General features: G+C 44.4%; 1 protein-coding gene across 1 annotated transcript; it reads left to right on the top strand.

Moving 5' to 3' along the window:
- Positions 1 to 21,933: 21,933 nt before the first annotated feature.
- Positions 21,934 to 64,779, top strand: LOC137536656 (putative DBH-like monooxygenase protein 2). Its single transcript, XM_068258898.1, has 13 exons — positions 21,934 to 22,239; positions 24,806 to 24,952; positions 33,040 to 33,195; positions 35,092 to 35,175; positions 42,064 to 42,231; positions 45,650 to 45,752; positions 47,016 to 47,182; positions 48,935 to 49,026; positions 51,177 to 51,273; positions 55,345 to 55,404; positions 56,424 to 56,557; positions 63,561 to 63,675; positions 64,690 to 64,779. Exons 1-13 carry the CDS (start codon positions 21,934 to 21,936, stop codon positions 64,777 to 64,779), a joined length of 1,719 nt encoding a protein of 572 aa, XP_068114999.1.
- Positions 64,780 to 72,089: the final 7,310 nt, after the last annotated feature.

The following is a 72,089-nucleotide window of genomic DNA, read 5'->3' as shown; positions in this document are numbered from 1 at the left end:
GCATGATAAAGGGCTTTTCACCAGCGTGCTAACTGTTAGCACCGCTTTGTGAATCAGGCCCAATGTCAGAAACACCTGATCTGCTACATGCTTGTTCAGGGTCCATGGGTAAAAGTATTAGAAGCAGAGGATCAGCAGGGCTGCCAGGCAACTGGTATTATTTAGAAGGAAAAAAATATGGCAGCCTCCATATTCCTTTTGCTTCAGTTGTCCTTTAATCACTTGAGGACCACAGTGGTAAACCCCCCTAAAGACCAAGCACATTATTAATAAAATAGTCACTGCAGCTTTAAGGCCAAGCTGCAGGGCCGCACAACACAGCACACGATCCCTTCCCCCCTTTTCTCCCCACCAACAGAGCTCTCTGTTGGTGGGGTCTGATCGCCCCCCAGTTGTTTATTTATTTTTTTGTAAATATTTAATCTTTTACTTTTCTATTATTTTTTTCTATTTTTTTTTTCTTTTTCCACCCAAACCCCTCCCTCCCCCCAGCTGGCCAATCACGGCAATCGGCTGTCATAGGCTTCTGCCTATGAGAGCCGATCGCTCTCTTGTCCCCCAGGGGGAAAGCCGTGACACATGGCTGTCCCCAGTACAGCACTGCTGCTGATCGCAGCGTTGTACTAACAGTAAAGACGGCGATCGCCGCTCGGAGACTGAAAGCGGGGTGGAGCTCAGCCCCCCGAGCAGATCTCCTGCAAACTGCAGCCCCAGGACTTGACACTGATCAGCGTTAGGCAGTCCTGGGACTGCCGCTGTGGCCACGTCCATTAGCGTTAGGCAGTCCCCAGGAGGTTGAAGAGAACCAGACAGGGGCGTAACTAGGTCCCACCGGGCCCCCCTGCAGCAATCCTGAGCGCCCCCTCCCCCAGGACCCCTCTGGGCCGTTTTGGGGGGCTGGAGGGGTCGCAGCAAGAGGGGAAAGCCATGCTGTACTTTGGCGGGGAGGGGGATGGTCCCCCCTCCCTCACCTCGGGCTCTCCCCTCTTCCGCTCCCCTCCAGCATCAATACGTTTGTCTGTGCAGCAGCGGGCAGCGGCAGATACATACCATTCTGTGTATAAACAGGAAGTCGCGTCAGACACTAGAGGGAGAAACATCCACGCTGGAGCGCACGGAAGGTATGTATCAGCCGCTGCCCGCCGCTGCACACACAAACGTATTGATGCTGGAGGGGAGCGCAGAGGGGAGAGCCCGAGGTGAGGCGGGGGGGGGGGGGGGCGACTCCCCTCCCTGCCGAAGTGCTTAATGGCTTCCCCTCATGCTGCAACCCCTCCAGCCCCCAAAATGGCCCCGAGCGGGCCCATGGGGGGGAGGGGGGCCCGTGGGTGCAGGGGCTGCAGGCCCTATTGTTACACCAGTAAAAGCAAGGCTGTAGTGGAAAAGAACCGATTTTGACATTACAATTCATTCTGCATAACATAATCGATTTGGCACAGAGTTATTTTGTATACTCTTCAGCTAATTAATATTTCCCCCCCTATTCACGGCTTCTTCCAGCTGCTGGTATGTAAACAGTTGATGCAATCTTAGCTTAAGACTTCCTGTTTCTTCTAGGCAACGCCGGCAGGGATAATTACGCTGCGATAAACGATGAGATAAAAGCGATATTGACTTCCGCAGAGTGGTGAAACTGCGTATTATTGTACCATGCGGCTGCTGACCCCAATCACCTTCACACAGACTCTTCCTGCCGCGGACGTGCACAGTGGAAAATTGTGCAATTATTACTCAGTCATAATATGGAGGAAACATTTCAGTATCTATTATTATTTTCAGCACACATTTTGCATGTAAGTATTTAGCTGAAACGTGTGTGACTTTCAATGGAAAATATCACTCACTACCTGCAAACATTTGAGAGAGCAATTTCAGGAAAGAGGTCCACATTTTATAATTATTTCCAAGGGCATTAGGTTGCTAATAAGGTTTACTTAACCCTCTGGGGACCGGCTACCTAAACCCCCTTAAAGGATACCAGAACCCAAAGGCTCTGGTAAAATGAAACTTGAAATGGGTAGGGAGAGAACATTAGATACTTACCGCTTCGTCGTTCCACGCAGTCAACCGCCGGTTTTCTCCTATTCCTCCTGTTGGCCTGGCAACTTGGCTGACCTTTAACCTGGATAATCTTTTGCATCATTATGCGCCGGGCAGAAGTACGCTCACCACTGAAAAACAAGCGTCAGACGCTAAGTGATTAGTATCTGACGCTTGCTTTTCAGTGGAGCGCAGATGCAGGGGCGTAGCAATAGGGGGTGCAGAGGTAGCGACCGCATCGGGGCCCTTGGGCCAGAGGGGCCCCTAGGGGCCCTCCCTCAGCTGCAGTATTAGCTTTCTATTGGTCCTGTGCTCATAATAATCACTTCTATAGATTCTTTGAATAGTGGTAATCATTAACAAACTGTTCCCCATCCCCTTCTTGCACCTCTGATACTGTGGTTACCATTGGCAGGTTTTGGTGCGCCGTATCAATTGTTATGTATAGAGTGCTTAGGGGTCCCCATTAGGAAACTTGCATCAGAGCCCACAGCTCCTCAGCTACGCCACTGCACAGATGCTAGGACAGAGGAGGCAGGGGAGTGTGCGTACTTCTGCCCGTCATTATGCGCCAGGCAGAAGCGAAGATTATCCGGGTTAAAGGTCATCTAAGTCGCCAGGACACCGGGAGGAATAGGAGAAGACCGGCGGGTGACTGCAGGGAACGACAGAAGCGGTAAGTATCTAATTCTTCCTCCCTACCCATTGCAGGTTTTACCACAGCCTTTGGGTTCTGATATCCTTTAAGGACCGGGCCATTGTTCCTGGAGGGGGGGGGGTGGTTAGGGGGTCAGGCAGCCGGATCCCCATCATTGCAGATAGCTAGCCCAAAAGGTTAATCTCCTTGGTGGTAGGATTATTTCCGGATTTTAGGGTCTAAAAAAATCAAACCGCAGTAAAGTCTGTGGCAGCCCCTTCACTTATTTACCTCCATGGGATCTAGTGCTGTAATTCTCCCTCCGTCCTACAGGTGTACCCATATATTGAGATTGCTGTCTGTTGTCAAGACGACAATTGGCAATCTCACCAGTGGGATCCAGAGCCTCCGAGGACCAGAAGAAGAATGGCTGCCAGCGTCTGGATCCCAGGAGAGGTGAGTTGAAACGCCCGCTGCGCTGCAGGCTCCGTACATACCTCCCAGAGGCTACCCCGGGTCAGGTTTGGGATTTTTGCTCCTGGCTTCTTTTTTCCACACTGATCCCGAATCGGGGTCACCGACAAGGAGGTAAAAGTAGATTTGTCTGGAGTCCAAGCAGGGACCTAACTACAAATCATGGTTCACCACAACAAACTTGAGGGCACCCCACTTGAACCTTTTCTACCTTCTTGTACTCTGCTGCCAGCCCCCCTGTTCAGTGGTCACCCTGCTCTCTCTGCACGTTGGTGTTGTGGCCAGCAGCTATGGACTTGGGCAGCATTGCAGAGTTACAAGAAGAAGATGTAGAATAGCAGCCGCCAGTCGCTCACATCTCTCTTCCCATATGACTCGCTGGTAACATGCCGGCAAGTCACAAGTGAGAGATGCTGGTTGGAGGGACAGATATACAGCAGAGGCTGATGGAGATGGATGTGAAGAGGAAGCTTCTGCGCTGGAGACAAGCGGAGAGGTGAAACTGATGGCTACTATGGTGCGGAGGCAGACTGGCTACCTATACTGAAAGGTGGGAGTGGAATAGGGAGGTATTAAGGGAGTTATCTGGCTACCTATACTTGAGGGGGAGTGGTCATCAGGCTACCTATACTAGAGGGAAAGGGTCATCTGGCTACCTATACTGAAGGAGGGTGGCTGGTGACAGTGGCCTTGGGCGGTAAAGAGTACAAATCCATCCCTGATCACTATGTGATAAATGTCAGAATGTAATTCCGGGAGAGGAAAGATTTTACAATGGGCAAACACTGACTAAATCATCCTATACAATAAAATGCAATTGTCCTTGCGTTGTCAACTGAATGGCGGTGTGTCCCTGGCTTTTTTGTACTGAGCATGTGCGCAGCCAGGGCAGTTAGGACACAGAGCCGGATCTAAAGGCTTGCTGTGTGTGGTTCACAGAGGTTCTCATTGCATTGTGGGAAATAACAGCTTTTTCCAACTGCCAAGCAAGCAGCTCCCTGTGTGCGTATACTTCAGACTCCCTGTGCCTTCACTGTGTCCGCATTGCGGGGGGAGCAGCTTTGACCTAGCTCCCGTTTTTTAACAGGGCCTTTTAACTAGTTTATACATAATTATTGCAAAAATGAAGCACTTTTTTATTACATTATTTTCACTGGAGTTTCTTTTTAAAGAAGCTTTTGTAACAAGAGGGGAATATGTGGTGCTCATACATCTGGCCTGTAGATGTCTACTTTACTTACTTTACTGCACAAAATGCTGGTTGTGTGTGATTGGTTCATATCCTGCACTGGCTAAAAGGCATGCAGAGAAGACAGTTGATGCAGACAGTTGGTGCTTCCGTTAGATAGATAAATCAGGGTTGGAGTAAAAATCCTGCCTCTGCGACTACTGTACACAAAATTTCTTCTTTCCAGGAGGAAGGGACAAGGGTTGCAGGCTTGCAGCAGTGCTAAAAAAAGGATTTGGGCTATATATATCTATAATTCCTTAATAAGGATAAATATAACCCAGAGAACTGACCTTGGCCCACATCATGAACAGCCAAATGCTGCTTTTCATTTTAGTTGTCATTCCATCTGTGTCAGGCTTGACCATCACTCCAGATTTGGTGGAGGTCACCCAAAAGAAGAATGCCAGCGACCAATACCCAGGTGTGTATAATAAACACTGTCTATGGACCAGGAATGGAAGCAGCACAGCTGCTGTGCAGGAATTCACCTGCCTTTCTAAAGGCTATATTGTATTTAAATAGTTTATGCAGAGCCGGGACAAGGTCCTCCAGCACCCAAGGCTGAGACCCACCCCAGCCTTCGTCACTGATTTCTATTAGACTAAGAGGTTCTCCAGGGCCCCCTACTCCCCCAACACATTAATCTCTAGTTATCTGGATTGCAGTCACTGCCATGTATCCCCTTTTCTTATTTCTCTCTGCTTCAAACACAATAGGGGAATGATAGCCGAGTGAGTTGTGTGACCCCTCCTACACTGCGCCCTGAGGCTGGAGCCTCTCTTGCCTCAGTCCGGACGTCTGGCCACTTCGGGTTCTGGCCGGCCAAAATGCGAAGTGGCTGTGCTAGTGCAGCCAATGTGGCCAGACTTCGGGTTCTGGCCGTAATAAATATATATATATATATATATATATGTATATATATATATATATATATATATATATATATATATATATATATATATATATATATAGTAACGAATGAGATAGGGACTGTAGACTCATTCTTAACCTGAATCTGTTGTTAGGTCGCAACATTGTGCCAATTCTGGCCCCTGTACCTCCTCGGTGCCCTTTTTTGCCTCCATTGTCCCCCTTTGTGTCACCTCTGCTGTGGTGGAGGCTGGATAGTGTACTAGTTATGGGCTCTGCCTCTGACACAGAAGACCAGGGCTCTTCCTGTTCAGTCAACCAGCACCTATTCAGTAAGGAGACCTTGTGCAAGATTTACTAACACTGCTACAGTGTTAGCTATAGAGAGTGCCCTAGTGGCTGCAGCTCTGGTGCTTTAAGTCCACCAGGCGAAAAGGGCAATATAAATGTTATTTGTCTTGTCTTGTCTCTGTTCCCCTGTGCCCAGTAGTGTAGCTAAGGTGCTTTGTCCCCCAGTAAAAAGTTCTACATCAGCCCCCCCCCCTCTCCCCAAGCATTTTATATATAACAATTCATAAGCAAAACCTGTCAAGGGCAGCCTCGGTATGAGAGGTGTAAGCAGAGGAGAGGAACAGGTGTAAGCAGAAGAGGGGAACAGATTGTTAACGATAATCACTATTATTCAAAGCATATATAGCATACCTCCCAACATTTCAACTTCACAAAACGGGACACAGGCCACACCCCTAACCACACCCCCAACATGACGAGTCACGCCCACTTTTTAAAAAATAAATATTTGTATTTTATTATTAATTTTACTTCCGAAAGGGGAGGGGGGGAGGGTGAGGGTGCCCGTGGGTGGGGAGGAGGGGAGAAAAACACCTGATCGAGGCACCAGCCGCGGGGGATCCCGTATGCTATTTGGGATGGGAGGCCGCTATTTCTCCCTCCCTCCCTCCTAATGTGCCCCCCAGTGTCCCCCCTGCAGAGATAAATGCTCAGCAGCGGAGCGGGCTGTCATTAATCTTACCATTGCCTCTCCGACTACCGGGATCTCGTCTCGTCTTCTCGGCTTCTGGCTTCCTGTGACCTCACAGGAAGCCGGAAGCCTAGAAGAGCCAGATGCCGGTAGTCGGAGAGGCAATAATGACAGCCCGCTCTGCTGCTGCGCATTTATCTCTGCAGGGGGGACACTGGGGGGCACATTAGGAGGGAGGGAGGGAGAAATAGCGGCCTCCCATCCCAAATAGCATACGGGATCCCCCGCGGCTGGTGCCTCGATTAGGTTTTTTCCCCCCCTTGCTCAGCGGCCGGGACACAAGGGGGGTAGCACGGGATGGCGGGAGGGGCCCCCCAAATTGGGACTGTCCCGATGAAAACGGGACGGTTGGGGCCACTGTATATAGAAGTGATCATTACCAACATAGCACCGATGAAAAGCTCATACTGCGGTTCAGGGAGGGCCCCTGGTGAGCTCTTCTGGTCCAAGGGGCCCGGTGCAGTTGCAACCTCTGTATCCTCTATTGCCACACCACTGACTGTGCCACCTGTCTCCCTGTGCCTTGTTCTATCCCCCTGTGCCCTTAGTGTTACCCTCTTTGCCCCCTCTGACTCCCTGTGCCTTCACTGTGCCCCTTTGTGCCACATCTGTTAATCCTTCTGTCCCCCTGTGTCTCCTTCTGTCCTCCTTGGTGCCTCTATCTTTCCCCCTTGGTGCCTCCATCTGTCCCTCTTTGTGCCTCCATCTGTCCCTCTTGGTGCCTCCTTCTGTACCCCTTGGTGCCTCCACCTCTCCTCCCTTCTGCTCCTCTTTGTGCCTCTTTCTGTCCCTGCTCAGCTCCTGTGCTCTTCCAGCCCAGTGTAGTGCAGAGTATGTGCAGCGAAAGCAGCAGTACTTCTCTCACCTGCTCCTGCTATATCCAGGTGTTTCACTGATTATAGAGGTGTGTCATTAGGAGCCTACACCCTGAATCCTCTTACACTGCACTCCGATTGTCAAGTCATGGAGGGTCCAACATAGTGCTCTGAATCTCATACAACACCAGTGTCAGCTGTCATGGTGTTGGCACAACTCCCTAGCACAGCCCACATCTGCAGTCTGCCCCCAGCTCACCTGGCACCTCACAGCAGTTCTCATTGGCCAATGGCGGCAGCACATCCATCACCCCCCCCCCCCCCTCCAAGTTTCTTAACAGGTAAGAATGCAAGTGACACTGCCCTCTTCATTTCCCTGCTTCCCATGAGGTGGATGGGTCGAGCCACTTCTATCGCTCCAAAATCTTTCTCCTTCTACTGCGATCTTGTTCTCCCCCCCCCCCCCCCAATCCTCCTCTTATCCCTTACTCTCGCCACAATTTTTTTCTCCTTCTCCCCCTCCCCTTCCTGTCTTCCCTTTCTTCCTCTCTCATTCTCTCCGCCTCAGCTCTCTCTAGCTCTCTGTCTTTTCTCTTTACCATTCTCATTTTCCTTTTCTCTGCCTTTACCCTCTCTCCAGGAGAAAAGTTGTATGAAGAACTTTACTTCGTATCCAGCCCAGATGAAAACAGCCAGGATTACAATATGGTGGTGAAGAAGAGCTCATCTCCTGCACTTCTTGACTCCTCCGTCTATATTACCTTGGTCATCTGGTGTGTTCTGGTGCACATCATCTGGGGCGCAACCACCTATGACTGTGTGGAAATCCTTTCAGAAGATCCTGTGTATGCTTCTCTGCAGGCTTTCATTTCCTAATAAACCTCAGTTTACCTGAATTATTAACCATCATTGACAGGACCATTATTGTGAATCAATGATTGGGCCATATCATGGTACTGAAACACTAGATAGCAGTGATGGGGACATTGTCTTTTGAATGGTCTGAAGTACAATTGAGGTCAGAGGTTTACATACAAGGGAGACAACGTTTACATACGTGTTTAGACAAATTCTGTAAAACTCACTTTGAAACATCTGTATAAAGGTTTATTTTTGTTTGTTTTACTGTCCAAAGTATACATTTAGCACCAGGGCCGGCCCTACCATGAAGTCAACTGAATTGCGTGTTTCAGGGCAGAAGACTGGCGGGGACAGCATCAGCTCTACACTCTTGCCGATATTTGTCAGTTTCACTCTGTTCTGCTGCTTCTGCCTGACTCACAGAGTGTAAGGATTCCTCCTGTGGCGTGTTCTGTCCATTGTGGTGGAGCCACAAACGGACAGTTCTGGCTTGTCTGCCTGCATTCGGTTGTGCCTTCGCAATGAGTCACATTGTCATTTGCAATTGCTCTGCAGTTCTGGGCAGCTCACTATAGCTGAGCTGCGGCTAGATAGCCCTGGATTTCCTGCATGCATGTTGTTGCATAGTACTGCATGCATTTATTATGATAGTCTTTCAGCTAGCAAATGGTAATCAAGCCAGCTCAGGATTGAATGATTACCATTCAGCTGTGTGGAGATTTGCATGTTTGCATCCATTGGCTGATGCCAGCATAAAAGTCTGCCTCCCCTTTTAGACCCCGCTCATCATAGCGTTCATGTCACGCTCGGTGGTATATTCTCCACAGTCAGCACGTAATGCATATCCTGACATGAAGGAGACACACATGCAAGCACAAGGAACCAGGATATCCCCAGTTAAAGTGCAAACGCACTAGTGGAGGAGAGGACTGACCCCAGTAAGAGATGTGGCGCACAAAGCAGGCGTAGATCCGAGCAACCACAAACAATACTAAACAATAGTGGCTCAGTGCAAAGTAGCGCTGAGCGTATTAACTAGAACTCAGAAAGATCAGGACAGGTAGACAGAATGAACGCTTGCTAAACTAGTCACTGCCTCAGTGACAGCAAGCGCCCATAAACAGGACAGATTGAAACGAGGTAGCCAATCGCGAACGCAGCGATGGCCTACTTCGCAAAAACAGGACTGAGCTAGCTAAGCACGGGTGATCACGATAAACGCAACCTACCAAAACGTGCTAAAACTGACTGACTGAACACAGGATATCAACAGTTCGATTACGTATATATCAGCAGCACTGATATATGAACGTAACACGAATACAAGGAAAATAACAAACACGCTAGTATGCGTATATATTGGCGATGAACCAATATATGATGCAAGACTAGCAAAGTAACAAATACTGATAAACAAGAACAGGACTAGAAGGACTCACTGACTCCTACGCAGGAGTCAGTTCAGTCCACACGGGATAACACGAGAACCAGGGCCCAGAGTAACAGGCTGAGACTGAAACTATGATAGTCCGTGGAGCACTGCAGGAAGCAGCTCTTTATACTGAGGTCATCCAATGGGAGCAGACATGCAGATTCCCACACAGGTGAATGATAATCAGTCACAAGCTGACAGCAGGAAAAGGCAGACAAAACTATGCAACCTGCATTAAAGGGATTGCAGCTCCACTGCAACAGGCAATGTTTGATTTCACAAGAGCATCCCAAACTGTCATGAACTGCAGAGTGACTGCAGATGGAATCAACACTTAGTGTGAGTGCAAGCAAAACTATGCAAGCAAATGCATGTAAAGAAATCAAAAACTGCTTGGCTACAGTACAACTGCAGCCAGCAGTACATGCTGTAGAAGTGATCATAACAGTTCAGCTTTCTGAGTTGTCGTTGGGTCTATGCTGTGAAAGTTGTTATTGTAAATGTATAATGCCTTGCTCTGTATTGTCATGTCTGCTGGATGTTTGCTGATCTGCGGGGGCTCAGTGAAATCCTTCTGATTCTGATAGTTAGATTCTGCCAGCACCACGTTGGTGACTGGTAGTATTCCTTCAAGCCTTGTTCTTGAGGACGAACTATAGCAGCGGTTGCCATTAGTTCGCTCCTACCTGTTAGTCTTGTCTATCTCAGTGTGAATGTCACCGTCGCTGAAACAGTGACTGTCTGTTGTCTGTCTTGTTAATCACCATTACTGGTGCTCATGGGGCTGGAAGAAGTCCCGGGTAAGTATAAAATCTTTCCTATCCAAGATCTCAGGTACATTCTAATGGGAGGACAATGCATGGCCACTAGTCTTATTGCATGAGCCACTTATTTAATCACAAAATAAAAACGGTAGAGATTGAGTACAGAAGGGAGTTGCTAAGGGCAGGTAGTCTGCCCCATTCCCAGAGACTGTAGTGAACAGGTATACACTTGTTTCTGGACCTGTCTATAAATGGGTGGGATGGCCAATGCTCATTAGCGTAGCTAAGGGGGGCAAAAGGGGATATGTATCCCAGGGTGCAGCACTGTAAGGACACTCAGTGTGGCCACCGCACCTCTATGTGCCGGCCACCCAAAGTGCCCCCGCTTCTCTCCCTCCTTCCCTCTGCAGAGGAATAAGGGAACATTAATAACAGCAGAAGACTTAACAGCTCCAACATCATCTCTCCTCTGCAGCACACCCAGCATCCTCTCCTTGGTAACAGCGGCATCATGTGACAAGACCAGAGGAGAGATGACATAACTGCCAGATTGTTGAAACGGGTGAATTTTTTGTTTTTCTTAAAACATTTGGCTATCTAAAGAGGGGGGCGGGGCACATCTGGCTAGCTAAAAGGGTGAACATCTGGCTATCTGAATGAGGGAAAGGGGCACATCTGGCTATTGTGTACATTTGTCTCTGCCCATGACCAAGCCCACTTTCTGTGGCATATTTTTTTTTTTTAGCAGGACTGTCTAGGGGAGGTTGCACTGTCTTTGTCCCCAGGCACTGAAAGGCTACGCCCCTGATCATTATGTATATGTAAATTACTAATTTACTGATTGCAATAAGTGACACAAATAGCCACTGGTCTTATAGTACTTGTAGACAACCACGGTCAGCCCTTATCCATCTTTAGGACTCTGGTGGAACTGTGCTAATATGTGACCAGTGACAGGAGTGCCAAACATGTGCCATGTTCACACCACGCCTCTGTTAAGCCTCCAATAATTCTGATGATCTCCAAAGTCCAACAGCAAATATCACACGGCTGGAATAAAGCCAATTTTCCTCTGAACATTCATATGCTCATAATAAAAACGCTTGTTTGGTTATAATGTTGTTACAGAATGAATAGTGTAGCGCATCCATATGTAACCTTGCAGATCTGCAGTTTTTACAGTATATACCGGTAATTTATCTTTTCTTTTGTAACAAAAAGGACATTATGAGGTTTTAGAGTAATTTAAAGTGGGTAAAACTCTGACATTCCTACTTTTTATTATCCATTCAGTTACAATGTTTGCTTTTGTGCACTAGTAATGCTGCCTGCTTACAAATTACAAGTTCCCAGAGTACAGTTTATCTGCTTTGAAAGCTGCCATTGCATTGTATTCATAACTGCTGTATTTATATATTTAAATCAATCTAGTGATCATTTCTCATCTGTCTCTGCTTTTCAGCTCAGTGCAGTTCAGTTTCAGCACGCTTTTGGCAGTATACTAATTTTGTCAACAGAGGATTGTAAACAAAAGATAATGTTATCACCTCTTTCAATGAGGCCAGAAGCTTTCAGGAGCTTTTTGCTGAAGAACATTGGGGTTGCTTCACGTAATTAGCGTAAATAACCTCCTGTTACTCATACTATTACACCAGCACTCCTTAATTTTAAGTCCCTGCTTGCTACGCGTGCTAGTGGCAGCATAGCGTGCGTTAGCTCAATCAGAGGAGCATGCGCTCAATGCACGCTATGCTGTGGTAGTGCATGATAGCGAGCGCTGGTAATGCACGCCCACTCCTTGCCAATAACGGGTGCTCACTCGTCTGCTTTGAGCCCCTTCGGGTCCAGTGACTTTGAAGTACTTGATCCCTGCACTCTGATTGAAGCTGTCTGTCTTTCCTGGTCCCCTCTCTTAAGCGCTGTTTCCCCTGTTGAATTTCCCACTGCAGGGGACTTCGGAAGTCTTCAGGAGCCGAGTCTTCCAGAAGTCAGGCGGCTCCATACTGAACATGCGGTAGTACTTGAGAGAGGACGCTCGTACATCCGCAGTATGGATCGGCCTGTCTTTAGGAGCGAAGTCCCGAAGACTTGCAAAGCCTCCTTCAGCGGCAGAGACAGCAGTATTTGAACAAATTGATTGAATACTGCTACCGGGGAGCCAGTGCTGGAACACGGACTGAGACAGGAGCGGGAAGGTTCTATAGGAGTCTTCCCTCTCCTTAGGTAAGTATCTGGATGATTTTTTTATAATTGATTCCCATTGACTTTAAGCATTATTCTGGAGAGTTAAGCCCATAGGATATTGCAAGGGGATGGTATTTTGTATCAGTTAGGATTAGGAGGTTAGCGATAGGCATCAAGAATCCATCTTCACTGAGAAAGAGGTTAGTGCTGAGTGGGGAGATTACACAAGAGCCTGCTGCACACTGAATAGGGAGCGTCTACAAATCTTTGTCTACAAAACTTTGTATGTTTCGTTATCAGTGGCCATTGTCCGTCTTTCAGGACAGAGAAAAGAAACTAGAAACTTCTCCCTCCATGGGGCTGCCTTTTGGCTTCTGACCCCTCCCCATTTGCAGCTGAATCCCTTGCAGGGTCTATTGTTACAACCATGCTACCACCAACACAGTGCTCAAAATAATAGTTCCACACAGGGCCAAATCCAAATGTATCCTTCTTTATTTTGTATTTCCCATGTTTTGACTGTGTTCTACATACAGTAGCTGTGACATTGTGTTCCTGTAACTAAGCCGTGATGTGTCTGATATTTACTCTGGTCTTATAGAATTATCATTTGTGTTATCGCTGTTTTACATCATTGCCATGTCATCCTATTTGCAGTGCTGTTTCATACTTTTAAGCTGCTGCATTACTACTTTCATTCACCATTATTCCCATGAAAGAAAAGGTTAGAAGTAGCTTCTGTCCTCAGCTCCCTCACAGTTGGATCTGTGTCATGCTTATAAAATTATTATTTTTCTCAAAATTCATAAGTTTCTTTTTTTACTTACAGAAACATCTGTTTTTTTTTTGCGTATGGCTCTTCCGTATATTAAAATACCCCTGGACTGGGTTTTGCTCACCACACTATAAATTCTGTTTTATCTGTGGTGCTGTGACATATTTCACAGCACCATCCTCACACTCCAGCACCCCCATGGCCCCCGCTCTGCTCCGCCGTAATATCTGACTGAGCAGAACTTCGATTATGGGTGGGGAGAAAGTGGCAGTTTCCACTACTCTTCTGCTTGTCCTTAGAAACAGCCCCTCCACTTGCTGCTTATGGTTCCTGGCGTACATTTAAAAAGGGCTCCTGGAAAAAAAGGGCTCCTGGTATAGACAAAAAGGCCATATTTGGCTACAAAGGGTGCCTGGTGTAGCCCATATGCCAAATTTGGCTTAGTTTATAAAAAGGATGCTGTTATAGGCAAAATTTGTTGGGCTATAAAAGGGCTCTGGATATAGCCAGGAAAAGTGATTATTATGACCTAACTTCTCCCTACGCTCACACCGAACCCTCCCTTGGTGGTGCCTAACACTAAGACCCCCCCTACTGGTGCCTAACCCTAAGACCCCCCCCCCCCCCCCTTTCCGCCGAATCGAAAACCTTGTAGCCTAAAGAAAGCTCGGGAGCCCTTTTTACGACCTTGTAGTCTATATTTGAAGAAATAACATTGAAGTCTATGGAGGAGCCCTTTTAATACAGATGGCTAAGGAGCCCTTTTCAACTGATTCTGGGTACCGATATATATACTGTACTGCACACAGTGTGCAGGAGAGCTGCGACATGTACAATCTTGTGGAGATTGAGCTCGGAACAATAGTTTACTAAGACAGGCTATTAGGACAATACAAATCTTCTTTCTCACGGTTGCAGTTGCTCCAGATGTACAAATGAGGTCACAAACAATTCTTTTATCTATTATCAGTTTTCCTCTGAAACTGATTAGGGATTTTTGCAAGTCTTCAGCTGTGTTCCTTGTTGTCATAATGAAGCCATTGTAGTTAAATATTGACAGCTGGCAGGTTTTATACCATAATCATTATATAAAGGTTCATAATAAGTAGATAAGAAGGATCCTCTGAAAATAAATATTGGCAATTTTCCATATTGGAACTTGTGTAGGGGTTTACATCTCTTTAGCTAAAGCAAACCTTAAAGAGAGTCTGAAGCGAGAATAAATCTCGCTTCAGAGCTCATAGTCAGCAGGGGCATGTGTGCCCCTGCTAAAACGCTGCTATCCCGCGGCTTAATGGGGGTCCCTTCAACCCCAAATCCCCTCCGTACAGCCGGGGAGCGCTTCCGCATTGGGGCAGGGCTAACCGCCGCAGCCCTGCCCCACGCGCGTCTGTCAGCGCGTATCTCCGCCTCTCCCCCGCCCCTCTCAGTCTTCCTTCACTGAGAGGGGCGGGGGAGAGGCGGCGATGCGCCGCTGATAGACGCGACTGGAGGCAGGGCTGCAGCCGTTAGCCCTGCCTCCAGGAAGAGAATATCTACGACCAAGTTTGCGACCAAGGTTTGCGGGGGTGGGTTTGGGGGGTAAGGGACCCCAGTTTAGCCGCACGATAGCGGCGTTTTAGCAGGGGCACACATGCCCCTGCTAACTATGAGCTCTGAAGCGAGATTTATTCTCGCTTCAGAGTCTCTTTAAACGAAAATGAACTTATGATATAATGAATTGTATGTGTGGCACAGCTAAGCAATAGAACATTAGTAGCATAGAAAAGAGTCTCATATTGTTTTCTAGAACAAGAAGAGTTAAAAACCTTCAGTTGTTATTTAACCAAAAGAGCTTCTCTGAACTCCTTGACCTACTTGGTCAAATACAGCCCTGTATTCTGAAGCACTTTAACAGCTAAGAAGCAGTGAGAAACAGCTTGGGATAAGGTTTTACTGCAGGATAGTTCAAAGGGTTATTATGTCTGCTTTATTTTAAATTTTAAATGACAGGGTGTGCTTTTAAAACTGCAAATGACCGAATGATGCAATGATGTAAAAAAAGCTATATAACTAAAATGAAAAATATGAGACTCTTTTCTTTGCTACTAATGTTCTATTCCTTATCTGTACTACAGATACAGCAAGGCTTGGTGTACAGAGGCGCTCACTTCTGTATCTAGACCCATTGAGTTATACTCCTGTTTGCCTGATGAAGCAGGACCACACCTGCGAAACACATTGCACTAAGTGGAGTTCAATAAAATATTTTTGTATTAATATATTGTGACTCAATTGAGTTTTATATTTTTGAGGGAGGTAAGTCCACCTGAACATCCCCCTCTTTTAGACGGTTTTTAAACATTTTTATTCTACTCTGGCGCCTCTGTACACCAAGCCTTGCTGAAATCTTGAGTCCACCCTCGGTGGAGGGGTGCTACCCCGTTTCCTATCTACAGAGAGCGCCATCTTAAAAACCTGAGTGGGGTCGGGTTCTAATACTCCCCACCTGCACTTGAAGTGGTTGCCTATGGGTGACCCATGTTTGTGAGTATATCTAAATATTTTGCTTTTAACCACAACCAACTTAACAATACTACACCATATTGGGCTCTCGATTTCTCTTTGTTCTTCCAAGCGTACTACAGATACAATTCATGATATCATCCTTTTTTTTTTTTGCTTCAGATTTGCTTTGAGAAACGATGTAACTTGTATTAACATATTGAATATTTAAACCCCTTTTTTTCAAAATAGGTCCCTATATGTCCAACATTTTTTTTTCTTTTTTTACCTGGACTGGGTGTCTTGGTCTAACTGCAGAATCTGTGCCATGCCAGTGGGATTGTAGGAAGTTTTTTTCTCTCTAATTACAGTAACAAGTTTATCTCAGCAAACAAATAACAGAAAGCTTCCTATTTTGGATAAAATAAGGACACCATGACCAGAAGGTAATTGAATTCCCCCAAAGTGATGTAAGCCTGTCATCTAGGTGATGCTTTCTGTGGCAGGTACAGTAAGCTATAGAGAGGGAAAATTAACACCGAGCCGGGTTGGGAAAAAATTATGAAAAGGTGAGAAATGATGTCACGTTTGGCATAACTGAGAAATAAAGATGGAAACCAGCAGAAATATTATCTCCTTTTTTCCACATCACATTTCTCTTAAATCTGACAGTGAACAGGATAGACAATTCACAAAATCTGATTTCTATAAGATACACAAAATTGATCCTTTTAGAAGTAACTAAAATATAACTTTTATTAGTCTATTATAAAACCACTTATCCTTGTTTTCGTTGTTTTATGTTTATAAATATACATCCATAACAGAGTAGGGTTAATAGTATTGTGCAGAGCATATATGTCCATAAAGAGGATTTTGTAACATTGCTCCAACCCTATACTCTGACTAGTTGCTGTTAACTAACTACATATAAGACAATACCCCCCACCAATCCAACATGTTTCAACTCCCTAATTGGAGCCGTCGTCAGGGAAAAGTGCTTAAGTGTAAAGGTTGCTAGTTCATTTAGAAATGAGTTAAAGCATCATATATACATCTAATATGAAAAACAACAAACGAGAGCAATGTGCTCTCTTGCTCTGACAGCATTGAACTGGGTATCTCTCTGACCTACTTATATACTCAAGGATGGGGGCGGTACTCATCAAGACCCATCCCCCCTTTCTTTTCAATCTCCCTATTGGTCAGATGCCTTATCAATCACTATCTATACATGGCCATTGGCTGGCCTATCCTTTCCCATTGTGTTCCAAAAGTACTTTAAAATAAAGTCTATTACCTCAAAAACATAAGGAGATCATCCCCCACAAGTCTTCTATTCATCCCTTTAGAAACCGCTCTGCCGCTTATAATGTAAATAGTGAAACGCCACTCGTCATATCTGATCCATAGGAAGTCATTAGAGGCTTCCTATTGGTGGATTATTCACCTTCCGTACATCCCACATTTCATTCCTCCAATCACCGCAAGTTATGCAGTGTTACTATGGATACCCAGTAGGGCGGATGTTTGTTCCGTATACTCCAGCGTAAGGGGGCGTTTTCCGTCTACTCCTCCCCGCCGCGTCATAATGGCAAATGCCACTCGCCGTACATGGCCGGATACACCTCCGCACCATCAATGTCACCGCCCCTCTGTTCTCTACGAGATGGGGATTGGATGTTAGCGCCCCCAGGAAGTTGTGGGAGCCAGCTTGGCCAAGCTGGCTCCCACAACTTCCTGGGGGCGCTAACATCCAATCCCCATCTCGTAGAGAACAGAGGGGCGGTGACATTGATGGTGCGGAGGTGTATCCGGCCATGTACGGCGAGTGGCATTTGCCATTATGACGCGGCGGGGAGGAGTAGACGGAAAACGCCCCCTTACGCTGGAGTATACGGAACAAACATCCGCCCTACTGGGTATCCATAGTAACACTGCATAACTTGCGGTGATTGGAGGAATGAAATGTGGGATGTACGGAAGGTGAATAATCCACCAATAGGAAGCCTCTAATGACTTCCTATGGATCAGATATGACGAGTGGCGTTTCACTATTTACATTATAAGCGGCAGAGCGGTTTCTAAAGGGATGAATAGAAGACTTGTGGGGGATGATCTCCTTATGTTTTTGAGGTAATAGACTTTATTTTAAAGTACTTTTGGAACACAATGGGAAAGGATAGGCCAGCCAATGGCCATGTATAGATAGTGATTGATAAGGCATCTGACCAATAGGGAGATTGAAAAGAAAGGGGGGATGGGTCTTGATGAGTACCGCCCCCATCCTTGAGTATATAAGTAGGTCAGAGAGATACCCAGTTCAATGCTGTCAGAGCAAGAGAGCACATTGCTCTCGTTTGTTGTTTTTCATATTAGATGTATATATGATGCTTTAACTCATTTCTAAATGAACTAGCAACCTTTACACTTAAGCACTTTTCCCTGACGACGGCTCCAATTAGGGAGTTGAAACATGTTGGATTGGTGGGGGGTATTGTCTTATATGTAGTTAGTTAACAGCAACTAGTCAGAGTATAGGGTTGGAGCAATGTTACAAAATCCTCTTTATGGACATATATGCTCTGCACAATACTATTAACCCTAGTGAACAGGATAGGTAAGCTTAATAAGTAATTTCTAATTGGTTTATTATTTTTTCAGTTTATGTGGAGTTTCATCCCGCTTTAAGGAGAAACTTTTACTGCAGCTTGGCTATCTGCACATATTTTGTTTTAAGAGAATGGAGAGCTCTGTCTTTTCCAGTGTTTCCTGTCATGGGGTACAGCATTGGGATACTTGGTGCTGGGAGGGGAGGAGACATGGAAGGGAGCAGATTGGTCTTTAAACTACAGTAGTAGAAGAATGAAGCTGGCACACCTTCCAGTTCTGGTGCCTAATGCAGTGACAAGGCAGTGCCACTTAAATCATAGAGCTGTAGGATACATCAGCACACCAGTTTTGATGCAACGCACATTTATTGTGCACTATTCCACATATACAGTGGGTTGCAAAAGTATTCGGCCCCCTTGAAGTTTTCCATATTTTGTCACATTACTGCCACAAACATGCATCAATTTTATTGGAATTCCACGTGAAAGACCAATACAAAGTGCTGTACACGTGAGAAGTGGAACGAAAATCATACACCATTCCAAACATTTTTTACAAATAAAGAACTGCAAAGTGGGGTGTGCGTAATTATTCAGCCCCCTGAGTCAATGCTTTGTAGAACCACCTTTTGCTGCAATTACAGCTGCCAGTCTTTTAGGGTATGTCTCTACCAGCTTTGCACATCTAGAGACTTAAATCCTTGCCCATTCTTCTTTGCAAAACAGCTCCAGCTCAGTCAGATTAGATGGACAGGGTTTGTGAACAGCAGTTTTCAGATCTTGCCATTCGATTCTCGATTGGATTTAGATCTGGACTTTGACTGGGCCATTCTAACACATAGATATGTTTTGTTTTAAACTATTCCATTGTTGCCCTGGCTTTATGTTTAGGGTCATTGTCCTGCTGGAAGGTGAACCTCCACCCCAGTCTCAAGTCTTTTGCAGTCTCCAATATGTTTTCTCCCAAGATTGCCCTGTATTTGGCTCTATCCATTTTCCCATCAACTCTGACCAGCTTCCCTGTCCCTGCTGAAGAGATGCACCCCCCGAGCATGATGCTGCCACCACCATATTTGACAGTGGGGATGGTGTGTTCAGAGTGATGTGCAGTGTTAGTTTTCTGCCACACATAGCGTTTTGCATTTTGGCCAAAAAGTTCCATTTTGGTCTCATCTGACCAGAGCACCTTCTTCCACGTGGTTGCTGTGTCCCCCACATGGCTTGTGGCAAACTGCAAACGAGACTTCTTATGCTTTCTGTTAACAATGCCTTTTTCTTGCCACTCTTCCATAAAGGCCAACTTTGTACAGTCCAGACCATGACTAATAGTTGTCCTATGGACAGAGTCTCCCACCTGAGCTGTAGATCTCTGCAGCTCGTCCAGAGTCACCATGGGCCTCTTGACTGCATTTCTGATCAGCGCTCTCCTTGTTCGGCCTGTGAGTTTAGGTGGATGGCCTTGTCTTGGTAGGTGTACAGTTGTGCCATACTCCTTCCATTTCTGAATGATCTCTTGAACAGTGCTCCGTGGGATGTTCAAGGCTTTGGAAATCTTTTTGTAGCCTAAGCCTGCTTTAAATTTCTCAATAACTTGATCCCTGACCTGTCTTGTGTGTTCTTTGGACTTCACGGTGTTGTTGCTCCCAATATTCTCTTAGACAACCTCTGAGGCCCTCACAGAGCAGCTGTATTTGTACTGACATTAGATTACACATAGGTGCACTCTATTTAGTCATTAGCATCCATCAGGCAATGTCTATAGGCAACTGACTGCACTCAGATCAAAGGGGGCCGAATAATTATGCACACACCACTTTGCAGTTATTTATTTGTAAAAAATGTTTGGAATCATGTATGATTTTCGTTCCACTTCTCATGTGTACACCACTTTGTGTTTGTCTTTCATGTTGAATTCCAATAAAATTGATTCATGTTTGTGGCAGTAATATGACAAAATGTGGAAAACTTCAAGGGGGCCGAATACTTTTGCAACCCACTGTACATCCGACAATTGTTTCGGGGCCGCGCATGGTCCCCCTTTTTCAAGGCATGTGGAATAGTGCATAATAAATGTGCATTGCATAAAAACTGGTGTGCTGATGTATCCTACAGCTCTTTAAACTACAGGTTATCTAACAGTTCTCAAAATAAAATAATTTTCCACCGACAAAACTCAAGGAAGATGCCAAGTAGAGATGTCACGAACATAGAATTTTCCATTAGCGAATGCGAACTTCCGCAAATGTACGCGAACAGGCAAATTTGGTGAACTGCCATAGGCTTCAATGTGCAGGCGGATTTTAAAACCTACAAAGACTGTTTCTGGCCACAAAAGTGATTAAAAAAGTTGTTTCAAGGTGTCTAACACAGGCATGGACAAACTCGGCCCTCCAGCTGTTACGGAACTACAAGTCCCACAATGCATTTGCCTTTATGAGTCATGACTGTGGCTGTCAGACTCCTGCAATGCATTGTGGGACTTGTATTTCTTTCACAGCTGGAGGGCCAAGTTTGCCCATGCCTGGTCTAACACCTGGACTGTGGCATGCCAGGGGGGGATCCATGCCAAAATTCTCACCAAAAATTACGGAGTTGACACAAAGCCAGGTTTTAACCCCTAAAAGGCAAAAATCACATTATGCACAGCTCTGGGTGTCAGTAGGCTGTGGAATGTCTCACACAGAGAAATGCAATAGTACTATCAGAATATAGTGAAATTATAATGCACTGGAGTGGTTCTGTGCCTGCAACTTAATGAGCCAACAGCAGTAGTGTGCACACAGCTCTGGGTGTCAGTGGGCTGTGGAGTCTCACACACACACAAAAAAAACACGGGATGTGCTAGCCCTCAAAAGGGCTGTTTGGGTGCTTTCATAGCTAATGAGGAACAAGGACACAGGCCTAGCTAATGCTTTCCTTATCTATCTGCAGCAAGTCTGATCCTGCTAACACTAACAGTGTGCAGTCAGCAGAGAATGAATCCATTATGGCCACCGCAACTGCTTTTGATAGGGGGGTGGGGGGTCCAGGGAGGGGTGCTAGCTGATTGGCTGCCATGTGTCTGCTGACTGTGAGGTAAGGGATCAAAGTTTAGCTCAATGATGATGTATAGGGGGAATTGAACACGCACGCCAAATGTTCACTGTTTGCTGCAAATTCGAACAGCAGATGTTCACAGAATACTGCTTATCGGCGAACAGTTCGGACCCTCTGTAATGCCAAGCCTACAGAATGAAACACCAGTGTCTGGAGGGTGAAGTGTGGACTATTTCTCATGGATGACTCCAACTTCAAACCAGAGGATACAGAATGATATATCACTCTGATGCTAGGTTGATGCATAACTTAGTTAATATAAAACATCAACAAGAGTTCCCAAACTTTTCTTATTGCATAATGCTTGGCAGTAAAGGGAAGCCAAGATTAAAACCATCCTCTATGTTTCCTGTTATATAACATCCATCTTATCTAGATCCTAAACTAGGCAAGATATGATATTACTGCTATGAATAAGGTTTTTTTTTTTTTTTTTGTCTGAGATACGTAAACACTGATGTTTGTTAGACCAAAACAAGGATATGGGACTTACCTGAAGAAATGGATATCTCCGGTAGGATCTTATAAAAGCCTCTGCTGCACCGGAAAAAAAAAACTATTTTATGAATCAAAAGTCCCACTATGTCCTCCACTACCTGACTGGCAACAACTAACCATGAAGATTAGGAAGATGAAGATGTATATGTCCTGGAATGTGTGGCTGCTTTTAACTTGGGTTGTCTCTACACTTGGATACCGAGGTGCCATCGATATGCCTCTGTCCCGGGAGCTGAAATCTCGAGATAAAAAAGAGATTGTTCTCATCAAGTGGGGGTATGATCGAGAGATGCAAGAGATCTCAATCGAGATTCAGACCCCAGTAGCACCATGGGTAGCTCTAGGCCTGAGTCCTGATGGAAATATGAGCACAACAGATTTTGTTGTGGGTGGCTGGAATAAATCGAACCAACCATTTTTCCATGTAAGTCACATTTTCACAGAGACTCTTGTTCATGGTGAAAGGTCATATAAGCTATTCTGTCAGTAGAATGCTTGTCACGTGATCAGGAGTTGGAGGTATGCAAGCATAGATCATGCGGCTAATGGGAACACTGAAGATGACCTGATGCAGCAATGGAGCTGGAAAATAATGTGCTACTTTACAATGTTGAGATTGGGGGCCTCAGGAAAATATTGTGGTGTATGTGGTCGGTAGAGGTGTTGGATCCTAGGTAGTGAGCCCATGTTTTTTTCTGCATGGGGGCCCTCTTGGTTGTTGTTAAGTCTATGGCTATTTGTGGAGAAAGTATATACCCCTACCAGTATGGTTTTTTTTTTTTTAGGAAATGGGAGAAAAGTAGAGGACAGGATGCAAATTATTATTATTATTTATGTATTTATATAGTGCCAACATCTTCAGTAGTGCTGTATATAGTGCAAAATAAATATAGGGGGATATACATACGTGAGAATTTCAAGACACTGTACAGTCATGACATTCATCAGTACAAGTACCATATATACTTGAATACGAGTCGACCTTGTGTATAAGTTGACTCCAATATTCAAACCTCTTAAGCTGGATTTTTTTTATTGACTTGAGTATAAGTCTACCCAACAAAATTAATGGCTGCACTTGGGGCTGAGGAGGGGTTAATGACTGCACTGCATACAGTATTGCAGTTCATGTCCCTTAGAGCGGTTTAAAACCCTGACATAATATTCAATAAAAACATGTTTACCTACTTTTTATATGTCATACGGCTATCATATTTGCATTTGTGCATAAGTATTATTATTCATTTAGAAGTTATTGGTTTCTAAAAGTACAGTTTTTTGCTTTGTGAGCTGACTTTGTATTTTATTAATAACTGGTTTTATTTGTTGCTGTTTTGCAGGGGAGACAAGCTTTCAGTGTCTCTCTGTCTCCAGAAGCTCCTGCACAGTCAGTCCTCACTTGTTATCTTGTGTTTACTTAAATGTATCATTATCTGAAAGTTCGGCTGTGGCAGCATTTCTCTGCACGGAACTTTCAAGCTCTGTGCTTAACCCTTCGAATGCTTGTCTAGTAGAAAAAAATGATGGTTGCATATAATATGCTGTAAATAATGTTTTAGAGCAAAGTTGAAATGCAGGGTTATATTCCACTTTAAGTGCAGCCAATATCTCCTCCAGGCACCCAAGTGCTGCAGCTATTCACTCCTTTTTATGTAGCCCAGTATTTCCCCCCTGCCCCTTTCCTTGTTAATTGTTGAGGCCAGGACTTTCAGACCTGTGTTTCCTTGGCATTTCCTTTCCTCAAAGTATCACTTACCACAGGGTAAATTGCTGCAAATGGGAGTGTCACTAATAATATACAACTCAGTGTGCACAGTGTTGCCTCTGACTCATGTATAAGTCAACCACTTTACTTTTATGAAGTGAACCTTTATTTCTAGACTTATACTCGAGTACATACAGTACCTAGTTAATGTGTAGTTTGAGATATCTCTAAAGTTGGTACATGTTCATATGGTAATTTATAGCAATATAAGAAATACTAGGAGGAGGTTCCTGCCCTTGTGAGCTTACAATCTAAAATGTAATGGGGTGGAAAGAATAGGGAAAGAAACACAGGGCTGGGGCAGTGAACTTCCATTGCTACCTAAAGCAAATTATAGGCTTGTCTGAATAGATGTGTTTTCAGAGTATGTGTGAAGGTTTCCAGGTTCGGAGCATGACGGGCAGGCTGTGGGAGAGAGTTCCAAAGGAGTGGGACAACTTGTGAGAAGTCCTGGATGTGAGAGGAGGTGACCAAGCTGGAGGTATATATATATATATACAGTATATATATATATATATATATATATATATATGTATATATATATATATATATATATATATATATATATATATATACACACACACATACATATATATATATATATATATATATATATGCAAATCCACATATATGCAGAAAATGAAACCCCATGCAGGTAATATCCAGAATATAAACCCATGAATCTGCCACTACAGCACTACAGGTCTGTCATGTTAGTTGCTGGTCGCATATCTAATATGATGCACCAGTGACCCACCAATCTTCCAGGCCAATGGAAATACAGCCAGTAAACTGGTACAAGGTCCCTTTGGGGAACCTGTAATTCACCAAATTCCCTATCATCTCTATACTTAGCATACAACTGAGCTCTCCTGGAGTCCAGGCCCACAATTCCCAGCACCAATGACAGGGCACAGAATTTCCAAAGGGGCTAGTAGAATTGTAACTAAAAGAAAAGTGGGTGGAAAATTTAATGAAAAATCCAAATATCACAACTAACAGGGGCAGATGATAAGAGTTTTTAAATGTCAACATTTAAAATTCATGTCTGAAGTTGTTTTATTTTTCAAACGTTTAATTACGCTATATATCGTAATATAATAATTTAGGAACATTTGTATAATCTATAAATGCAGCATGTTCCAGTGTGCCAAGGAAATGTCTTATGATCGTTTGTGTTCATCATTACAAGTGTGTCTCTTATGCCAGTTTTGGTCTCCTGCAGGATGCCCATATAGAAGGTGAATGGCCTCCAGTGAAGGACAAGACTCAAGATTACGAACTGCTTGAGTTAAGTCACAATGCAAGCCATGTTGTCATGAGGGTTTGGCGCAAGTGGTTCACCTGCGATTCAAATGATGCTGAAATTGAGGTCAGTACATCTCCATGTATGACATAAACTGTTAGTCAACCTTACCTCTCACCATTATATCTTAGCAGTGGCTACAGGTCAGAAAAAATACAAAAATTATGATTTGTCTAGTTCAAAAATTATGTTTGTAAATTACAAAAACTGCATGAAAGTAGGTGAGAACTTTCTAAAAGAGCTTTCAATGCAACGGAATTTGGTTTATAAATAATAGTAATAATAATTAGAGATGCCCCGAACGGTTCGCATGCAAACTTATTCGCGGAAACTTGGATCGAACGCGAACTTTATGGCGGTTTGACCCGCCCCCTATATTACATCACTAGGGTCAACTTTGACCCTCTGCATCACAGTCAGCAGGCACAGGGTAGCCAATCAGGCTACACTCCCTCCTGGAGCCCCCCCCCCCCCCTTATAAAACGCAGGCAGCGCCAGCTATTTCACTCACTCGTGTGGCTGCAGTAATTAGAGAAGGGAGAGAACCTTGCTGCTGCTGACATAGGGAAAGCTTAGTTAGGCTCTTGTGTTAGGCTTGTTAGCTTGCTCTTTCTTGCTGATCTTATTGCTAAAAAGCGCTCCTCATCCTCAACAGCTCTTTTGAGATCTAATCTTGTTCTTGTGATCTTTTTTTTTTTTGTATGTGTGTGTCCCACAGACACTTGTGCTGCATATACAGCCTTGGTAATTCCTACTTGGCCACTTCCAGGCCCAGCACATTCAGTGACTACCTGTGTGTGACAGGCAGCTGCACATTTGTAATACCAATCACTGCATACCCACCTGTTGTTGTTCAGTGCACCTACCTACCTACGTGACCGCACGCAGTGTCACTGCACCTGTTCACGGTACCTGTGTGTGTGTGTGGCAGGTGTACATTTGTAATACCAATCACTGCATACCCACCTGTTGTTGTTCAGTGCACCTACCTACTTATGTGACCGCACGCAGTGTCACTGACATGCGGACATTCTTTAGTCCAACGCCTCGCCTTAGCCCTTCCGGATCCACCCTCCACCAACGCCTGGACCGGCAGGTAGCCGACTACCTGGCCTTAAGTGTGGATGTAGACACTGTAAGCAGCGATGAACCCTTGGACTACTGGGTGCGCAGGCTTGACCTGTGGCCAGAGCTGTCACAATTTGCCATCCAACTTCTGTCTTGCCCTGCCTCAAGCGTCCTGTCAGAAAGGACCTTCAGCACAGCTGAAGGTATTGTCACTGAGAAGAGAAGTTGCCTATAAGTCACAAAAGTGTTCAGTACCTCACCCCTGGATTTTGCAGCCTGAATCACATAATTCATGGTAGGTCCACCCCTGAGTAGAAGTGATGATGACAGTTTGCCAGTGGTAGCAGCTAAGTGAGGCAGGAAAGCACAAATACACTTTACCACTCTTACTCCATACATATATGAAAAAAAGCGATTTCAGGGGAAAGAAAAAATATGTCAAAGTCAGATATCAATCATTATTGACCATAAAGCGGCAACTACAAACATCTTTTTAGGTTTGCTTTATTTCACAGGATTTGGTGGTCACAAGCTCACTTTAATGGGGTGCATGAAAAAGGGCGCCAGGAAAAAAACGGCCCAACTGGATAACAAATTAGCGCTGCTGGATAAGGAAATCTCAATAACGATAAACATTGTTAGCAAAATTAGTTAAAGAGAAACTGTAACTAAGAATTGAACTTCATACCAATCAGTAGCTGATACCCCCTTTCCCATGAGAAATCTATTCCTTTTCTCAAACAGATCATCAGGGGGTCTGTATGGATGATTTTGTGGTCAAATCCCTCCCAAAGTGTGATGTCAGTGCCTCACAGCAATACTGATATCACACTGTGGGAGCCTTGGTGCATTGTGGGAAATATCAGCTGTTTCCAACTGCCAAAAAAAAACCTAGCAGCATCTCCTTCCAGTGACATCACCTGCCAGCAGTAAAAATGTCACCATGTGATAAATGTCTGACTGTAAATCAGGGAGAGGAAAGATTTTACAATGGGCAAACACTGACTAAATCATTTATTCATAATTATTGTAAAAAATTGAGCACTTTTTTATTACATTATTTTCATTGGTGTTCCTCTTTAACGATAAATACCATTTTAAAACAGATGGGAGATGAAAACGAAAAGATATAAACTTTAAAAAAAAAGCTTTAAAAATCATTGCACAATTTAACAATACAACTTAACGTAACCCTACTCTCACTCAGAACCCTCCCCTGGTGGTGCCTAAACCTAACCACACCCCTGGTGGTGCCTAACCCTAACACCTCCCTGGTGGTGCCTAACCCTAAACGCCCCCCCCCCCCCCCGATGGTGCCTAACCCTAACCACACCCCCTGAACAAACATCCTTCCTTACACGCATAGAAATGATAACATATTGGATAACATAAAATCTGTACATACAATTGATATAAGAAGCCAAAAATTATAAGGTTGCAAGCTTCTAAAACAATAACATATTTCAAAAGCTTTAATGTTCTAATGTTGTTAACAATATTAATCGGGGGCCCTTTCTGGTTTGGGCGCTGTATTATCAATAAATGCATTAGAGTCTATTTGCATCTACTAGCTGATGGTGTAATGGTTAAGGGCTCTGCCTCTGACACAGGAGACCTGGGTTCGAATCTCGGCTCTGCCTGTTCAGTAAGCCAGCACTAATTCAGTAGGAGACATAGTTACATAGTTACATAGTTATTTTGGTTGAAAAAAGACATACGTCCATCGAGTTCAACCAGTATAAAGTACACCACCAGCCTGCTCCCTCACATATTCCTGTTGATCCAGAGGAAGGCAAAAAAAACCTTACAAGGCATGGTCCAATTAGCCCCTAAAGGGAAAAATTCCTTCCCGACTCCAGATGGCAATCAGATAAAATCCCTGGATCAACATCATTAGACAATAGGCATTACCTAGTAATTGTAGCCATGGATGTCTTTCAACGCAAGGAAAGCATCTAAGCCCCCTTTAAATGCAGGTATAGAGTTTGCCATAACGACTTCCTGTGGCAATGCATTCCACATCTTAATCACTCTTACTGTAAAGAACCCTTTCCTAAATAAATGGCTAAAACGTTTTTCCTCCATGCGCAGATCATGTCCTCTAGTCCTTTGAGAAGGCCTAGGGACAAAAAGCTCATCCGCCAAGCTATTATATTGCCCTCTGATGTATTTATACATGTTACTTAGATCCCCTCTAAGGCGTCTTTTCTCTAGACTAAATAAACCCAGTTTATCTAACCTTTCTTGATAAGTGAGACCTTCCATCCCACGTATCAATTTTGTTGCTCGTCTCTGCACCTGCTCTAAAACTGCAATATCTTTTTTGTAATGTGGTGCCCAGAACTGAATTCCATATTCCAGATGTGGCCTTACTAGAGAGTTAAACAGGGGCAATATTATGCTAGCATCTCGAGTTTTTATTTCCCTTTTAATGCATCCCAAAATTTTGTTAGCTTTAGCTGCAGCTGCTTGGCATTGAGTACGATTATTTAACTTGTTGTCAATGAGTACTCCTAAGTCCTTCTCCAAGTTTGATGTCCCCAACTGTATCCCATTTATTTTATATGGTGCTAGACCATTAGTACGTCCAAAATGCATGACCTTACATTTGTCAACATTGAATTTCATCTGCCATGTATGTGCCCATATAGCCATCCTATCCAGATCCTGTTGCAATATGACACTATCTTCCTGAGAGTTGATGATTCTGCACAATTTTGTATCATCTGCAAAAATAGCAACATTGCTCACTACTGCATCTACTAGGTCATTAATAAATAAATTGAAGAGCACTGGACCCAGAACAGACCCCTGTGGGACCCCACTGCTAACAGTCTCCCATTTTGAGTACGATCCATTGACCACAACTCTTTGTTTTCTGTCCATTAGCCAGTTCCCTATCCATGAACACAGACTCTTCCCCAGTCCTTGCATCCTCAACTTTTGCACCAGACTTTTGTGGGGAACAGTGTCGAAGGCCTTTGCAAAGTCCAAGTATATCACATCTACAGCATTCCCAACATCCATATTAGCATTCACTTCCTCATAAAAGCTGAGCATGTTAGTCAAACAGGACCTGTCTTTAGTAAACCCATGTTGATGCTGAGAAATAAGATTATTTTCTACTATGAAGTCAATATAGTATCTCTTAGTAACCCCTCAAATAGTTTGCATACAACTGATGTTAAGCTTACAGGTCTATAATTTCCTGGATCAGATTTTTTGCCCTTCTTAAATAATGGGAAAACGTGGGCTGTACGCCAATCCACTGGGACTCTGCCAGTTGCAAGAGAGTCACAAAAGATACGATAAAGGGGTTTATCTATAACTGAACTTAATTCCCTTAGGACCCGAGGATGCATGCCATCCGGGCCAGGTGCCTTGTCTATTTTTAATTTATTTAGTCTTGCCTTCACTTCTTCCTGCGTTAAGTATTTAATATTACAGTTAGAAGATTGAGACTCTTCCGCCTCTGTAGTTTGCAACAGTGCTGTTTCTTTTGTGAAGACAGAAGCAAAGAAAGCATTTAATAACTCTGCCTTACCTTGGTCATCCACCATTGAGTTCCCACCCTCATCCTTTAGGAGTCCTATACAGTCAACCTTTCTTTTTTTAGAGTTAATGTACTTGTAAAACTTTTTTGGGTTAGATTTGATCCTTAGCGATTTGTTTTTCAGCTTCAATCTTTGCCTGCCTAATTTCTTTTTTACAATTTTTATTGCACTCCTTATAATTGCTTAGTGCAGCCTCGGTCCCCTCCTGTTTTAAGACCTTATAGGCATTCTTTTTCCTCTTCATTTTATTTTTAACCTTTCTATTCATCCATAGAGGCCTTTTTTTATTCCTAGACATTTTGTTTCCATATGGGATATACATACTACAGTATTGATTGAGTATAAGTTTAAAAGCTTGCCATTTCCCTTCAGTGTCTTCCCCTTGTAGTACATTATCCCAGTTCACCAAACTTAGTGCCTGCCTAATTTGATTGAACTTTGCTTTTCTAAAATTCATAGTTTTAGTGGTCCCGCTGCCCCGTGGCCTATCAGTCACCAGATCAAACGTTATCATGTTGTGATCACTATTTCCCAAATGTTCTTGAACCTGCACATTTGATACATTATCTGGTCTATTAGAAATGATCAGATCCAGTAACGCATTCCTCCTAGTTGGTTCAGTTACCATTTGAGTCAAGTAATTGTCCTGTAGTGCTGCCAGAAATCTGCTGCTTTTACCAGAATGGGTAGCCTCAATACTCCAGTCAATGTCTGTAAAGTTGAAGTCGCCCATAATTATGACCTCATTTTTACTTGCAGCTTTTTCAATCTGCTGTAGTAATCACAGTTCTGCAGCTTCATTAATAAGAGGTGGCCTGTAGCATACCTTTGGCAAGTCTCCCTTACACTGCTACTGCCAATAGAGCGCGCCCTAGTGGCTGCTGCTCTGCTCTGGCGCTTTGAGTCCGCAAGGAGAAAAGCGCAATATAAATGGTTATTTGTCTTGTCTTGTCTTGCCACTGGCACCCTTTTTTCCTGCTATTCTTCCTGCTTATTCTTTACAAATTTCAATGCAAAGCATCTATACAAAGATGCCAACCAGCTTCCCTACTCATTTATAAACTATTTTGGCAGTTGGGCTGCACAACTTTTGTTTTGTAAGTGCTTTTGTAAATAAAGAAATAACTGAGAATCCTGAACGAGGAGATGGACTGGTCCAAAACCTGACAGATCTGTCAGTTTTACTTGCATTACTTGTCCTTTAAATAATGATCCGTTTTTATAAATTGTATAAAGCAAACAGAGGTGCCAAAAGAATAAAAATAGCTAAAATTGTAAAAAAAAAAAGCAGAGGAGGCAGTGGTGGATTTACCTCCTTAAAGCAGACACAAATACTGTCAGTTATGAAAATCATAGAAATTGTATTGAAATACTCCCAAAACCATGCAACGCGTTTCACAGGTATGACCCTGCTTCATCAGGTAATAATATAAAGAGCATAGTCCAGCAGGTCCACAGAGGTGCTTGGTGTTACCTAGACCTGCTACTGTTATTGTAACGATTGGTGTCAGCAAGCACAGAAATTCTGATTATTGGTGATCTGCAGTATCACCAATAATACAGATGCTATACCTGATTATATGGTGATCTGCAGAATCACCAATAATGCAAGTATAGCGTGACACGATACAATCGTATGCAAGAGGGTGCTTGGTTCAATAGAGTATCTCTATAGGGCACAGAGATACAACCTCCAGCAAGTTGGAACAGCAGACAACAATGATATACTATGTAATTCACTAGTTTGTGGAAAAGTCCACCACACAGTAATTCCTCAGAGGTGTGGTTACCTCTGAATGGGAACCCCGTGTGTGAGATCCTCCAGAGGACGTAATGGAGGAGTCTCGGCCTCTAGCAGCAAGGGTTTGCTAGAGGCGGTCGTCTCAAAGAGGCAAGCCTCTGATAGAACCCTACAGTGGGAGACGTTCCACTGAAGGGAGAAAGGTCAGACAAATGAGGTTCGGCAACAGATCAGGCAGCAACAGTACAGAAACGTGAGACAAGAGAATAGTCGGAAGCCAAGCCAATAGTCGATAACGGTACGGGCTGGCGAAGTACAGAATCAGGAAGTGGAAAAATAGTCAGAACAGGCACAGAATCATACACGGTAAATCAAACAGTATAATATGTGTATATATTGGCGATAAACCAATATATAACACAATATCAAAACAAGGCTGACTAGATGTGACAAGAGCCGGGGTCCTGCCGGATTATCACACGGGAACTGACTAGGTCTGAGTGTTGACACAGGGTATCGCAAACACAGACGAAGTGTGACTGAAAAGCACTTCCTTATATACTGCCTGGGAGAGAAGTCTCCACTCCAGGCAGCAACCAATCAGAGCAGGCTAAAATGTCAGCTGACCTCCAGGTCAGCTGACACGCTTTCTAAGAGTATAAAGGCGTGTCTGTCATGCGCGCCCGCCCCCTAGAGGCAAGATGGCAGAGCCCTGGTGAGCAGCATGCTGGTGAGTTTGGAGCAGAGTGCTCGGACAGGTTTGCACAGCGGATGCGGACGAATTTCCGCATCCCGCGTTGGAAGGTCCGCTTGCCGGCTTGATGTGACCATATTTCCGCGATCCATCCGGCGTTGCAGATTTTTCGTTACAGTTATATTGTAAGAGAACAGAGGCGCCAGCAGGATAAAAGGTAACAAAAATTTTAAAATTTGCTGGGAGGCAGTGGTGGACTTACCTCCGGAAAGCAGACTCAAAATACTGTCTGAAATACATTTATTATTGGTACCCCAAAATATGCCACGCGTTTCACAGGCACAGCCCGCTTCATCAGGCAATAAGATAGGGGACAAACAGTAGCTCGCCAGTAGCACGAATAGCGCCTCTGTCTTTGTCCTCTTTTTGCCTGATGAAGCAGGCTGTGCCTGCGAAACGCGTTGCATCTTTTGGGGTAACCCATGTTTGTGAGTATATTCATCTCACACTTAGATTTATCCACGGTTTCCAATTAATACTACACTATATTGGGCTCTCGGTGTTTCTTATTTATGTTACTGTTATATGCTCCTTATAATATTGCCTGATGAAGCAAGGTCATACCTGTGAAACGCGGTGCACGGCTTTGGGAGAATGTCAATAAAATGTCTGTGATTTTCATAATCGACAGTATTTGTGTCTGCTTCGAGGAGGTAAGTCCACTGCTGCCTCCTCTGCATTTTTTTAATTTTTTTATTTTTTTTGCGCCTCTGTTTGCTTTATACAATACTAGAGTTCACACTTGGTGAAGGGGTGTTATCCCCTTCTTCTGATCTATGGAGAGCGACTTCTTAATCTTGACTGGGGACAGGTCTTATCTCCCCACAGGCATTTACCATGGTTGCCTATAAGGTAACCCTGGTTTGATTATTATTTTACTTCCTTTACATTATCCATTGATTATCAGTACTTACTGCACTATATTGGGCTCTCAGTGGTGTCCCCTCTTTTGTATCAGATTTTATAAATGAACTGCTAAATAATATGATCATGTATTGAACCCTAGTTTTAAGCTTAGGTTTTCTTTTGTTTCTAGAATGACACTGTGCGAGTGATAATAGTGCTGGGAGAAAACCACGATTTCACTTTTTCAGAGGATCGTGCCTATAGGAGACCCATGTTCCTCCTGGAGCCTATAATTGAAATGGTGTTTCCTGATGACGTGAGGACTTATGACTTCAAGCTTAATGATGTGAGTGCTAAAATGCTACATGGTTCTTATTGTCCTCAAGTTAAAGGATACCCGAACTGACATGTGACATGATGAGATAGACATGTGTTTGTACAGTGCCAAGCACACAAATAACTATGCTGTGTTCCTTTTTTTCTTTCTCTGCCTGAAAGAGTTAAATATCAGGTATGTAAGTGGCTGACTCAGTCCTGACTCAGACAGGAAGTGACTAAAGTGTGGCCCTCTCTGACAAGAAATTCCAACTATAAAACACTTTCCTAGCAGAAAATGGCTTCTGAGAGCAAGAACAAGATAGAAAGGAGAATTTTTTATCAGTGAGGGTCACACTGTAGTCACTTCCTGTCTGAGTCAGGCCTGAGTCAGCCACTTACATACCTGATATTTAACTCTCATTTGGTGCTAGGCACTGTACAAACACATGTCTATCTCATCATGTCACATGTCACTTCGGGTATCCTTAACTGCAACCTAGGCTAAAAAAAGTAGGTAGACAACACAGGACTGTGTGGGTTTTACTTATGGTGCCCAATACACGGTGCAATAACAACATTCAATTTTCCCGTTTGTTTGACCAAAATGATCTAATTGAATGAAAGCAGAAAATAATCTTTTTTTTTTTCTTTTTTTCGATCAAGAAAAATGAACGATTATCCAGTTTTTTCTATAAAAATCTGACCGGACATGTTGAAAAATCGTTATATTTGATCGAGCAAATTGATCTAATCGTCATTATTGTACCATGTATGGGCACCTTCAAGCTGACCATGCATGCAACAATTTTTTTTCTGATTTCTGACCAATTGAATCACTTCATTTATTGCAGTAATTTATTGCACACTTCAGGGTATCACAGGAGGGGCTGCTCTATGGGGCCCAAGAGAATCTGGGGTCTGGCGAATAGTGTCACTCTCGGGCCCCAGCTGCAGTCCGTGTCTGTCCTTCTGGATGCCTATTCATGTAATGAGAGGTGTCGGGAGGCTCATCCAGGAATTACTATAGTCAGTTAGTGATTAATGTAAACATGAGATGAATGGGAGAAAAGGAATTTTACTTGCCTGGAGCTCCTTCCGGCCCCCTGTAATCTGTCAGCTAACCCGATACACTTTCAGTCCAATCCGGGGTGCTCCTGTGCAATCCACACAATCCAGCTGGGTTGCAGAGCACAGCACATGCACTATGCATCCTCCATCATAATCCGATTGCTGGGAGCATTATGTGCAAGCACGGTTACAATCTGCACGGTTACAATCTTAACAAAATAAACATAAGCAGAATGCTCCCAGCCATGGGAGGGCGTAAAAAGCGGACACACAGACATTAGTATGTTCAGGCCAGGGATGGTTTTACCGTAAGGCACTGTAGGCACATGCCTACAGGTGCATAGTAATAGAAGGGCAGCTCACTCTGCTCCTCGAGTGCCTACCTCCCCCCTTCCCTATGCAGAGTCCTGAGGGAATGTAAATAAGAGGTTACACACCCTTTTCTCGGCATTCCACTGACAAGATTGGCCTTCACTCGAGTGCAACTTAAAACTCAGGGTAGCTCTGGCTACCAAATACTAAAGGGCATAGAGTCCCTCTACTGCAGGAAGTGATATCACTCATTAAAACTTCCTGCAGGAGAGTTGCTGGCAAATCTGACAATGTACGTGCAAAAAATATATACCCTTTAACAAGATTTTCTTTAGCATGGGGTTGAGTGTTATTGCTTATCCCGTTAACAGTTTCAAACAAAATATTTTGTTTGAAACTGCTGGTACAATCTAAACCTCTTTTGGCAAATCTCGGTCGTTTGCCCCCATCACGGTCCAATTAGATAAAGTCGAGGGCTTCAGACTTCTGCCTCCTGTTTGCTGTAATTGCTAAATATATTTTCTTTTTTGCCCTTTCCCACCAGTTTCTTATTCCAGATCATGACACAACATATGCCTGTGCCTTCATCCCTATGCCGAATGTATCAACAAAGCATCATATTATTAGGGTAAGTTCTAAGCGCAATCTTTACATCATCTTCATGGGCCAGAGTGAAAATCTAGAAGGAACATCAAATATAGATGATATATTAAGGAGCAGAGACTCAGCACCTCAAGATTTGGAAACTTAGGTGAGCAGAAACGGAGCTTCAATCGGAAAACCTTGTGTCACCCAGAGCAAGACCACCCAATGTGCAATCAGAAAAGCTGCCCATACATCTACCGATGTTATGGCCCGATCGACCATCCGATTTCATAGTTTTACCAAATTGGAAAAAGCCAGTGCCAGAACAAGCATGCTCAAACCATAATTTATTTTGGGCTCAAATCATTTCAATGAATCGATCAGAAATGCTGGAAAGTTTTTAGTCAAAAGTGGTTGACCACGTGCACGGCGGTAACGCCATCGCCATTAAATATTGTAGTGACCGATGAACGTGATGGACGCCGCCTGTCTAGTTACCCCAAGTGTAAATGTCCCCCCTTCCCCCGATGCTGGTGCAGTCTAAAATCTCACCTGTCCTGCTGCCACGACTCCCGACCTCAAATGTATGTACTTTACAGAGTACACAGTCATGATGTCACTGATTGTCCTCAGAGGAGCTCACAATCTAATCCTATCATACATCACATGGTACACATGCCGCCTAGAGCCACTTGAGTTTGATGGCATAGGAGGTAGTGGAATGGGTGAGATTTTAGACTGCAGGGACATGGGGGGGGGGGGGGGAGGGGGGGACATTCACACTTTGGGGTCGGCCAGGCAGGTGGCAGAGGCAGCATCACTAGGCCGATTCCTAAAAGACATCAAGTTGAAATCGATCAGGAATCGGCCTGCGGTGTATGGACAGACAACAGATATTTAATCGGTCACATTTAATCAGAGAAAGATCTGCCTCTTGGCTGATCTGCCCAAATATTGCTCGATGTATGGGCGCCTTAAATGTCAGAACGAAGCAGGCAGACCCAAGGAACAAAGGAAGAAGAGCTTTACCAACCTACTGAATACTGCTTTATTACTAGTGTTGGGCGAACACCTAGATGTTCGGGTTCGCGAACGTTCGCCGAACATCGCCGCGATGTTCGGGTGTTCGCGCCGAACTCCGAACATAATGGAAGTCAATGGGGACCCGAACTTTCGTGCTTTGTAAAGCTTCCTTACATGCTACATACCCCAAATTAGCAGGGTATGTGCACCTTGGGAGTGGGTACAAGAGGAAAAAAAATATTTGAAAAAGAGCTTATAGTTTTTGAGAAAATTGATTGTAAAGTTTCAAAGGAAAAACTGTCTTTTAAATGTGGAAAATGTCATGTTTCTTTGCACAGGTAACATGCTTTTTGTCGCCATGCAGTCATAAATGTAATACAGAGAAGAGGTTCCAGGAAAAGGGACCGGTAACGCTAACCCAGCAGCAGCAGCACACGTGATGGAACAGGAGCAGGCGCAGGAGGAGAAGGCCATGCTTTTTGAGACACAACAACCCAGGCCTTGCATGAGGACAAGAAGCGTGCGGATAGCATGCTTTTTACCGCCATGCAGTCATAAATGTAATAAAGATAAGAGGTTCAATAAACAGGGACCGGGCGTCAACGCTAACCCAGCAGCAGCAGACGTGATGGAACAGGAGGAGGCGCAGGAGGAGAAGGCCACGCTTTCAGGTGCAACTCAGGCCTTGCATGAGGACAAAAAAATGTGTGCGCAAAGCAATGCAATGAGTAGTTTTCAGGACACAATGGGCTATTCGGAGGAGCTATTCCCACCCCCACAATCTTCTACCTGTGAAAGGTCAATGGAACAGCCACAAATGTTGTGCCCGGATTCACAACCTTTTTCTGTGGAAAATGCACCTCGCACTGAAATGCAAGGCGAGGCCGAGGATGAACATGACGTCAACAACTCAACATGACGCAAAATGGGGGCGGAACAGAAAGCTGCTTTCAATGTTTTGAAGGCCTTAATTGCCTCCGGTGGCCAGTTAGATGCATCATTCATCACACCCAAATCCCAGAGCAATGTGTACAGGAATTTGAATCTCAGGAGGTGTACCGAGATCATCTGGACAAGTGACCAAGTGACAAGTGACAAAGTGACCAGTGACAAAGTGACAAAGTGACAAAATGACAAAGTGACAAAATGACAAAGTGACAAGTGACAAAGTGAGAAGTGACAAGTGACAAAGTGACAAGTGACAAAATGACAAAGTGACAAGTGACAAAGTGAGAAGTGACAAGTGACAAAGTGACAAGTGACAAAATGACAAAGTGACAAGTGACAAAGTGACCAGTGACAAAGTGACAACTGACAAAGTGACAAAATGACAAAGTGACAAAGTGACAAAGTGACCAGTGACAAAGTGACAACTGAGAGGTTGTTCTGGGGAGCTCGACTGCACTCAGTCGCATATGAGGAGAGGTCTCGTCGGGACTGCTGATCCTCCTCAGCTTGCTCAAAGCCTTGAGGGTTCCTGAAGATCCTCTGCTTGGAGTTCGCCGGGGTTCAGCTTGGTGTCGGGGTCGGCGGCGTCCTCCTCACTCCAACGTGGCAGATCTTCTGTTGAAGGAAAAAAAAAAAAACATTGTTAAAAGTCCAGTACCGCTTCTGAAGGACTCACCAAGAGATGCAGGAGCGCTTCAATCTAGCGCACCATCGCTCGCTGGGTGATGTCCCTGCCTACGCGCTGGAATTCTACGCTGCACATGCTAGCACGCTTTTGCGCAGTGCCGAGGCGCATTCCAGCAGCTAGTAGCTACCAAGCTTCTGTGGATCTGATTGGGCCACCATGTTGGATCTCTGCCAAGTCCTCCAAAATTTTGAGCAATCCACGTTGCGTGACTGAGCAGTGACAACTCTACAGTCAGCATTACAATACCACTGCTGTGTTTACTGAAGAAATCAATGTTGAAGATGGAAACCGCTGGCATGATGCAAGTGGGGGATTCTGAAGATGAAAACGATCAGCGTGATGATACCAACATCAGGCAACCTGCCTCAGGAAACGCTGGTCCCAGCTATGACAAAGAACAGGACGAGGAACAGCTGGAGTTGGAGCAGGAATTGGATGCCCCCACTGCCGAGGGACAGAGCGGTGCACGTTGGACTTCCACAATTTAGCGGGAAAGGACAGCAGAAGAGGAAGAAAGTGATGCTGGTGACGAATATGGTGCATCACAACAATCACAACGCTTACAAGAACATGAAGACAGAGGAGTCTGGCAGGACTCTCTGGCACACATGGCTCAATTCATGCTAGACTGCATTGAACGCGGCCCGCGCATTATTCACTATTCATTATTATTCATTATTCTGGAATCTGGACAACACCAATTACTGGGTTTATACCCAGTTTATACAAACACAATGTTAAAAAACTGATTGAAGAAAGTGTCAGACAGGTCAAAAATGGAACAATTCCAGCAGGCCCTTGAGGATGGAGACTTTAGAGAGGAGATTGACATCCTCCTCCTTCTCTAGCCAGTTGTACGCCGACAGACTGACTTCAGCAAACCCAGGAGGACCAGGAGGGCAGCAAAGAACACAAGCTGCTGCTAGTGCCGAAAAGGGAATGGTATTGGCAGTGTCCTTGGAGTGGGAACATTTTCTGACACCCATGCAGCAGCCCACAGAACAGCAATCGGGCAGTTCCACGTCCTTCAACACCAATCGCCTGGAGAAGATGGTCAAGGTCCAGGACTACATGTCAGATGGCGTAGCTGTGTTGAACAATCCATCTGCAGACAGACGGTGAGTGTGACAGGAAGCACAGAAGGACCATGGCAACTCACTCATAGTACCACAGTTTGATAGTGCTGCCCAAAAAATTATATGGATCCGTGGACCCGGGCACTGCGGGCAGTACTGGGAAGTGGGAACGCAGATTTTAGTACCTAAACACACGATACAACATGTTTTCCGGGGTCGGACTCTGAGGCACATACAGATGGTCCCGATCATCATCCTCATCATACAACTCTTCTCCTGAGTCTGACCCACCCACCACCTCTGCCACCCCAACATCCCCAGACACAGACCCCTCATCGTCCTCAACATTAACTTGGGATGCTGGCCTGAGCCAGACCTCCTCCTCCACATCAGGCCCCATCATCTCCTCAATGGCAGCCCTCATTAATCGTTCTGGCGACGGACCGATGGACACAACATTCTCCTCCGGAGAGGGCTGCTGCTGACCACTGGCTGCTGGGGTAGATGTTATAGCTTGCGTGGGGCGTTGGCTGTTGCTGTTGTTGGGAGTGCTGCTCACAGCGGAGGTCTCTGAGGAACTCATGGTGAGCTCATATAGTGGTTGGCGGTGAGTGGAGTATTACTGATCCCAGCAATATACACACTGACTGGCAGAGTACGCAATGCTATATAGTCTGGCTGAGCGGTGTACACAGAGTGTCAGTAAACAATGGTACATAGTCTGGCTGAGCGGTGTACACAGAGTGGCAGTAAACACAATGCCATATATAGCGTGGCTGAGCGAGGTGCACAGTGGCAGTACACACAATGCTATATAGTCAGGCTAAGCCGTGTACACAGAGTGTCAGAAAACACAATGCTATATATAGCGTGGCTGAGCGAGGTGCACAGTGGCAGTACACACAATGCTATATAGTCTGGCTGAGCCGTGTACACAGAGTGGCAGTAAACACAATGCTATATATAGCGTGGCTGAGCGAGGTACACAGTGGCAGTACACACAATGCTATATAGTCAGGCTAAGCCGTGTACACAGAGTGTCAGAAAACACAATGCTATATAAAGCGTGGCTGAGCGAGGTACACAGTGGCAGTAAACAATGCTATATATAGTGTGGCTGAGTGAGCGGTGTACTACTGTTCCCAGCAGCGACACACAATGACTGGGGGGGACCCTGGCTAGCGTGGCTGGAGAGTGAACTACCCTGCCTGCCTACCCAAAGCTAAACCCACAGACAAATGGCGGAGATATGACGTGGTTCGGGTATTTATTTACCCGCACCACGTGACCGTTCGGCCAATCAGAGCGCGTTCGGGCCCGAACCACGTGACCCGTTCGGCCAATCACAGCGCTAGCCGAACGTTCGGGGAACGTTCGGCCATGCGCTCTTAGTTCGGCCATGTGGGTGAACAGGGTGATGTTCTGCAGAACCCGAACAGTGGCGAACACTGTTCGCCCAACACTATTTATTACCTCTGTCATTCAGAGGGTTATAAGTTCAGTTCTGAGTCCAATTTACACCTGCCAGCTGTGTGGCTTCTGCCACATCTATCACCGAACCCGCCTGGCACTCTCGTAACTGAACCTGTAAACCTCATAATCACAGTTCCTGGCATCAAATATACTGTAGGTCCACCTGATATATATATATATATATATATATATATATATATACTGCTATCTGTGCAGAACCACTTTACTCCCCCCCCCCCCCAACTCTCGGTAGAATTGAAGACCTATCTTGGCTCAGCAAGGGTGATAGGTTTCATCAGCTCGCTCTTAGAGCTCGGCCTTGAATTCACATCATGGCTTGAAAAGGAGATTAGAATTGGAGGAGGGAAAGAGTAAAGCCGCATCTACACGAGTAGATGCGGCCGCGATGCTGCTTATCAATCGAGCCGCTGATGCGGCTCGATTGATAAGATCCGACAGGACGGATCTCCGTACCGCCGATTCCCTGCTCGCTCCCCGCGAGGGGACAATGGCAGGGAATCGTGCGGGAGATAAGCGGCGCCGGCGGGGACGAGCGGGGAATCGAATGCGGCGCACGCACGGCGAGCGGGGACGCGGCGGGCACGCGGAAGAGGTGATCCGGCGGCTAATCGAGCCGCCGGATCGCTACAATGTCCCTCCGTGTAGATGGGGCTTAAGACAGAAGTGAAAATCAGTAGCCAGTGAAAAGAGTGAGCGAAAAGAGAAGAAAAGATAGTGAGAAAAGGTGGAAAAGACGAGAAAAAGGTCAGAAGAAAAGAAAACAAAAAAGAGGAATAGCATGCTTACAACCCCCCTCAGAGCGAGAGGGAGAAAAGAGAAAGATGAATATGTTTGTGGATAAAAAAAAAGGAACACACTTTACAAAGGTGCAAATGCAGCAAAGGTCTTGTCTGAATGTGCCTATTGTGTCTATCTTCAATGTACTGTGTGGTGTTCTTGAAAGCCACCAGGTAGCAGTAGTACTTACTATATTTTACCATGGGGTGTATTCTGCAAAGTATGTTAAAGTTATTAGTATCACCAACAGTAAGGTAATACCCATTGTGCAATTAGCGTAATTTTTGTTACTTAGGTAATGTGCACAATGCCAGGGTACCTAAACAATACAAGTACAGGGTGTGGTATCTGGCAATTAGGGATGGTCGGAAATGCCGATTTCTGCCAATGCTAATTTCTGATTTTCTATTTTTCTGATTTTCCTTTTTCTGATATTCCTTTTTTTTTTTTTTTGAGGAGTATTTTATTTGTCACTTTCTGTATCATCAGATAATGCAAAAAAAAAATAATAATAATCAAAACGGAAATCTGAAAAACTGAGAGTTTGTGATTGGGCTTAAATTACTGCAGTGATACGATTTTCGCGTAAAAATTCAGCATTCTTTAATTGGTCCAATGCTCTTGAGATCTGTGATTGGGCTTAAGGTACAGAGTTGCAGTAAATTTGATTTCTACGGCCTAGTCATATGTGAGGCATATTATATGGCTAATAAAGTGTACAACCTTATTTTGTGGCCATATACGCGTATAAACTAAGTTGACATATTTGACACCCACAACATGTGACCATGCCAAAGGTTCATCGCAGCTCACCTGTTCTCTCTCACTGGCACGTACTCCGTATACTTTCTCTGCCCCTTTTTACCTGCTAGTAAGATCATGCATACTTTATAATTCATTCACCTGTATTTTCTGTTATTTCCAGTATGAGCCAATTAATGATCCAGACAGCGATGAAATAGTCCATCACATTCTGATATATGGTTGTGGCAACAGCATAGATTTTTCCCCGGAGGTCGGAGATTGTTACGGAAGTGACCCTAGATACGCCAAGTGCATGAACTCCATGTTTGGATGGGCGATAGGAGGAGAAGTGAGTAGTGATGACCACAAATTTCTCATAGTCGTAATTTCGCCTCAAAATTCGCAATTACAATGCAAAATCATAATGCGAAATTTCAGGAAAAATCTTAATGAATTTTGCCTGTAATTGTAATCATTCATAATTTTGCAAAAAAAAACAATTTGCATAATTTTTGCATGCCGACTTTAGAGGTTTTTAGCAAAGCCCCTATACATACTATTGATACATATGTAAAGGAGAATAGTGGGTTAAAAAAATAATTTAGACCTTGTACTTTTTAAGAAAATCAATTTTGAAAATGCAAAGGAAAAATGGTAATATTTCTGAGTTAAAAAAAAAAAATTCTTTGCATTTTAAAAATCCTCCTCCTCTTCCTACTCTTCCTCTTCCTCCTCCCCTCCTCCTCCTCTTCCTTCTCCTCTTGCTCCTCCTCTTCCTCCTCCTCCTCTTCCTCCTCCTCCTCCTCCCCCTCCATCTCCTCTTCCTCCTCTTCCTCTTCTTCCTCCTCTTCTTCCTCCTCCTCTTCCTCATCTTCCTCCTCTTCCTCTTCCTCCTCTTCCTCCTCCTCTTCCTCCTCCTCTTCCTCCTCCTCCTCTTCCTCCTTTTCTTCCTCCTCCTCCTCCTCTTCCTTCTCCTCCTCTTCTTCCTCCACTATTCTCCACAACAGATGTATCAATTTTGGTGACAATAGCATGTATGAAGGCTTTTTTATTCACTGCTAACGTCAGCACAAAATTACGCAAAATTTAAGCGAAAATTTACTAGAAATTAAGAATGATCATACAAAATCAATTGAATTTACAAATCATAATTATAATAGACATTATTGCGAAAATTTATGCAAAATTTTAGGTAATCATAATTAGCTGATTACGATCATCACTAGAATATCGACTAATCGCCGCACATACCCACCGCAATCGCCGCCCACGCCGCACGTCGGGAACCTCAGCCGTTGAGCCGGCTGGGAGCAGCTTTCATTGACATCTGACCCTGCCTATCAATGTAAGCAAATGCTTACATTGATAGACAGGGTCAGGAGCATATAGGGACTGCAGAGCGAGTGAGCTGCGGCGGGGAGACCTATATAGGTAGCCAGCTCGCCTTCACACCACAGCAGTGTCGCTCATTTTCCACTCGTCTCCAATGGAGAAGTCTCCTCTTCCTTTCCGTCTCCAATGCTGCCCATGTCCATAGCCACTGGCCGCAATGCAAATGTCCACAGAGAGCAAGGAGGCCGCTGCACAGTGCCGCTGACAGCAGAGTACCGCAGTCAGGCACTCGCCTGATCACCCTGCATTGCAGCATTTGCAAGCTTGCAAATGCTGCACCAGTTTAGCCTGCTGCATTGGTGCCCTTGCTCCTGTGGAGCCCTAGGCCATGGCCTAGGAGGCCTTGGCCTAAACCTGGCCCTGGCCATGCAATTTGTTTATATTGTTTGATCTACAATCAGACTGCACGTAATCATCTTTATTACTGGGAGACATGAAAAAAACAGACAGCACCAACTGCCATTATTTATAACCACACCCCCTAAAAATGTGATAAGCTAAAAGATTGTTTTTTTTATAGATATACATATGCACAGAGGGAGATACTGGTTGCATGGCAGTTGGAAACAGGTGTTATTTCCCACAATGCAACATGGCTCCCACAGTATGATGTCAGGACCTAGCACTTAGCAGTGCTCATTGTTGTTGGGGTCCCCCTCGTTCTCTGTCCTCCCTCCTCATATTTCCTGCGTCGCCCGGAAGTCTATCTGAGCAGAGCAAAGCTATTCTGAAGTGCGAAGGCACGAGTTTCAAGCTGAGCCTGCAAGCAATTCCTTTCACTGTATTTGCATAGTTTGGAACTTGCACCTGCACAGTTCCGATTCAGACACTGTCACTATGGATAAGTTCCTGGTTTTCATATTCGACTGGAGTATTTTTGTCAAATATGAAGACCACCAGGGATTGTTAACAGGGGCACCCCGGCAACAACGAGCAGAGCCAGGCTTTTTAAGCTGACATTTACATCCCTGCACAATCTGGGCCCTGGATACATGAAGGACTTGCTGAAGCTGCACCACACCTCTCACAACCTCAGATCAGCAAGTTCTATAAACTTGGTCACTCCCAGAGTGCACCTCAAAAAATCTGGAGACAGAGCCTTCTGTCATGCTGCCCCTACTCTTTGGAACTCCCTGCCACACCCAGTAAATACAGCACCATCCCTGGAGCTATTCAAATCCAGACTGAAAAGCCACCTGTTTAGCCTGGCATTTCCGGACTTATAAAATTCTTCCTCTGTACCATGATGGTCTGAGCCATGCTTATGTGCTTTGAGTCCTACAGGAGAAAAGCGCTTTACAAATGTTATTTGTTCTTGTTGTAATTTAGCCCACCATGTGATTTTTCTAACCCCAGCCAAAGGGTATTTTAACCTCCCTGGTGGTAGCCGAGTCAGGCTCGTGATAGAAAAATTCAGGAGCGGTAATCCCAAGCCTGACTCGGGGTAGAACCTGGAAGGTCTATGGAGCGCAGCGGGCATTTCAACTCATCTCCCCCAGGATCCAGACGCTGGCAGCCACTCTCCTTCCATTCCTCGGTGGCTGTCAATCCTTCTGGTTGTTTGTCGTCATGATGACAGCTGGCAATCTCTCTATAGGTTTACAGTGCCACCCGGAGGACAGAGGGAGAACTGCAGCGCTGGATCCCAGAGAGGTAAATAAGTACAGGGTCTCTCTGAGGTATGATTTTTTTCCTGGTTTTAAAGAGAACCCGAGGTGGGGTTCTGACAATGCTATCCGCATACAGAGGCTGGGTCTGCCTATACAGCCCAGCCTCTGTTGCTATTTAGATCCCCCCTAAGCCCCCCCCCCCCCTGCGCTCTGCTATTCCCCATAAATCACAGCCGTGCTGTGCGGGCTGTGTTTACCTCTGTAGTGTCAGTCTCACCGCTCCCCCCGCCTCCTACATAGCTCCGGTCCCCGCCCGCATCCCTTCCCTCCAATCAGCGGGGAGGGAAGGGACACTGGCGGGGACCGGAGCTATGCAGGAGGCAGGGGGAGTGCCGAGACTGACAGTACATAGGTAAAAACAGCCCGCCGTGACACGCTGCGTAACGATAGCGCAGCTGGGATTTATGGGGGATAGCAGAGCACAGGGGGGGCTTAGGGGGGATCTGGATAGCAACAGAGGCTGGGCAGTATAGGCAGACCCAGCCTCTGTATGCAGATAGTATTGTCAGAACCCCACCTCGGTTCTCTTTAAGGTCTAAAAGCATGCCAAAAAATTGCAACGTTTTTAGACCCTAAAATCCAGAAATAATCATACGGCCAGGGAGGTAAAGAGGATTTTTAAATGAAATGTGAAAGAGAGAGAAACTCTGAGTTTGTTTTAAACACATTGGTGAATCCATCACAAGTCTGTTTTCTTCTTTGCAGCCTATTGACTATCCCAGGCAAATGGGGATTCCTATAGGGGTCGAGGATGCCCCACAATTCGTCCGAATAGAAATTCATTACAGCAACTTTGAAAACAAGCCGGGTAATTAGCATTTATTATGATAACATACTAACACTGTCTTTTTCTAGTAGAGGGAAGAGCTCTGACTGGTGATGAATTTGATTTTACAATTCTCCTGGCATAGTTTTGGGCTGGTTAACTGTTCGCATTTGGAGTTTATGTCAATAAAAAGATTTTGCAAGTGCACTTATAGGCTTGAATTCAATAAGCATTACTGCATTCGGTAATGCAGAAAACAGCTAATTTTACCAATCACAATGCTAAATGCCAATTCAGTAAACCTATTACTGCATTCAAAAGTAAAATTACTGACTAGTGAGATAAATTATCAACTTCTGCGGTAAATACCTCAATAAATGTCAAGAAATTGCAATTCTTAAACCTTCAGTAAATCAAGTAAAAGTGTTCAGTATTTATCTTCAGCTCTGACCAGCCGGTAATTTACAATCTCCAAGAGGTAACATTGACAGATGTAGCAGACAGTTTATAGGGAGAGCCAGACAGTCATGCTTCTCATCCCATTTGATCCTAAACTCTGGAGGACAGGACTTCAGAATGGCAAGGAAGGAGAAGACATTTAAAAAGGCAATGTGCATATCTGTGTACTGATACACAAAAGAGCTCTCTCAAGTTACCACAGATGCACATCTAAAGGGATGCCGGGAATGCACTGGACAGAAAATGAATGACTCATGCACAGACTTGTAAGAGAATACTGATTGCTGGCTGCCTGACCTGCTCTACAGCTGGTAAGCAGGGGCGTAACTAAGAGCCATCGGGCCCCCTGCACATCCCTACCTCTCTTTAAACTGGTTTTAATCTATTTTTTAGTGTTGTTCGAATTCCACGTGAGACCACATGGTTGAATGGTTCAGAACCCAATCTGCACCATTTCCACACTGGATAGCAGGATGGGGTGCGCTTCATTTAGCTCCGATGCTTCCTGATTCAAGCTGGACGTGGGAAGTATCAGAGTTAAATGGAACGCACACCCAGTCCTGCTGTCCGGTGACAAAATGGTGCTGAATGTGACGGGTTCCGAGCCACATGGTCCCAAATTCAACCGACCACACTATGTTATACTTGTTTTGGCACCACTGTTTACCCGTTTTAGCATTGTCCTTCTATTGGTGAAGAGTGGGGGAGGATCTAAAGGTATAAGTCTAGTCACAGTTGGTCCTCCAACCACAGCCATCAACATAATAGTGATTGCTAGTTCTGTTACTGCTGTCATTACTCTAGTGGCTGGCTCCCTAAGCACTATGCTGTATGTCTGTCTTGCAGGGATTTTGGACAGCTCAGGCATCAGAGTGTACTACACTGCGCAGTTACGGGAACATGACGGAGGAGTCCTGATGACCGGTATCTTTACCTTTCCCGCACAATTTATCCCACCTGCCTCCAAACTCTTTAGAAATTATGGACTCTGCAACACTGGATTGATCCCCGAAGTAAGTAGCTCCCCCCTCCATTCTCCTTCCCCCCATAAAAGACAAAAAACACATGGCTAGTGGGGCAAATGGTATGGAAATACTTAAGAAGGAACTGTAGGAAAAAAAACTGCCCCCATGGGATACTTACCTCGGAAGGGGGAAGCCTGAGGAACCCAGTGAGACTTCCCCCATCCTCTGTAGCCTGGAGGATCCTGCACTGGCTCCCCCAAAAGTTCCATTGACAAGTATTGCACAGGCACAGCAATATTTATCTTCCCTGGCAACAGCGCAGGTGCAGTAGTGGCTTTCCGATGGGCTCAGGCAGAAATAACCAAGCCCCATTGGGTCCCCTCTACTGCGCAGGTGCAAGTGACCCAATAGGGCTTGGCAATTTCCACTATTAAACAGGAAGCCGCTACTTCGACTGCGCTGCATCACGGTAGGTAAATATTTATCTTCCTGCTCTTCAGGGGATTACAGTGCTGGACTGCCGGGGGAGAGAAGGACAGGGGAAGCCTCATTTGCATCTAGAGGCTTCTCCATCCCTAAGAGTTTTTTTTTTTTTCTTACTATCTTAACATGATGTATTATGGAGTTTGCTTATTTCATGTGTTGAAATGAACTTATCAGTTACTTCTGTACTTAAAGTGGGATTATATTCCCAAAACTATAATTTCAGTAACTACACTTAGTTACATAAAATAATATTTAAAAACATTTCCACACATTTCCTGTGTGTAAAATTCTTTCTTTTCACTGCAGAGAGCAGTAGAAGCTTGCTTGTCTCTTGTCATCGGCAAAGGCAAGAATCTCCCTGTGTGTAACAAACTTATCTGGTGTTGTCTCCGGAGGCTGCTCTGACAATGTTGAGCAGCTGCAGGAAGCTTCCACTTCCTCTTTGTTCAGACACATCCCTGGCTCCCCTGTAGATGTGACTCAGCGTGTTGTTTCTGGCAGTCTCCCTATAGCTGTCAGTTCGCTGATCGCTAGAGCCTTGCATTTCTGTGCTTAGTCTAATTAGTTTATTGAGCTACATATAGCTCAATAAACTAACTAGAGCCAGAGAGCCAGACAGCCAATAGGGAGAGCCACACAGCCCTACTTCTCACCCCATTTGATCCTAAACTAACTAGACTAAGCACAGAAATGCAAGGCCCTAGTGATCAGCGAACTGACAGAAGGGATAGATCACAGACCAAGCCCCCAGGAAAATAAGATCAATCAGCAACATCCCTGCAGCAAGTGTCAATTGACCGCAGGAATCAGCTGACACACCTCAGACTCGCCTCCTTAACCTATAAAGGCTGCTCTGAGCTGCGCGCGTCCTCCTAGGGATGCATGGCCCTGGCCGCTTGCATCCTTGTATGCACTCCCGTCCTCGGGAGCGTCCTGCGCAGACGCAGTAAAGATTTTCTAGTACTGCGCCTCTGCAGCACAGTCCTGGCAATGGGAGCATGAACATAGATGCGCGTGGCCAGGGCCAGGCAAATATAGTGGCTGTCAACTTGTAAACCAGAGGTAAAGAAACGGAGCCGTGGCGGGAACTGGAGGATCGTTTTCTAACGTCGCAGGCACAGAACAGCTGCAGGGGGCTGGCAGAAGCCCCAGGTAAGTGAAACTTTTTTTTTTCAGTACTGTTTTGAAATTACACTATCCAGCCACAATCACATAGTTACTTATTCACTGACCTCTCAGCCACACTTGCTACAGCCTGGCTACAAAACTGCTAGTCTTGATAAGTTAACTAAGAATGTACTTCCCACTTTGCAGATGTTGGGTCACCCGACACCAGACTTCACTATCTATTCCTACCTGCTGCATGGACACCTTACTGTACGCGGAATGCGGGTGCTACAATACAGGTAGGTAGAGCCTCAGGCATACGTTATATACGCATCATACTGTTCTAGTAGTGATGTATAGCCAAATTCAGTACATTATTTGCAAATTGCAATACCCACTTTTACAGTAATCTTCTTGGTTTCAGCATCAAAAACACTTTGCATGTCTATATATTGCTGTATATTGATATGTAGCCCTGCCTTTCCAGTGATGCTTAGCCTAAGCTGTTTAGCTGTGCAGAATTCTCTTCCCAGAGCATTCTGGGAGACCGGGTATTTTCACTGGCTTCAAAATTCTCTGAAAAAAACATTCCACAGAGCTGCACCTGACAGGAATAAAGATGTTATCACCTATGATAAATTTCAGAATGTAGATCAGGTTGAGGAAAGTTTTTGCAAAGGAGAAACACTGATTAAATACTTTATAAATGAATATTGTGGGGAAAAAATAATAGTATTCATTGTTATTTCCACTACAGTTCCTCTTTAACCACTTCGGTCTATCTGGACCGATATATCCGACCAGATAAACTACACAGCTGCTGCGAGGCCGTGCGTGCTCCCGCCAACTTTCGCTGCCCCTGAAATCAATGAATGGGAATACAGATCCCATTCATTGATCTATGTCCCCCTAAGAAAAACCGACAGCTTTCTCTGGAAAGCCGCAATTTTTCTGTGTCCTGTAAGTGAGAGCTTTCGCTTGCAGGACAAAAAAATCAAAAAACTCACTGTGGCCATCTTGTGGCCAAATAGTAAAACTACATATACATATTTTTTTCTTTAAAATATACACAATCAATTTTATTTAAAATCCCCTGTTTACTTCCCCACTCCGAAAAACCCCAAATAAAATTTTAAATAAAAAAAAAAATTACAATAAAAAAAAACAGCATAAATAGTTACCTAAGGGTCTGAACTTTTTTAATATACAAGTCAAGCGAGTATATACTATACCTTTTTAAATTATAAGCTTGTAAGTAGTGATGGACGCAAATTGAAAAAATGCACCTTTATTTCCAAATAAAATATTGGCGCCATACATTGTGATAGGGACGTAAATGGTGTAATAACCGGGACAAATGGGCAAATAAAATATGTGGGTTTTAATTATGGTAGCATGTATTATTTTAATTATTTTAAAGCTATAATGACTGAAAACTGAGAAATAATGAATTTTTTTCCATTTTTTTCTTAATATTCCCATTAAAGTGCATTTAGGAAAAAATAATTCTTAGCAAAATGTACCACCCAAAGAAAGCCTAATTGGTGGCAGAAAAAACAAGATATAGATCAATGAATTGTGATAAGTAGTGATAAAGTTATTGGCAAATTAATGGGAGGTGAACGTTGCTCAGATGCATAAGGTGAAACGACGCTGTAGGCTGAAGTGGTTAAAGGATACCAGAGCTGAACTAAGCAGGAAAAATAGGGGGAGCGGGCGTGTACTGTCCTGATGCCTCCGTTCTCCTCTGTCCCCCTCCTTTCCTACCGAAATGCCCCCCGGCAGCCTCTAGTAGGACACATGCAGCCATGTAGGACACATGCAGCCAGGCCAGCGTGCTAGTGCACGACCCGGATGACTCAGAAGAGGCTGCCGGGGACATTTAGACAGTAAAGAAGGGGGACAGAGGAGAACTGGGAGTGTAGTGGGCATCAGGACAGCTTACAGTACACGCCAGCTGCCCCTATTTTTCCTACTTAGTTCAGCTCTGCTATCCTTTAAATGTAAACTCCATAGGCTGGGCTGTCGCTTTAATAATATAATTACAAGAAGCATTAGCAAGTAAGACTGCTTCCAGCCAGATCACAAACATTTCTCAGTCTATAAAGATTAAGATGGTTGAGATCCGGAGGAATCAATCTCATGTCACACAAACCACTTTGTGCTGCCACTTGTCCTTAGAGGCTATACTTGCACCAGACTTGGATTAGGAGGGTCTGTTTCCACGTGGCACTCACTCCCTCTGGTCATCCAGTGACTGAGTAGCATCACTCTCGTTGGTGACAGCTGGTCTTAGTACAAGTCTATTGCTAGAGACTAAATGTACACAATAAGTCACCCATGAAACACATGGTCTCAACACGACACTTTCTTTACCCAAATGTTACTGCCAGCTATGTTTTCAGTCCTGAGCCTGACACATAACTCTCAATCTTTGCTTTATTTCTAGAAATGGCACTTATATTGGGACTTTGGTGGAAGATAAGAAATACGATTTCCGGTTCCAACAAGCTAGGCATTTGCCAGGAACGATGCAAGTCAAAATAGTACGTCATAACTTTGTCACATGGCTTTATATAATAAACATGATGTAGGGAGATGTGGTCAGCTGTGTGTTGGTGTGCATACAATATGCACAGAATAAGTACAGTGTGTGTGTGTGTGTGTGTGTGTGTGTGTGTGTGTGTGTGTGTGCGTGCGTGCGTGCGTGCGTGCGTGTGTGAGTGTGTCTGTGTGTGTGTGTGTGTGTTAGTACTATGTGCAAGTGTGTATATACATACAAATATACTGTGTAAGCACATATGTCATTGTTCGTAGGTTTCAATGCAATTAAATTGGAATGCAGGCGATCATTTTAAAAACTGAGCTATGCACAAAAAAAAGTCACATGTAATTTTGAAGTTAATCAGATGTATTTTTCTTATAAATTAGCTTCATTGGCAATTAAGCTGCATTCACATTGCAATTTTTCCCATATTGACTACTTCTCATCCTCGCCCCCTCCCCTCTGCATAGCAAACAGGAGGACAAAACAGGGGGGGGGGGGGTTAATTACACCCAAACACACTGAATTCAACCCCTTTCCTTCCCCTACTCTCCCATAGTTACCAAAATAAAACATGTGTGTACACACACACACACACACACACACATATATATATATATATATATATATATATATATATATATATATACTTTTTTTTACTATGTACTATGAGGGTATTATACTGTCTTACTGTTAGTTTTGCACGTTAGATCTTGTGATTAGCGATGGATGCAAAACTGAAAAAAATACACCTTTAATTCCACATACAATATTGTCACCATACATTATACTAGGGACATAATTAAAATGTTGTAATAAAAAGGACAACTCACCAAATAAAATGTGTGGCTTTTATCCACAGTAGCACATTTTATTTTAAAACTATGATGGCTGAAAACTGAGAAATAATTTTTTTTTTAATTTTTTTTTACTCTTGTTAAATGCATTTAGATTAAAATAATTCTTGGCACAACACACCACCCAAAAAAAGCCTAATTGGTGGCAAAAAAACAAAACAAAAACACGAGATATAGATTTGTTGTGGTTAGGTTTTGTTGTTATAAGTAGGGATAAAGTTAGTGGAGAATGAATGGAAGGAGCGCTGAAATGTGAAAATTGTTCTGGTCCATAAGGTGAAAAACCCCTTAGTCGTGAACTGCTGGTAAATGCAAAATTCCACATGAAAGTTTGAAAAAAAAGAGAAATTAGAATCGCAAAATCATGAATGTAAAAAGGTGCATTCTTTTTTTGTAATGATAAGTGTGAATCCTCCCTCACTATAATACAGATGGTAACAACCACTGCAAAAGACTATTTTATTAAAGGTGCAGCAAACAGAATTTTGTAGTTAACAGCAATATACAACTCATGTTAAAATCTATTGGAAATTGTTGGGTAGTGTGTGGACAAGAAATAGAACCCTTTCTGATCAGAGAGGGCTCTGTCTAAAAGTCAACCTGGCCATACACTACATCGAGTGATGTATGGCCAGGTATAGTTTTTCAGAATTTTTTATTAACATAATGGATACATTTTCTATAATTCTAATGATAAACCTGCAAGGTTCAATTTGCTCTGAAGATGCAGTTATCCTTTGAGACAGGCACATTTTCTCCTCATTTATTTAGTCGACTCTAACCCTTCGTGACCATATGTATTTCTGCATGCCAGATGTGTCTGTCAATCACGGCTTCTCTCAACTGTTGCATAGGCATTTCATAGCTTCACATATGTCTGTCTATCCATCTTAGCCTCTAACGTCCTCTTCTTCTTTTTCCTTCAATTTTTCCAAGGATCGAGGATTTCTCAGAAGAATCTGACCTTCTCACTAGGGCCACATGCAATTCAGTTTTTCTCTTGAGTTTTCTCCAAGATAATATTTTCAAACTTGTCCGTAAAATGCCCTTTAAACCACCAGTAAGCAAGAAAACACTTTAAAAAAAATGTATAGTACTTTTTCACCTAATTTTTAATACTTTTTCAATTGTAAAGTACTGGAAAGTTATTTTAAAGAGACAATGAAAAATTATCTCCTAGGAGAAAACTAAGGAGAAAAAGTAAATTGCATATGGGCCTATGTGTCCAAAGTATTTTAGTTTTTATAGTAGTATCAGCCCTTCTATTGAACACTCTTGTCTTATTTCTTTAAAGAGGACCTGTCGCAAAAATCTTAAAATTTAAAACACATACAAATAGGAAGTACATTTTTCCCAAAACCTGTCGGCAATGTCAGATTTCTACTACTTACTGAAAGTGACTGCAACATAGGAGAAAAGTAATGTATGGCTCATTTTACTCTCGAAGAAATGTACTTCTTATTTGCGTTTTCAATTTTAGGATTTCCGCAACAGTTCCTCTTTAAGTATTGTCTGGTTTGATCTTCTGGCAGTCCAAACCCAAAATTCAAAAGCATCAATTTTTCTATGTACGACCTTATTTATAGGTCAACTTTCACAGCAATATGTTACTACTGGTAAGTGGTAAGACCATAGCTTTAACTATTTTGATCTTTCTTGGTAAGGTTATAACTTTATCCATTAGTATCTTGTCCAAATTTTCCATAGCTTTCCTCCCAAGTAACAAGTGTCTCTTAATCTCATTGCTGCAGCCACTATCTGCAGATATCTTAATCCCAGGAAGATGAAATCTGTTACAACTTCAACTTTTTCTCCATATATTTGTAGATTATTCACTGAAACAGATGACATGACTTTCTGGCTCTAAAGCAGTAGAGCAGCTTTGTCACTTTCTTGTTTGACATTCATTATTAGGCTCTTCAATTCTTCCTCAGTTTTGGCCTTCAGAGTGGTATCATCAGCATATCTCAGATTTTAATATTACTGTCAGCTATTTTAATTCCAGCATGTGACTCATCCAAACCAGCTTTCCGCATTACATATTCAGCATACAAGACAATATGGAACCTTGTTGCATTCCTTTGCCAATTCTGAAGCAGTCAGTTATTACATACTCCATTCTAACTGTTGCTTCTTAGTTTGCATATAGATCAGCAGCTATCCCTTCTCTAATTACTGCAGGCACACGAGTGAGTCCAATGCCTGACGCTGCCTGCCTTTTATAAGGGGGGTGGGGTTCCAGGAGGGAGGGAGTGTAGCCTAATTGGCTACAATGTGCATGCTGACTGTGATGTAGAGGGTCACAGTTGACCCTAATGATGCACTATGGGGGCGAATCGAACTTCCGGAAAGTTTGCCGGGAACCGTTTACTGGCGAACCGTTCGGGCCATCTCTATTTGAAAGTCTGAGAGATCTGCCATTTTTATAAATTATAACCAACAATGGTTTAAATATCTGTAAAAAAGAGTTATTTTGATTAAACATATCAAATAACAAAAATAATAAACAAAAAAAAATTAACATATGTCAAGTTTTGATTGCTTAAAACATGTTCAAAGATTATGATGCCAAAATGTTAGGTGTTTCCATTATTTTGTCCAACCCCTGTAAATTGGCCTGGAGCACTTTCCAGCCTCTAAATAAATTGGCTGCTAAAGGGTTAAAAATATAAAGCAATATATGCTTGTCTTAAAGTGTACACAAGCCAAAGTTCGGGTACAAAATTAGAAACTTACCTAAAAAGAAGGAAGCATCGGGATCATATTGAGACTTCGCTCTGTATTGTATTGTCCCCCCTCACTGAGCGCTACCCCTGAAAATTAGCAGCAATGCATTGTTGGTAATCACATTGGTGCTGGGCAGCTCTTCTTTCTGTATTGTGGCTGCGTGAGCCCACCCGCGCATTGCTGTAAGCTGGAGACGTGGGCTCTGTGCTACTGCGCATGCGTGGCAATGCTTATGTGTCTACTGCGTGTCCACGCTGCAAGAGGGGAAGGAGCGTGGCCCCGATCTGAAGGGGAGCTGCTCTCAGTGACGGGGGACATCTGAGTATCAAGGGAATCCTTGATAGGATCCTGAGACTTCCCTAATTTTGATCCTGAGCTTTGGCTCAGGTTCACTTTAAAGGATAACTGCATCTTGACAGCTAATTAAATTGTCTCAGCAGAATGCAGCCATACATTGTACCTTGATGTGTTTTGTTTTATTTCTACAGGGAGATCAGCTTGTGGTGGAATGTGTAGCCAGCACCCTAGATAGAGAAACTGTCACTTATGTAAGTCTCGGTATACATAAATACATTGATCAGGGTTGTATTTACTATAAGGCATTGTAGGCACATGTCTACAGGCACTTTATGTGGCAGAGGTGGCTCCCCTCCCTTCCCGAATGTCCCTTCTGTCAACAGAGCTGGAGGGCGATGTCACTTACCAATCTGGCAACCGCAGGCACGTAGGTAGGAGTGGAGATCCGAGGCTTAATAAAGTGCCTCCTGTGAAAGTGAGCGTAGCATGGTGGGCGGTGTGGGTATTGTATCTTCCTCCCTCAGCTGCAGTGCAGATTACCAGTGCACACTGACCACACACACTGCCATGCACCGCACCCAATTGTGTGTAGCCCCGTCCCTGATTGTGCATAGCCTATTTTGTAAAGTACTAGGGTCAAATATATTATTATTTTAATATTTTTATTATTAAAGTAGAGGCAGCCTTATCAAAGATTTTGTGGGCAGGCCTACTCTTTGACTTATACCACTGCTAGGTTGCTGTACATTTAGCTCTTTATGTAATGCTAGTAGACCTAAGCCTGTTATAATAAAGGGCTCTAGGCCTCTCTTACACCCCTTCCTCTCCCACCCCTGACACCACGCTATCCGCCGCATGTCAGCGCACAAACGGCACGGGCCCACACACTGTGCCCACCCACGCCCAGACCCGCCCCCTGGCCCTGTCCTCCTCCTGCTTTAACTGACGCCCAGGTGTCATGCATTCACAGTACGCAAAAGCACGGACACAGAGACACACAGGAGGAGGATGCAGCGACACAGTGGATTTATTATATAGGGTAAACAATAAGGGTTGGGGGTGTGGCCTGTGTTGAGGGGCAGAGTTTTGGGGCGCTAGAATCGCTGTGCCTACAAGCTCCTCAAGTGTTAATCCGGCCCTGACATTGATATTCTAAATATAATAGTCTGTTGCGTTTCAGCCTGGTCACATAGAAAACCATGCTATCTGATGTCTGTGTCTGGCGTTACAGTATATATTGGTAAGCAGAGGCTGTCTGTGTCTTTTCCAGGGAGGGCCAAGCACCCTGAATGAAATGTGTGTGACTTTCCTCTTCTACCACCCTGTTGTTCCTATCGCCGCCTGCTGGAGCCTCGCTGACATTGAGCATGTATCTGCTGCCATGGAGCTCGATGAGACGGAAAAGTGAGCCCATACTCTGCCTATTGTGGAAAGACTTAGTCCTGTGCAGTTTATCCTTTCTGGGGACCACTAAGAATGGAGCTATGTATTTAAAGAAAACTTGAGCTGAAGCTTGTTTTCAGAAACACATACTTACCTAAAAAGAGGAAAGCCTCTGGATCCAATCAAGGCTTCGCTGGTCCTACCACCGCTCGCTAGGACCCTCCTAACAGAGGGACCTTGCTCCTCTTCTGTCACAAGAGCAGTCCTGCTGCACAAGAGTGAGAATGGCGGCGCCTATGCTATGCAGTAGCATCGAGCCACTCGTGCCTGAAAACTTGTACGAGAGAAATTGCTGCTGGGAGACTTGGGCACAGTATACAGCCAATATAAGGCTTACTGTAACAGTTGCGGAATTAATTCCGTGGTCACTGGTCAGCGCACAAGATGTGCGCTGACACTGCGGAAATTCTCTACAAGCGTGTAATTTAACGTAACCCAGCTATGGTGCTATGCACCTTTAGAGAGAAATTCCCACCAGCAGATGGAGCTGTGGAGTGCAGAGGAACACAGCCTCTGCCCTGCCACAGATGCCAGATGGGAATTTCACGAGCTGAAGCAATGCAGGGCAAGATAGCCCTTAAAGAGAGAGAGAGCACAGAAACAGAATGTATGTGTGTCCACCAATCTAGTCGCCACCCAGCGACGGTGAACACACAACAGCTGAAACAAAGTGGGAGATTACCAATAAGAGTGGCGATTACCAATAGTGGAACAAGACCGAATCAGACAGAGCACAAGTGTAGCAAGAAAGACATAGCAAATAACAATGATCAGAACGTCAAAGAAAATAACAAACGTTAGGTAAACGCGAACTCCACACTCATTCGCAACAGCGAATGCGTTAAAGACACGATCATCATGCGTTAGGTGCCCAGTGATAAGCGTGCCACCCTAACTAACCAATGTAACACAAACACGAAAATAGAGAACGCGAACGCTTGCTAAACGGTTATCTCAATGAGCCTACAGCAAGCGTTCGTACCAGACAAGACAGAGAGAAGGAGTAGGCAGCAGCAACCGCAGCTCTGGCCTACACTCCTAGACAGAGTACAGAAGGAACCACCGCCACTACCGCTAGGGCGAATGCTATCCCGACATACAGACAGATGGGGCTATCGGTAGCAAACGCTGCTCTGGTTAGCACCCCTAAGGCAGAATACAGAGGGAACCACCGCCACTACCGCTAGGGTGAATGCGATCCCAACAGACAGAACGATTTCCTGTCGACCGCCGCTGGTGACAAGACAATCGCAACAGATAGACAGTAGAAGGCAAACAGATAATACAACCTGACTATGCTAGAAGAAATGCCTAGTGCACTCCCAAGGAATTACTCTAAGATAATCTTAACAAACTATTAGCAAAGACTGAGACTCCAGGTAAGTCAGCAGGAACAAACCATCATGACAAGCAAGGAATTCTGGGAAGAAATGCTTTTTATACTGCAAGCCATCAGAGGAAGCAGCTAAGCAATTTTCCATGACAAGTGGATGCAAATTCCTCCCCAGAACAGCAACTCTGCAGCTTGCAGAATGGAGACAGGTCTCTTTTCCAGGGACCTGCCGCACTCAGATTTACAAAATGGTCAAACAGCTGTCTGCCTGTGCAGACAGCAGAGCCGATCATTACACTTACCCTGCTCCTGCACAAGTCCTGGCGATGTTAATTACTATGCCCCCTCCAGGTTCACGTGGATGGTGGGTAATGATGTAATTTGGCTTCCAGCTATTGCTGGTGGACGAATTATAGTGTTGTAAAAGTCCTTCAGCACCGTCTTCTGACGGCGCTGAAGTTACTTACTGTGCACCGCTATAGCTGTAATTCCTATTACGGTCTATGGTGGCGCCGCATAAATCTCCTGCGCTGTAATTGATGTACTCGTGCCTGAATACTTCTGGCTTACTGCACAGGCGCCGCCATACTCAAGTAGGCACAGCATGGCTGCGCTCGTGCTTGAAGAGGAGTGAAGCCCCGATATTCCTAAGCCCTTGTCGTTTTTTTTTTGGGGGGGGGGGGGGTCCATGCCTGGCGAATGGCGATTGGGTGACTGGAGTACTGAGTGGGTAGCCTCTATAGGATCCAGAGGGCGTACATTAAAAAGGGGCGCTGGGAAAAAAGGGTGCCGGGTTTTTAACGATAAGCATGGATAACGTTTAAAAATTTATTGTACTGTATTTCGTTTAAAATTAATATTTTATAAAGTTATAAATCATTAAATAATGTGCATTAAATCGGCAATTGTAAAAACGTTAATCTTTCGTTTAAATAGTGAAACGTATAATAACGTTTAAAAAAAAAATTACTAAGTAACCCTCCCTGTACCTACCCCTAACCCCTAGACCCCCCTGTTGATGCCTAAACCTAAGACCCCCCCTGTTGGTGCCTAAGTAACCCTCCCTGTACCTACCCCTAACCCCTAGACCCCCCTGTTAGTGCCTAAACCTAAGACCCCCCTGTTGGTGCCTAAACCTAAGACCCCCCTGTTAGTGCCTAAACCTAAGACCCCCCTGTTGGTGCCTAAACCTAAGACCCCCCTGTTGGTGCCTAAACCTAAGACCCCCCTGTTAGTGCCTAAACCTAAGACCCCCCTGTTGGTGCCTAAACCTAAGACCCCCCTGTTGGTGCCTAAACCTACTGTTTTTCGTTTAAAAATAATGTTTGAAAAAAAATATTGTACTGTTTTTCGTTTAAAAATAATATTTAAAAATGTATAAATCATTAAATAATGTGTAATCATGAGAAGCAGTAATAAAACATTAAGTCTCCGGGCGCCGCTTTTAAAACGTTATTTTTCTCCGGCGCCCTTTCTTCCTATCGGGCGCCCATTAAACGATATTTATTATAGGAGTGAATGGCGGCGCCCGATTTGTCCACTAGCCTCAGGCGCCCGAATTTACTGTTTCCTCCAGAGGGTTCCCTCTTCTTACACTTTAGGCTCAGATCCAGGGACAAATGTTTTCTTGAACTACTGCAGAACCCAATGGCACAGGTTGTTTATATAGTTATAGGATTTTGTTAGGAACCTCCAGCCACATCCTGCAACATCAGACTAGAGATGGCCTGTACCTCCGATTTTAGGTTCGTGAACCCGGTTCGCGAACCTCCGCAAACGTTCGCGAACTTGCAAACGTTCGCGAACTGCAATAGACTTCAATGGGAAGGGGAACTTTGAAAACTAGAAAAAATTATGCTGGCCACAAAAGTGATGGAAAAGATGTTTCAAGGGGTCTAACACCTGGAGGGGGCATGGCGGAGTGGGATACACGCCAAAAGTCCCGGGGAAAAATCAGGATTTGATGCAAAGCAGCGTTTTATGGGCAGAAATCACATTGAATGCTAAATTGCAGGCCTAAAGTGCTTTCAAACATCTTGCATGGGTATACATCAATCAGGTAGTGTAATTAGAGTACTGCTTCACACTGACCCACCAAACTCACTGTGTAACGCACCGCAAACAGCTGTTGGCATTGTGATGGCCGTGCTGGACTGGTGCGCACCATGGCGAGAGTGCAGGCCGTGGCGGTTTTCAAGCCCATATGGTCGCCGGGCTGTGGTAGCTCAATGATAGAACAACAGTGACTGTCCAGCTGATCAAATTTGGTCTGTCCACAATGAAGCAACGACCTTATTATCTTCTTATATGTAGCTCGACATAGGTAGGTGCCCCAGTAGATAGCTAGGCATAGGTAGGTGTCCCGGTATAGGTAGTTAGGCATAGGTAGGTGCCCCAGTATAGGTAGTTAGGCATAGGTAGGTGCCCCAGTATAGGTTGTTAGGCATAGGTAGGTGCCCCAGTAGTTAGCTAGGCATAGGTAGGTGTCCCAGTATAGGTAGGTAGGCATAGGTAGGTGCCACAGTATAGGTTGTAAGGCATAGGTAGGTGTCCCAGTATAGGTAGTTAGGCATAGGTAGGTGTCCCAGTAGTTAGCTAGGCATAGGTAGGTGTCCCAGTATAGGTAGTTAGGCATAGGTAGGTGCCCCAGTATAGGTAGTTAGAAATAGGTAGGTGCCCCAGTATAGGTAGCTAGGCATGGGTAGGTGTCCCAGTATAGGTAGTTAGGCATAGGTAGGTGTCCCAGTAGTTAGGTAGGCATAGGTAGGTGTCCCACTGCAGTGTAGTTAAGCAGGGCCTGGCACAGTATAGCATTTACCAAGGTCCAGCTGCAACAGATAGGGCTGTATAATGCAGTGTCAGTGGGCCACACAGAAAAAAAAATAGATCACAAGAACAACATTAGCTCTCAAAAGAGCTGTTGAGGGGTGCTATTTTAGCAATAAGAATCAGCAAGGAGCAAGCTAAGAAGCATACAAGAGCCTAACTAATCTTACCCTGTGTGAGAGTCTGCATCAGCAGCAGCACCTGTCCCTTCACTAATTAATGCAGGCACACGAGTGAGTGAAAAGCCTGACACAGCCTTTTATAAGGGGGGGGGGGGCTCCAGAAGGGAGTGTAGCCTAATTGGCTACAATGTGCCTGCTGACTGTGATGTAGAGGGTCAAAGTTGACCCTAATGGTGCACTATGGGGGCGGACCGAACTTCCGCAAAAGTTTGCGGCTCTCCGCGAATGCGAACAACCCAAAGTTCGCCTGGAACCATTCGCCGGCGAACCGTTCGGGCCATCTCTACATCAGACTACCAGGGCTGCAGTGTGTAAACTTCTCAGGCAACTTTGTCTGTGCTCCGCCTTTTTTAATCAAAACAGCATGATGACCTATGGAGCATGCTATCAACTCCTTCTGTGCTGCTTTAGTTTATGTGTTCAGATTTTTATTTTTTTTTTAGTTGCAGAAGTCTCATTTGACACAAAAAGGCAACATCTAGCCAGTCTGCTTATGAGCTGTGCATTTAGCTCTGCTCTGCACTATGTGTTTTGCTCTGTGTCTAAGGTCTCATTCACACTATATGCATTGCCATTGCACTTCAGCAACGTACAGCAGAACATCAGAAGTGCACAGACTGCACTGTCTGACATTCTCAATATTGCTCTGCACAGGAGAACATTGCAATAACGCCTGGCAGGGCTGCCATTAAAAATGTTGGGGCCCCTCACACATCATTAGGCCTATTTTCCCCCCCCCCCCCAGGACCACCTACTGGATGCTGTGCCCATCCAACTGTCACAGTACAGTTTAGCCAGTATAGGTGTCGCAGTACAGGTTAGCCAGTATAGGTGTCACAGTACAGTTTAGCCAGTATAGGTGTCGCAGTACAGGGTAGCCAGTATAGGTGTCACAGTACAGTTTAGCCAGTATAGGTGTCGCAGTACAGGTTAGCCAGTATAGGTGTCACAGTACAGTTTAGCCAGTATAGGTGTCGCAGTACAGGGTAGCCAGTATAGGTGTCACAGTGCAGGTTAGCCAGTATAGGTGTCGCAGTACAGGTTAGCCAGTATAGGTGTCACAGTGCAGGTTAGCCAGTATAGGTGTCGCAGTACAGGGTAGCCAGTATAGGTGTCACAGTGCAGGTTAGCCAGTATAGGTGTCGCAGTACAGGTTAGCCAGTATAGGTGTCACAGTGCAGGTTAGCCAGTATAGGTGTCGCAGTACAGGTTAGCCAGTATAGGTGTCACAGTACAGTTTAGCCAGTATAGGTGTCGCAGTACAGGGTAGCCAGTATAGGTGTCACAGTGCAGGTTAGCCAGTATAGGTGCTGCAGTACAGGATCCTCCCCCTGCAGCAGTGCCCCCCCCCCCCCATTTCTCTCCCTCTCTTCGAAGCGATAGTGGGTGGCTGGTGCTGTTACTCACTGTGCCTCTCGCCCGCGCAAATTACACCACCAGTTCCAGTACTCTCTGTCTGCAGAACCAGGGTGCAACTTAATGACGTCATCAAGCCGCACACCCTGGTATCGTGGGCAGAGGAGACCAGAGCTAGTGGTGCAATCTGTGTGGGCGAGAGGCACAGCAAGTAACAGCACCGGCCGCCCGCTATTGCTGCGGAGAGAGTGAGAGAGAAAGAGTAGGGGGGACACCGCTGTAGGGGGGGAGGTGGTTAAAAAACCACAGCTTTGACAATCAAGTGATCGTCAAAACTGGAATTGCAATTTTGATTTTTAAATGGTATGGGGGGGCCTGGGGGCAGGAAAGCCTACTTACCTCCCTGTGTGTGAGAATAGCACTGGGGGCCCCTCACTCTAGTGTTAGTTGCACCTCGCCCCCCTGATGGCTGTCCTGTGCACTGTCCAAATGCAGCACTGGCCCATTCACTGTAGTGAATGGGCTGAGCAGTGCATGAACGGCAATGGCGTGCTCTTGAAAAGTTAGGACTTCCTAGTTATGCACATCAGACACTAGGTGGCATGTTTGAGTAGGAAGTAGCTCAATTCTCTACTCATTTAAATGTATATGCCACCTACTCCCTTCTGCAAGAAGTACCAGTAGCCAGGATTGACTCAACGCAAGTAATAAAACAAAGCGCTAGTGCACACCAGAGCGGTTCGTAAGCGTTTTTAAAAAACGCTTGGGTAATGTATTTCAATGGGCTGGTGCACACCAGAGCGGTTCGTTTTTTCCACAAATGCAAACTCGGGGGCTGCAGCATTTTTAGATTTCTGAGGTGTTTTTGCCTGAATGTTAAAATATAGGAAAGTGGAAAACAGCTCTGAAAATGCTAGATCAGAGCAGTTTTCCAGAGCTTTACTGTAACAATATATGAAATCTGCTACACAAAAATGCTTCAAAAAATGCTAGGCATGTTTAGAAAATCTCTCTAAACATGCCTAGAATCGCTATGAAAATCTGCTTCAAAAACCTCTAGTGTTTTGTGGATCTGCTAGAGGCTTTTGGTGTGCACTGGCCCAAAGTAAGATTTGACTCTCCCATTCACATGGCCTCTAGTGCCTGTGGTTAAGAACAAGGGCTGAGCTGAGGGGAGTACGGTAGAAGTGCATTCAAGTATCCTTTAATCATATCTTGGCTGTTTGAGAACCTGACCTCGTTTAAATCTCCTTCATCTCTTTTTCAGCATTATGGATGCCATTGTGAACATTAATGGTGTAGAGTGGGATGATGAGCAAAGAGCCATAGCCCAACGAGCCATTTTTGAGGCCAACCACACTGCTATTCTCACCCACAGGGAGGTAAGTAGGCTTTCCTGCATCCCGGTCCTTCTATCATTCACACCAAACCCCACACCACACCCACCACACAGATGAAAATACACCATATTAAAGTACAATAACCTGCGGAGGCTGTTACATTGTAATTGGGCCTCTCCAAGGACTAGTAGTTTTGGTACCTGATGGATCATAATACAGAATCAGAATTGGTCTTTAACCGCCCTGGCGGTAAGCTAGCCGCCGCAGGGGATCACATGGCCCCGGGAGGATTTTATGTAGCGAAATGTGTTTTGTATTTGTTAGCTAGCACTTAGCTATCTAACTATGTCCCCCAAGTGCCTCCGCTCCCCCCCCCCCCGATCGCCACCGTAATACATACCCCCCAGGGATCCCGCGATGGCGCCACCTCCCAACCAGCTCCAGGCCTCGCTATGGCGGTGATCGGGACTGCAGATGACGTTATGACGTCATCTCCGGTCGTCTTCATAGCGACGAGTAAAGCTCAATGGGAAGCTGCGGCTCTCGCGGGATCGTGGAGGGGTATGTATTGCCGGCGGCGATCGGGGGGTGCTAAATGGTGCGGCGGGCCCTGGGGGACATAGTTAGCTAGCTAAGTGCTAGCTAACAGATCTAAAACACATTTTGTTACAAAAAATCCTCCCGGCAGACGCAGCCTCTGAAACTGCGCACCGCCAGGGAGGTTAATGGTCAGATAAGTTCATGCATTTGAGGAATTTAATTTGGCAGCTATGCAAACACAAACAATGTAACAACAAAGTGTAACAAGGATTAAAAGCGCATACATTTTTTTTTTTTATTATATACTATTATTTGGTATACTTTCCTCTATGATAGTAGTTGCAGCTTTTCTGCTAGCATCGGAGTCGTTCCTACTGTGGGTAGCAACCCCTGCAGCAGCGTGGGGGCCCAGGGTAGTTGGGGTTCATATTCTACCTCCTTTTGATCCAGGGCCCCCCTCTAGAGGAGGTGACAGCAAACACTATAACCAGTCTTTTCCAATGATCTTTTCTTTAGGGTTGGATGATCAATGAAACATGTCCTCTTCCACACATCGTCCTCCCCGCACCGCACCCTTGTCCAGAAGACTTAGAAGATGAACATTAATGGACATTGCTCAGCAAGTCTTCTTGAATGGAGAGTGACTGAAGTTCATCTTAGAATTAGTATATACAGTATACAGTGGCATGCAAACATTTGGGCAACCTTGTTAATCGTCATGATTTTCCTGTATAAATCTTTGTTTGTTTTTACGATGAAAAAGTGTCAGTTAAATATATCATATAGGAGACACACACAGTGACTTTTGAGAAGTGAAATTAAGTTTATTGGATTTACAGAAAGTGTGCAATAATTGTTTAAACAAAATTAGGCAGGTGCATACATTTGGGCACCACGAAAAAGAAATGAAATCAATATGTAGTAGATCCTCCTTTTGCAGAAATTACAGATTCTAACTGCGTCCTGTAGGCTCCAATGAGAGTCTGGATTCTAATTGAAGGTATTTTGGACCATTCCTCTTTACAAAACATCTCTAGTTCATTCAGGTTTGATGGCTTCTGAGCATGGACAGTTCTCTAACTCACACCACAGATTTTAAATTATATTCAGGTCTGGGGACAGAGATGGCCATTCCAGAACTTTGTACTTGTTCCTCTGCATGAATGCCTTAGATGATTTAGAGCAGTGTTTAAGGTCATTGTCTTGTTGAAAGATCCAGCCTTGGCACAGCTTCAGCTTTGTCAATGTCAATGATTCCTGGACATTGCAGATACTGAGCAGAATTTATGCATCCCTCAACTTGGACAAGATTCCCAGTCCCTGCACTGGCCACACAGCCTCGCAGCATGATGGAACCACCACCATATTTTACTGTAGGTAGCAGGTGGTTTTTTTGGAATCCTGTGTTCTTTTTCCTCCATGCATAACACCCCTTGGTATGCCCAAATAACTCATCAGTCCACAACACCTTATTCCAAAATGAAGCTGGCTTGTCCAAATATGCTTTAGCGTACCTCAAGCGGCCCTGTTTTTGCTGTGGGCTTCCTCTGCATCACTCTCGCATACAGCATCTCCTTGTGTAAAGTGCGCCAAATGGTTGAACGATGCACAGTGACTCCATCTGCAGCAAGATGATGTTGTAGGTCTTTGGTGCCGGTCTGTGGGTTGACTCTGACTGTTCTCACAATTTGTTGCCTCTGTCTATCCAAGATTTTTGTTGGTCTGCCACTTTGAGCCTTAACTTGAACTGAGCCAGTGGTCTTCCATTTCCTCAATATGTTCCTAACTGTGTAAACAGACAGCTGAAATCTCTGAGACAGCTTTCTGTATCCTTCTCCTAAACCATGATGGTGAACAATCTTTGTCTTCAGGTCTTTTGAAATTTGTTTTGAGACCCCCATGTTGATACTCTTCAGAAAAAATGAAAAGAGGAGGGAAACTTAAAAGTGACCCCCTTAAATATTCTTTCTCATAATTGGATTCACCTGTGTATGTAGGTCAGGGGTCACTGAGCTTACCAAGCCAATTTTATGTATGCACCTGCCTAATTTTATTTAAACAATTATTGTGCACTTTCTGTAAATCCAATAAACTTAATTTCACTTCTCAAATGTCCCCTATATGATATATTTAATTGACATTTTTTATCGTAACAACCAATGATTTTTACGACGATTAACAAGGTTGCCCAAACTTTCGCATCCCACTATATATATATATATATATATATATATATATATATATATATATATATATATATGGACCAACTACTTGCAAATATTAAGAGTTTTAAATGTAAACAAATATCAAGAAATATAAGTATAGACATGCATCAAACATTGCAAGCTTATACAAATATCTATAGACACAAGTGTATGCAAACATCAATGGATACAAGTATATGTAAACATCAATGTATACAAGTAAATGCAAACATATGCAAACATTAATGAATACAAATATATGTAAACATCAATATATATACAAGTATATGCAAACATCAATGTATACAAGTATATGCAAACATCAATGGATACAAGTACATGCAAACATCAAGTAAAGATAAAGTAAAGATTAAAGTAAATGCAAAAATCGCCATGCGTTTCTCCCCTGGCTCACAAGGGCAGGGCTCTCTCTCCAATTGTGACTTGTAACCTTTGTGTATTTTTTTAGGTGATTATCTGTAATTATTACTGTCATACTTATGTTGTTCTCCACCTTTGTATTATGCACCCGTGTTTTTATTTATTTTGTACAGCCTTATGGAAGATGATGGCGGTATATAAATCCAATTTTAACTAGAATCATATCCATAAAATGATACATTGATGTGATAGTTCTTGAAAAGGAAATTGAGGCGCGAGATACCTAATAACCCTGCAGCTATAGTGCACAATGACTCAGTAAGGAGAAAATAGTACAAATAAAATAATACTGTCACAGAAATGTTGATTAATGGCCAAGGCATTTAGCCAGAATTCTGACAAAAAAACAACCTAACATAAATTCACAGAAACCATATGAAGATGTGGTCTCCGTTCTCTAATAATTCCTTGAGAAATTGGACTAAAGTGTGAAGAAACGCGGAAAAGCCGCTGCATGGACGCAGGATGAGGCGGCTGTTTCCATGGCTGGCATGGCAGAGCGCGGAGAAACCGCCGCGTCTGATGCGGCGGTTTGCGCGCATGGGCCTGCTACTGACAGTCTGACCAGGCGCGGGGAGGCCACCGCATGTGCTGATAGCGGTGTGTCTCACCCCGCGCGCAGGCCAGCGGAGACATTGCAAGACATGACTGGTGTGGCTGGGACTGATAGTCCACACAGGTTCAGAATGATGCGCGCGCGCTGAGAGGCAAAGTTTATATGACAGCCAGAAGAAGGTCAGCTGACCAAGCTGGTCAGCTGACATTTCCACCACTTGCCATTGGTCCAGCACTTAGGGGAGGCGCTGGCAGCGCTGATGTATATATACTTGGTGCTGGTCATTTCTCTGGTGTCTGGCGTTGCGATCACAACGTGGTAGCACTCAGACCTTGTCATATCTGTGTTCTAGCATAGTTTCCAAAGGTGTTGATGATCACGGACCTCACACCTTAGCGTTAGGAAATTGAACTGTATTATTTGTTATGACCTTCTGCTTGCCTGACTTATCCTCCTGAAACTCTGATTCTGTACCTTGCTACTTCTGATATCCTGTTGCCAAACTCTGCTCGTTCCTGAACTCTGTATTTGCCTCCTGACTCTGTACCTCGCTATTCTGATACCCCGTTGCCAACCTCTGCCTGTCCATTGGATTACGTATCTGTCTCCTGAATCTGTACCTTATCTGTCTGTGTGTTAACGACCTAGCTTGCCCGACCTCGAGAACTGGCCTTACTGTTAGAGGCAGTTCCCAGACCTGTTAGTGACACCCTCTCACTGGTGTCACTCACACTCTGTCCTTCCTACTCTCAGCCTAGCTCCTCCCCCGGGAGAGTCTAGGCCAACGGAAGGAACATACTTCTGTGCAGTACTCAAAGTATTGCTGTTGCACTTAAACACTCACTTGTTATCTCAGGTGTCCAGAGGTTAGTAGATATATCTGATTATCGGTGATACTGCAGATCATCAATAATCGGGTATATTCTGTATTCTCGGTGATACTGCAGTTCACCGGTAATCAGACCCTCTCTGTGTTACACCGATCGTTACATAAAGTCACATTTTTTAGACAGGAAGGGGCAGGCTTGCAGTGATTCTCTCTTCTATCACCCTCCCATTCCCTCTACTTTCCCAACCCCTAAAAGGAGTGAATGGAGGAGGGAGGAGGAGGGAACAGGGAGGTGATAGGAGGGAACATCATGGCAAGCCTGCCTCTTCCTGTCTGAAAATAACCAAAAGTCCTATTTTTCAAGGAGTAATTACAGGGGCTAGGGGGGAACAAGGAGATAACGGACCACACACAGAGGTATGGGGATCCAACCTAAACATATCTCTGTGCTTACCTTTGGTAGCTTTGTCTTGGGTCGGTGTCCTTTAAAATACTATACTTTAACTAAAAAGTTTACTACAATTTTTCATTGTGTTGGAAATAATAATAATAATAGAAAGAATGTTCTACTGAAGTCTTCTTTTTCTTTCTGCTATATGACCACAAAGAGTTCACATCATAGCTTTGTTGTCTGATAAATATATACTGTATGGATGTTGTGACTACATAATATAATAGATAAAAGAGATTAGAGAAAGAGCTAGGGCTGAAATAATGGAGGAAGCTAGAGAGATACGGAGGCCAAGGGCGTGTATGGAAACTGAAATAAAGAGATATAATGGAGAGAAATGAAGTAAATTAGAGATGGAGGGTCAAAAGGGAGAAACATAGAAATGGGCAGGTAGTGGAAAGTGAGAGAGTGAGTTGGGAGGAGCGATATAATGTTGTTGTGGTGTGTGTGTGTGCGGGGGGGGGGGGGGCAGGAGAAATCAGAATCATTTATTTTGTCAAGTACAAATGAAATGGGTACTGGATGGAGTCAGCATCCAGCGGGGCCAAAGGATTCCCGATCAGAGCAATGTCTTCCTACCTCAGTGGAGCTCTGACCTCCTGGGGAATAGCGGTGGACTACACAATGCCTGTGTCTGCACAGACAACGGACCCAGGCAGCAGCAGGGTTGAAAAAACTCTAGGTCCTGGACTCCCCATGACCTGCAACAATGTCCCAGCCTACACCAGACCACACTGCACACCTCCAGGGGGGAAAACAAGGTGAATTTGTAGGGAAAAGGGAAGAAAAACAATAAAAGGCCAGAATCCTGTGTCTGCAGGGCCAGTTCTAGAGAAGAAGAGGGTAGAAAGAGACGTTGTGGCATTGTGGGGAAGGGGAAGAGAAAGAGAGAGAGGGAGAATGTAGGTTAACCCTCATACTACAGGAAAGTGGTCAAATTGACCAATCATTGGCCAATAAAAATTGGATGTGTGTATTTGGCTCACCCTCAACACAGCTAATTAGTCATGATAAAAAATGGGAACTCCTGGAAGTCAATACTTCAAAGAGAGTACAGATTCTAGGCTTGAAAAGAAGTGCAATCTGAGCTTGTAGTCAGCATTGGGGGTTCATAGCTGCCCGCAAAATGGAAAGTTGATTGTTAAGGGGACCCTGAACAGAAGCTAGAAATGGAATTTGAATTTACCTGGGGCTTCCTCTCGCCCACCGTAGCCCACCAAGTCCCTCAGCGTCCTCTGGGTCCCCTCTGTTTTCCCGCTGGTGGCTCCAGTAGAGCAGGGCTTCGCTGGGAGTCGTGCACAACTACGCATGCGCAGACCGTCCGTACGTGGTTCTCAATATAATGAACCGCACTTGCGCAGAAGGTTTACGGCAACGGGCATATAATCAGGCTGGCTGCGCAGTTGCGCGCATCTCCTAGTGAAGTCGCGTGCTAACGGAGCCGTCATCGGGAGAATAGGGGGGACCCAGAGGACACAGAGGGACCTTGCGGCTACGAGGGAGCAGAAGGAAGCCCCAGGTCATATTCCATTTCTAGGATCTGATCAGGGTCCCTTTAAAAATATAGTTTTTCTTTTTTTTTATCATTAGAAAGTGGAATTTTAATCAGTATAAAAAAAAAACACACACACACAATGGACTGCTGGGATTTCCTCTTTTTTAATTTTGGATTGTTCAGGCTAAACAATGACATCTGTCACAGCCATGATTATAATATTAGTCACAGGGCAGTAAGCCTGGAGCACAAATTGCTTTATATAAACTCGCCAAGCAGCCGACTCCTAATCCTAATACAATGAATTCTGCGGAGAGGTGATTTCACGTCCCCTCCAGGCGCCCGGATGCCACAAGCGGCTCCCAGGGATGGGATCCCGACGCACGCCACCCACAGATGGAGCATTCTGCTTGTTATGTAACTCTTGGCGCTGAAATCAGCCTCGCAAACACAGCGTAACCGAACATACTGTGCGGCGGCACAAATGATTCACCCGAGGCTTAACGTGTCACTGATCCGGAATCAGCGCGGACAGGAGATTCTCAAAGTGTTATGTGTGTTCCCTCCCAGGAGAGTAATGTGAGGTCAAAACATATCACACTCAAACGTAAAGAGGCACCGCAGTGACATATTGTAGAATGCATTATTATTTAGGAGACCCACTTTAACGATCATTTTCTCTGATACATTTCTGGGAAAGATTGTGTATTGGGCAAACAATCGATGACTAATTTATAAATGAATATTGGATATCAATATTGGAGAAAAATAAGCAATTTTTCTCCCATCGAAAATAAGCATTAGACATTTTCAGATTATATACAACATCAGTCCTAAAACAGGTGAGTACAGAAGATGTTAGATGCGCAACATTATACATCATCAGTGACAGAAGATGGAATATATGAGAAAAAAAAGCATCTTTCAACCCTTCCCCCCCCCCCCATTTCTCCCCTTTTCATCGCTCTCTCCCCATCCCTCAAGAAGGTTGAAACAAGTTTTAAATTGATTGAGGGAAAAAGTAAGTGGCACATCCCCAAACGTTTTCTTAGCCAGTGGACAGGTGGAAATCCAGTGAAAATAATGTAATGAAAAAGTGCTTCATTTTTACAATAATTATGCATAAATGATTTATTTAGTGTTTCCTAGTTGTAAAATCTTTCCTTTCCCTGATATACATTCTTACATTTATCACATGGTGACATTTTTACTGCTGGCAGGTGATGTCAGTGGGAGGAGATGCTGCTTGCTTTTTTGGCAGTTGGAAACAGCTGTAAATTGTTATTTCCCACAATGCAACAAGGCTCCCTCAGCGTGATGTTAGGACCATGGTCCTGATATCTCACTGTGGGAGGGGTTTCACCACAATATTAGCCATACAGAGCCCCCTGATAATCAGTTTGAGTAAAGGAATAGATTTCTCATGGGAAAGGGGGTATCAGCTACTGATTGGGATGACGTTCAATTCTTGGTTACAGTTTCTCTTTAACCTCCTTAGCAGTAATCCTGAGTCAGGCTCGGGATGGAAATCCGCAGCCCAGACCCCTTTTACACTTAATCACTCAGTTGCTCTCAGTTAAAGCTGAAAGAAAACAGATTTTCAGAGTAATGTCCATGTTTTCCTATGGCACAGTTCCCACTACATACACTTTTCAACTGAAAGATTTTTTCACAATGTACTGCTATGGAAAAAACACACATACCAATGCATTCAGTGTAAAAGGTCCCTAAGAGTGGTAATTTCATGCCTGAGTGAGTTATATGCAGGAGCTTCTGCAGATCTCTCTGTGGTATGTTTTTTGTGTGTATGTTTTTAGGGTCCAAAAGCTTCTGAAAAAAGTACACGGCTTTTAGACCCTAAATCTGGAAATAATCATAGCGCCAGGGAGGTTAAAGTGTACCTGAGACGAGCAAAAAAAAAAAAAATGTATACATACCTG

The sequence above is a fragment of the Hyperolius riggenbachi genome, chromosome 10 (genome assembly GCF_040937935.1).
Source record: "Hyperolius riggenbachi isolate aHypRig1 chromosome 10, aHypRig1.pri, whole genome shotgun sequence".
Classification (NCBI taxonomy): domain Eukaryota; kingdom Metazoa; phylum Chordata; class Amphibia; order Anura; family Hyperoliidae; genus Hyperolius; species Hyperolius riggenbachi.
Note: the sequence above shows the minus strand (reverse complement) of the source record. Positions and strands in the feature narration are given on the sequence as shown.

Excerpts from the sequence above, each read along its gene's own strand:
- LOC137536656 (XM_068258898.1), top strand. The coding sequence starts at position 21,934 with ATGAAGATTAGGAAGATGAAGATGTATATGTCCTGGAATGTGTGGCTG. Across the intron at positions 24,953-33,039 it reads CAAATGATGCTGAAATTGAG|AATGACACTGTGCGAGTGAT; the intron begins GTCAGTACATCT and ends TTTTGTTTCTAG. Across the intron at positions 49,027-51,176 it reads ATGCGGGTGCTACAATACAG|AAATGGCACTTATATTGGGA; the intron begins GTAGGTAGAGCC and ends CTTTATTTCTAG.